Source organism: Lissotriton helveticus, chromosome 11 (assembly GCF_964261635.1).
Source record: "Lissotriton helveticus chromosome 11, aLisHel1.1, whole genome shotgun sequence".
NCBI classification, from domain to species: Eukaryota; Metazoa; Chordata; class Amphibia; order Caudata; family Salamandridae; genus Lissotriton; species Lissotriton helveticus.
Window position 1 is genome coordinate 613,437,922 of NC_136072.1, and position 72,089 is coordinate 613,510,010.

The following is a 72,089-nucleotide window of genomic DNA, read 5'->3' on the forward strand; positions in this document are numbered from 1 at the left end:
TGCATCACACAGGACCAGATCATTCACCAACAGAAAAGTAGTGGAGAATAGAGAGAGTACCTCACGGTAGAACAACCCGAGGGGGTTCCCGGTCAATGATTCCCGGTTTACCCACTTCTCATCATCGGCACCTCTCTCTATTTGTGAAAAAACAAACGTGCACTTGACAGAAAGATAGTGCAAACTTGAGAATAGTGAGAAAATATAACAAACAGACACAAATAGTGATTCAACAAAGAAAAGTGTCCACATACACGTCACGAAAACCCCAACACACCACACCATAAACAAATAAGGTGAGTGGTGGTGCTTTGCTTGCTAGTACCGTTTTATTCTGATGCAGCAAAGCACTACCAAGTAAAATTGGTTATTTGTATACCAACACAGATTATCTCCTCAAGCCGACATGTTTCATCGCTCCTTCTTGTGGCGATTTCATCAGGGCAACTGAGGGGTTCGTTATTCTCAAGCTTTTTCACTTTAAAAATGGACCTGTGTGAAACAAAAACACGCTCAGGGCGTGCTACCAATTCCTTATCCAAGGAATACTACTGATGCAGCGAGTCTAGACACACATTTTCAGACTATTTTACCTGGAGTGCGCTATGTCAGCACATACCAGCGTCACTCCTCAGGACACCGTGCCAATTGTCCACGTGTCCGTGACCGTGACCTGGACAATTCACAGTCACCTATATGGAAATTCCAGACTTTATGAATAGCAGTCTTCCATCATGGGTCGCCCTCCTATGGAAAGTGTCAGTCTTTTCCGCTGGTGTAGTGACACATTTACAGGCATATATATAGATATATATATTAGTGTCCTTCCTGACGCAAGTATTCTGCATTCAGCCTGCCTATTTTTCGTGCTTTTATGCTCTGCAATTGGTTAGTGTTTCACTAGTTCCATCTTGCAATTTACCATCTTATGCACAGTGCAGTGCAGATTGGGTTTCCTTTGTGCACAGATTTACGACCCCTTTAATAACTGTAGCCATTGAAGATGCCAGATTTGTTATTGAAATGCATATGCTCTAAGTTTAAACTAACCCGTTCCAAGATGGCCGCCATACACAGGCGCGAGGGGCGGGGTTCCGCCCTCGCTGTTCATATCCTGCCCGACATGCAGTCCGCAGTTGTGGACCGTCGGAAGCGCCGGAGGGACGCGGCACAAGTGAGAGTGTGGTTGTGTTGGAATGATTGAGTGCGGGGATTGCTGGCCGCGCTACAGATCCCTTGACAAAATGTTCCTAGCTTGGGCACGAATGCGGTATTTACCGCGAGCAAGGCTTTATGTGTGGGGATGAAGTTCGGTCTACATTACTCCCAGTATATTTAAGTACAGAGAAGCCCACGAAAATAGACGCGACGTGAGTTGTATGAAAGTGCGGGGGATGGTGAACGGTTATGACAACAAGGGGCGAGATGCCTGCTGTGTGTGTTTACCTTACCGCAAGACAGCATTGACATAGCCATATAAACGGAATAGGTTGGTGTTCAGATTACAGGGCGTGAATGCCTGGTTGGTGACAGACATGATCTGTATGTACACACCTATGGGGACTCTGTAAATGTTGCTTTTGTCTCTTTTTAACTTATATAGGTGACTGTGAATTGTCCAGGTCACGGTCACGGACACGTGGACAATTGGCACGGTGTCCTGAGGAGTGACGCTGGTATGTGCTGACATAGCGCACTCCAGGTAAAATAGTCTGAAAATGTGTGTCTAGACTCGCTGCATCAGTAGTATTCCTTGGATAAGGAATTGGTAGCACGCCCTGAGCGTGTTTTTGTTTCACACAGGTCCATTTTTAAAGTGAAAAAGCTTGAGAATAACGAACCCCTCAGTTGCCCTGATGAAATCGCCACAAGAAGGAGCGATGAAACATGTCGGCTTGAGGAGATAATCTGTGTTGGTATACAAATAACCAATTTTACTTGGTAGTGCTTTGCTGCATCAGAATAAAACGGTACTAGCAAGCAAAGCACCACCACTCACCTTATTTGTTTATGGTGTGGTGTGTTGGGGTTTTCGTGACGTGTATGTGGACACTTTTCTTTGTTGAATCACTATTTGTGTCTGTTTGTTATATTTTCTCACTATTCTCAAGTTTGCACTATCTTTCTGTCAAGTGCACGTTTGTTTTTTCACAAATAGAGAGAGGCGCCGATGATGAGAAGTGGGTAAACCGGGAATCATTGACCGGGAACCCCCTCGGGTTGTTCTACCGTGAGGTACTCTCTCTATTCTCCACTACTTTTCTGTTGGTGAATGATCTGGTCCTGTGTGATGCATTATTTTTAAGAGAAAAGAGTACATCCAGACCTTATTTTATATGTTATTGGACATATTCAAGGTAGGAGTGAGAATTTATATCCCTACCCGGTCTACGTTAAATAAGGATGTCTACATGGGCGAGGCACTAATTGTTTGAGGACTTTCTGAGTGGGGGGCTGCCTCGCACATCCCCATCCCCCTATACCCCTCTTATTTATGCGGATTTAGTACGGCGGCTCAGCCGTGAGGGTTTTTCACCTTCTATAAAAAAGCAATAGGTTCATTAAATTGACCTTTTAAAAAAATTTTTTACTTTTGCAGCGGCCTCTAGGCACACATTTTCTTGCCCTGACATTCTTTGCCGTGGTGTCTTACATTACCTGTGACACAGGAGGTCTATCAGTGTGACGGTGTCGCCCTGACAGACCTGCATCAGAGGGATGAATTGCCTTGCTTTCTCTGATGAGCAGATTGCCCTCATACTGGCTGGTCCCTCACTACTACCTGATGCTCCTCTTGGCACTGAGGGCACAGCCAGGGAAGAGTGGGAAAAACTGAGCGTGTTGAAGAAACGCCAAATTCGCGTGGCTCTACATGGAGCGCTCATGACTGAGTACCTCAGGGCTGGCGCCTCTCCCCCCAGCTTGATAGTACGACTCGAGCCTAAGATCTTTCTCGAGGACAAACAATTTCGGGTGGATTGGAGTTGCATTGCGAACAAATGCACCCGAGATTGGTTGATTTTAATAATCAACACGGCTAAACGGCTGAGTGAGGCTCTACTCACAGAAATCTTGGAGTTAGAGGATAGCCTTAATAACAACCAGGCCCTTACCGATGCTAAAGAACAGCTAGCACGCATACAGGCAGATTTGGCTGAATATAGAACATACATGCTCAATCAGAAAATCAAGGGACTCAAAAAGAACCTTGAACGATACACCCATACTTGAGCTTTCCCTTACACAGAGGATGAGTACTATGATAGACCAGTAGAGCAGGCAAGGACTCAACCATACCAGAGAAGGGGACAGTTCCATCAGAGAGGAGGCAATAGGGGACAAGGGGGCAACAGACGGACCCCCAACAACTGGCGGTTTGATAATACGAGCAGTGAGGACGAAGAGGGCCCAGCTCGCCAAACAGCGCCAACAAATAACAGGGTCAACTTTGCACCTGATAGCAGATCTGACGAGGACTTGGGCGCACTACTCAGGTCTTTTTTAGGTCAGCCTCAGAGAGGGACCCGGGGGGGCAGAGGCCAACCACAGGGGCGAGGCAGAGGGACTCAACAAACATGGCAAACATTCTCCCCCCGCATCACACGGAGCAGGGCCAACACATTCCGCAACTAGGGGAAATAAATATTCCATCTCCCACAGTTGCCAATGACATAGTAGTAAACTTATCATCTTACGAACTATCACCCATTGAAAGGACTGTGTTAAATAAAGGACTTGGTTATGTTCCTACACCCAGTCATGACCCTTTTGTATGTAGAACAGAGGTGTCTGAAATGATGAGGAAAATAAAACTCCATAAGTTCTTTGAACATAAGGAATGTACGCCTCTTTCCCTCTTCAACACCAACCTACGTAGGCCTTCTAATTTTTGCCCCCCCACATCAGTTCTGGGACCCGAGGTCGCGGTTTTCGAACAAAAAGTCATTCAGGAGATTGAGGCTCTGGAACATACTTCTGGACATAAATCTAGTCATAATATGACGAAGACAGAGTGGCAGGCGGTTGTTACTTTACAAAAGAACTTGGCCATCACCATCAAGCCGGCCGATAAAGGCGGGGCCGTGGTAGTACTCAACACCGTTGACTATGAGACGGAAGTACTCAAATTGTTGGGTGTCCGCACAAATTACCATCCTCTCACACGGGACCCCACACCTGAACTTGCTAACACCATCAAGCAATTGGTTGCAGACGCCGTCGCCAAAAAATGGATCTCACCAAAAGAGGCAGACTTTATCATCAATAGCAACCCCAGGGTGCCGGCATTTTATATCTTGCCAAAGATCCATAAGCCCCAGCGCCCACCCCCTGGACGCCCCATCGTTTCGGGGATCCAATCCATCTTGGAACCCCTCTCCCAGTTCGCCGATTTCTTTCTGAGAGAGGCGGTGGTCACCCAGGAGTCATATGTACAAGACACGACGGACATCCTCAACATCTTGAAAGACATATCTTTTGACCCTGAGAACCAACTCCTGGTCACAATTGACATTGAGTCATTGTATACCAGCATCCCCCAGGACGCCACGCTGGTGGCAGCAGCACGGGCCCTGGGGGCGATGGAGTGGTTTTACGACACCCCCCAGACCTTCGTCATGCAATGTATTGAGCTAGCACTCACGAGAAATTTCTTTGAGTATCGGGGACAACTATACTTGCAGACATCTGGAACATCGATGGGGGCCACATTCGCTCCGAGCCTGGCCTGCATTTATGTGGGTCAGGTGGAAAAGAATGTGGTCCTCCATGAGTCCAATCCCTACAGAGAAAATATCTCTTTGTGGAGACGCTATATTGACGACGTCCTCTGTATCTGGACAGGTACAGGGGACCGGCTCAATATATTCCTACAATGGCTTAACCAGGTAGACCCTAGCTTGCGATTCACCTGGTCTATCAGCAATGCCTCTGCGGTATATATGGATGTAGATATTACTGTCACTGATTCCAAGTTGGTTACCAGTGTTCACCATAAGGCCACGGATAGGAATTCCCTCCTTCATTACCACTCTTTCCATCCGAGGTCGTTACGTGATAACCTCCCGGTGGGACAATTTTTGCGCTATCGCCGGAATTGCTCATCCACAGAAACCTTTCTGGAGCAGTCCTCGGAACTTGTGACCAAGCTACAACAGCGGGATTACCCAGCCAAAGTCATCAGACACGCACGGAAGAGGGCTTTGAACACCCCCAGAGCAGCCCTACTGGAGCGGAACACAAAAGAGAAGCAAGTGTGCTTACCAGTAGTGACTACCTTTGATCCTCTATCTAGTAAAATCAGACAGATCATACGGAAGAATTGGTCCATCCTTGACACTACTGAGAATAAGATGCCCTTGCCACGATTTGCCTTCAGGAGAGCCCCTAACCTACGGGATAAATTGGTTCACACACGTAACAGGGACGTTGTCAACACCAGCACTGTACCTGCTGGACACTACCCCTGTGGAAACTGCTCGGTCTGTGGGCTCACAGAGGCAACCAAGACGGTTAATCTACGTGGTGGTAGGACATGGTTCCTCAATAGATTCAGCAACTGCAATACGACACATGTCATTTATAGATTGATGTGCAGTGGTGGTCTCTATTATATTGGCCTGACGACTCGGAAAATAAAAATACGTGTGCAGGAACATTTGAGCACCATCCGTGCCAAGAAGTTGACCACGCGTTTGGTGCAACACTTTAACACATCTGGACATGACCCTAGGGATCTGAGGTGGACTGTCCTGGAAAAGGTGGTGGGTGACTCGCATAATTTGGAAAACATCCTGGCGAAAAAAGAGGCCAAATGGATATATTTGGAAAGGGCAGATCGGGAGGGACTCAACGAAAATATTGAGTGGAATAAGATCAGCAGGCGCTGACAGGGCTCTGTCATAGCCCCCTGCCTCAATCTCGAGTCCCCCAGTAACATTGCCGTGGGCTTCAGTAATATGGAAATTCCAGACTTTATGAATAGCAGTCTTCCATCATGGGTCGCCCTCCTATGGAAAGTGTCAGTCTTTTCCGCTGGTGTAGTGACACATTTACAGGCATATATATAGATATATATATTAGTGTCCTTCCTGACGCAAGTATTCTGCATTCAGCCTGCCTATTTTTCGTGCTTTTATGCTCTGCAATTGGTTAGTGTTTCACTAGTTCCATCTTGCAATTTACCATCTTATGCACAGTGCAGTGCAGATTGGGTTTCCTTTGTGCACAGATTTACGACCCCTTTAATAACTGTAGCCATTGAAGATGCCAGATTTGTTATTGAAATGCATATGCTCTAAGTTTAAACTAACCCGTTCCAAGATGGCCGCCATACACAGGCGCGAGGGGCGGGGTTCCGCCCTCGCTGTTCATATCCTGCCCGACATGCAGTCCGCAGTTGTGGACCGTCGGAAGCGCCGGAGGGACGCGGCACAAGTGAGAGTGTGGTTGTGTTGGAATGATTGAGTGCGGGGATTGCTGGCCGCGCTACAGATCCCTTGACAAAATGTTCCTAGCTTGGGCACGAATGCGGTATTTACCGCGAGCAAGACTTTATGTGTGGGGATGAAGTTCGGTCTACATTACTCCCAGTATATTTAAGTACAGAGAAGCCCACGAAAATAGACGCGATGTGAGTTGTATGAAAGTGCGGGGGATGGTGAACGGTTATGACAACAAGGGGCGAGATGCCTGCTGTGTGTGTTTACCTTACCGCAAGACAGCATTGACATAGCCATATAAACGGAATAGGTTGGTGTTCAGATTACAGGGCGTGAATGCCTGGTTGGTGACAGACATGATCTGTATGTACACACCTATGGGGACTCTGTAAATGTTGCTTTTGTCTCTTTTTAACTTATATAGGTGACTGTGAATTGTCCAGGTCACGGTCACGGACACGTGGACAATTGGCACGGTGTCCTGAGGAGTGACGCTGGTATGTGCTGACATAGCGCACTCCAGGTAAAATAGTCTGAAAATGTGTGTCTAGACTCGCTGCATCAGTAGTATTCCTTGGATAAGGAATTGGTAGCACGCCCTGAGCGTGTTTTTGTTTCACACAGGTCCATTTTTAAAGTGAAAAAGCTTGAGAATAACGAACCCCTCAGTTGCCCTGATGAAATCGCCACAAGAAGGAGCGATGAAACATGTCGGCTTGAGGAGATAATCTGTGTTGGTATACAAATAACCAATTTTACTTGGTAGTGCTTTGCTGCATCAGAATAAAACGGTACTAGCAAGCAAAGCACCACCACTCACCTTATTTGTTTATGGTGTGGTGTGTTGGGGTTTTCGTGACGTGTATGTGGACACTTTTCTTTGTTGAATCACTATTTGTGTCTGTTTGTTATATTTTCTCACTATTCTCAAGTTTGCACTATCTTTCTGTCAAGTGCACGTTTGTTTTTTCACAAATAGAGAGAGGTGCCGATGATGAGAAGTGGGTAAACCGGGAATCATTGACCGGGAACCCCCTCGGGTTGTTCTACCGTGAGGTACTCTCTCTATTCTCCACTACTTTTCTGTTGGTGAATGATCTGGTCCTGTGTGATGCATTATTTTTAAGAGAAAAGAGTACATCCAGACCTTATTTTATATGTTATTGGACATATTCAAGGTAGGAGTGAGAATTTATATCCCTACCCGGTTCACCCTGGGGGTGCCCAGGAGTGGACACTTCACAGGGAAAGCCAGGAGGGGTTCCAGAGCGGTATGAGTATCAGCACCAGGAAGCCGAATAGGCGACACCGCAAGGTGACCGTCTGGTGACAGTGCGCTCTATAAGTACCATGACATTTACATTTACATTTCAGTTGTACAGGGCAGTATTTTTTTTGTCCATTTCCACATTTAGTTGTGTTTTTTCTCATGCCTTATTCAGGACGTATAGTTGACCCTCAAGACCCATAGACACCTTTTGTTAAAAAATTACTTTATTTGGGGGCTGTGTCTGTGTTTAGGTCTATAAATATGCCCAGGGACCCTCCTTTATCGTATGTTTTTGATGCACTTGGAAACAACCCCAAAAAATATATTTGCGAAGCAATAGGTCTTGCATTTGCGAGAGTTTAAGCTATTGTTATTTAGAATGGCAATAGCTCAAACTCTCCTAAATGCGAGACCTATTACATTGCAAAGAAGCGGTCGTCTTTGTCCCGGCTCCTTGGAAAGTGAAATTGCTCATGGCGCGCTGATTATTGCTGCAAAGCATGTTGAACTTGCAGTAGTACAAAACTCACTAAGAAAAAAGTGCTTACAGACTAAATAAAACAGACCGTGTAACAACAGAAGTAAAAGGGCCAGTCCTCATGGGAGCGTACAAATGAAGACAAGGCGGTACTAAGGAGGTACTAACAAGCCGATTACCGAATCAGAAGCCAGCTTTTTCAAAGGACAAAGACACAGGGGAGAATGGGCGGAGTTTCAAGTCCATACTCTAATACAGCATGCCTCGCAGAGCACTGCATGCACTACTCAAGCTGGACCTAAAACGGCACTTACACTGACATTTCAGAGCAGCCCATCAGGCACTGACTGAAGCCAGGCCGAACCTGTTGACAGTCACAGAATCTGTCGTCAAGTTTCGCAAGAGTATTCACATTTTAATTGTGTTCACCATATTCAACACTTGCTGTTGAGTAATCCTAATGCTGGCACGTTAGAAGGCATGCAGAGAATTTCTCGTTGCTAGTCTGCCTACTTCCTTGTCTATTTAGGTACTCGCATTCCACCTTGGGATTGCTAAAAGAGCATGTCCGCCAAGCAGAACAATCCAAAGTGTGATCAGCAGCTGAGAATGATGCACACAAATGAAATTGTCTGGTTGGGATTCTACAAGTGAATATCTGACTGCCTAGCAAAGCATGATATTCTGGGCTGAGTTTATGATGTTTTTTGACCTAAGATGGCCGCCGGGATTTACAAATCTTGCTTGACCCTGGTTCCATTGTTCTCCCCTTTCCGAGAACTAAAGAAGGGACTGCACTTCTGATAGGTCTACTGCATGTTGCATGCTGATAAAGCTTCAAAAGGTTTGGTGCTCAGGGGAAAGCGAACAGCAACAAGCATTTGCCTCCAGATTTTCACCTTCTTATTTCATATTTGCTTGAATGTCTGTTGCATGATACAAACCACCAATGCACATGGCATCCATGGAGCAATGGTGCCTACACTACTGCATATGACTGGGCGCGGCATTATGGGGGTGATTCCTGGCACATAGTGGGCACTTATGGAATGATGTTGCCAAGGAATGAATGTAAAGCGACCCCGACAAGCATGAGGGAAAGCAGCAGAGGGCGATTTGGCAAACGATGGGAGCAAGAAGTAAAGGGCAAGAGGCATGGAGGATATCTGACTAATCAGTGCCGTCAGGCAGCGCACTGCAGGTTGACCAGCCACCCTTGCCGGAGACTCTCTCCCACAGTGCAGAGCCAATTCCTCCTTTCCTCCTTTCAAGAACTCCCCTACATCGTCTATGAAGCCTTCATGCCCTGCAGCAGCAGGCTGCCCCCCCTCCCCACAGCTAGACCCCAACACGAGCTCGGGAGTGACCCAGAATCCAGCATGCTGCCCTCACCCACCACCACTCGGACTTCTGCCTCTACGGCCATCACCAGCTCGTGGATCCCTCCAGGCCCAAGATCACAGCCCGTGAGTGCAACAGCACCCTGAAGGCCTGCCTGAACAAGCACCACAAGAACCCCAGCAAAGAGAAGATCATGCTCTGTAAATGTGTAATATATTATAGTCCAACCCTAACCTCTTCAACTTTTCTTAAAATGTAAGCTTGAGTGAATTTGAAAGGTATATATATGTAACTCTAACCACAAGTATCTGTAGTAACTTATGTGCTTACTACCATTCTTATGTGAACTTAGAGCTTATCAGTTTGCATCCTTTATGCAATTCATGTAATATGAAGTCTTTATGTAATGTAACAGGTTCTACTGTAATGCTCTCTGACACCTTCGGGTAAAGTTTGCGCTATATAAAAACATATGAATAATATATATATATATATATATATATATATATATATATATATATATATATATATATTTTAATATGTTACATTTCAGGCTGCCTCAGAAAAGAGATAGACAAGTGCAACTGGACACAGATAAAGTATTCCCGAGTACATGGCTGGGCTTTTGAGATAGATGGTCAGGCAAAGTTAAACCACCTCCATTTGTGCATTCTTATTTAATATCTAAACATCTTATCATATACCAGTGTCTGGAATTTGAAACTTTGTGTGACTTATTTATGAAGAGAAAATCATAGACCGACTCGGACAGTTTTCATGGAGTCACTTTGTTTTCGAATACTGAAAAGTCTCAAGCAGTACAGTCACAAAGATATGCAAATCGTACATTTCTAAGTGGACACTTGTTTCCCATTACCCTACTCTAGGCGGCTGCTGGATATTCAGCCAATTTAGAACTAGGGAAAGTGTGCATTTTCAGACATGTTTTCCATTTTCTTTTTTTTATTGTGAGAAGTCCCATTTCTTACTCATTTAGTTAATATGGTATGATATGCCATTCTAGTTATAAGTACTGTTCACTTACAGTTTACTTATACAACTGCATTACCACTATGGCAAATTGAGAGGGGACATAGCAGACACCCTCGCTTTATGTACATTCTCAAGTAAGAAGCCTTTTAGATTGCTATTTCCTGTGCATAGGAGATAGTGTGTTATTTATTTTATTTTCACATTTGTAGAGCGCTCTGTTACCCGGAGGTGTCCTGGCGCTGGCTGCTAGTGCTAAGATGAGTGGGTGCGCTTAGTGGGTGAAAAGCCAGGTTTTGAGCTCTCTCCTGAACAGCATCAGGTCCTGGGATTGTCTAAGCCTGAGCGGGAGTTTATTCCAGGCCTCGGCAGCCCCAAGGGAGAAGCTTCTGCCTCCCCAGCGAGCTCTTTTAGTTCTGGGGACCGTGACCAGGGCCTGTTATGAAAGTCTTTCCTATATTAAGGTGCCTCTAACACTAGGACTTATAATCAAAAGGATGCCAACTCTCAACTGGTGTCGTAAAGGATTTGTCAGTAGCCAGTCTCCTCTTTCATAAACGCAGGGACACTGGAATTATTAGGCAGGAGAGCGCCAAGCTATGTGGCAGGGTTGAGTAAATGATGTGGCAAGAAAATGCCAATTATGCAGCATAATGTGACACATTTCATAAAGTATTACTTTATTATTTCATCATTTTTAAAGTTGGTAATACTGTATGGGCATTGGTTGCACCTCATTAGTACCAGTTTAACACCTAAATATAGCACTTAGCAACAGAAAGGTGACGAGTCCAGCTTTGCAAAGGGCCTTTCACTCTGCGGAAACACATGCTGCTGCATTTTTAATAACTTTTGGTCCGTTTGAGGTAAAAATCTCCACGGCCGTGCAATCGCATAATTCCACTAGCCCTGCATATACCAGAGTAACGAAAGAGAGCCATGCAAGTGAATAGTATGGTCACAAAGTTAGGCACCAGATCCAGTGACAACACAAGATGGTTCCAGTAAGGACACAAATCTAAACAAATACATACTTACAAACAACCACACAACACTCGAGTCAGATAATCAGGGGAAGATACGTATTAAGGAATCAGCTGTCTTGAAAAATTATGATTGATCAAATAAGGTCACCTTAGAGGCGTGAAACAAGTTGACTCACAAGACGTGAACACTCATAAACAACCCTCTTGTTTTTAATTTGTTGGAAGGAGACGTCAACATAAAGAAAGTATTAGTCTACCACAGCAATTGTAATCACACATGCCTTCCCTTGACTAAACAACACAGGATGCTATGTAGGTGCCCCATGTATTATACCTTTGGCAGTCTTCATTATATCCTTTTCGAATAGGAAAGCCCCAAAGCAGCTCCCAGCATCGCCAAGCCCACCTACCATCAATATCAGTTCACCGGGGTGAAGAGCAAACATCCTACCATGAAACATGCCATTCAAGTGATATATGGTTTTTCATCCTTTCAAGAGTAAGTCCATTTGTCAGAGGCACCACAATATAAGAAACCTTACATTACAGACCACCTCCTATACACAGAAAGCATTGACCTGACAGGTTTCTTCGGTGAGAATGCACTTACTCCGTTAACATGCTCTTTTCTCCATACGCTCTTGCTTCGGGCTCTCTACCCAGACGCATTTAGAGGGTGAGGTGCCATTGAGAATATGTGTTAATAAACATGAAGCTCTACTTTGTGAACCTTCCAGACAATTGAAATGGCCACTCTCTAGTAGATATTCCACATAGGTAAACTCTATGGTTGCAGTGTTCCGCACATTCTTATAGTGTGCGCACAACGTGACACACTCCTCACCACCACTGCCAACATCCATCACACCCCCACTCTTGCCAGGCCCATAAAGTCACATAATGCGGTTATATTGTCCAGGGCGTAGATTTTATTCACTTCAAGCAGGATAATTCAAGACAACCACTACATGGATATAAGTAAACTACTTGGATACACAGAATATACATGTTGCACCCTCTAGTGATATTTTCATGTCAAAGGCACTAAGATATTAAAATAATTATTATATTTCAGCAAAGCATTAAGCTGTCCATCCTCATGAAAACACTACTGCGCACATTCTGCCGGCAGGCCACAATGTGCTACAGCAAACAGTTGCATTATCTGAACCAGAGCATGGCATAACGCACAGGCTCTCAGAGGTACCTGAACAATGTCAAAACTTTCCAGCACACACCTATCAAATACATCAAGACATTAGAATTGTCATCACAGGTGGGCATAGCCTTATGTTGTTTGTAGTCTTGACACCTCTGCTGCGCACCTTGTGCCGGCAGGCCACAGCGTGCCGCAACAAACAGTTACCTTACTGAAATCCAGGGCACCGCATAGCGCACCGGCCCTCCGAGGTGCCTGAACACAGGCAGTCTCCCCAAGATTCATCTCAGTCCTTAAGTGATGTGTTCGAGCAGCAGCGTTGAGGACCACCGGCAGGCCGGTCCCCTTTTTTACCGCCAATCCATTGCACACTTCAATCCTACCCCGTCTTGGGGTCCATCCAGTCACTCAACCTCCTTTGTAGAGCATGCCCCTTCGTTGTTAACTGTCAGCGCTCCGCCACCCCGCTTTATCTCAATGCCGGGTGGGTGGGTGGTTTTCCGTCACTCTGCGGCTGTGGTCCAGCGAGACATAGAGGACGTCCCCCCTCGAGGCACAGCCTTAAATACCTGCCAGATAAGATTCGGTTTCGTTTACCCCTGGACACTCCAGAAACCGCAACTTAAGCCAGTCTGGACCCCTCCTCAAACCAGCCCCCAGAGTGATGCTTGGTCACATGGCGCAACTAAGGGAGCCCCTCCTCTAGGCGAGTGGGGCTCCTGCTTAGTACCAGCAGGATTTGTGAATTCCACTTGTAAATTGAATCTTGTCTGATGTTAGGTGACACACTGGGTTGGAAATGTTTTTCAACCTTTCAAGCTATGAGAACTTTATGAAGCTTGCATAATATAAAAATAAAATAACTAGAAAAGAGAACCTTTCTAATAAAAGTAGATGTAAAAGAGAAGTGAAAAAACACATCTAGCAGTATGTTTTTGTCCAAAACGTTTCTGTAACTAAATTCACCATCAAAAATCTATTGTTTTACAGAAATGATAAACCACGCACATGGCACCATGTGCAAAGTGTTGCTAATTCACCCAACTCTGAGTTTAAATGTCGTCTAGCTATTCTTGTGCAGTATGTAATGAATTGATATTTGCAATTTATTCTTAGAGGAAGGATAGAAAAGAAAGGAAAGAAAGTAACTGCAGGAAATTGGGGCCAAGAGCTCCACCACTAAAAATCAATTTGTTCACATGCCATATAAGCTCCCAGCTGTTTTTGGACCTCCAGGGAATGTTGGAACTTTCAATCAGGCATTGACCGGTGAGCCCAGTAATTCCTATGGGTTAACACTAAATGCTGACAAGGATGAGGGTGTAGGCAGTTACTTTTGTATTGTCTTCCGAAGATTGTGTTAAACCTTGAGGAAATATTGGCAGATGCCATGATTTTGGCTTGTGATTGTCGATTAGTATTTGGATAGGAAGAACACACATGTAGATTTGAAATCCGACAGTGGAGTAACACTGTGCCCACCAGCTCCTGATCTTCTCACTATCTGATGAGTCCCGTATGTAGACGGCTCCGGAGACCCTTATCCTGAATCCACTGGTAGGTGTTGAATTTAAAGGTAGCTGGTCATCAGCAAAATATCCAACTTTGTAGGAGAGGGGCCCACCCAAAGTGGTAAGCCTGTCACCATATTGTATAAATTAAATGATTGTCTTGGCCCTGATTCACAAAGCTTTTACCATGTGCACCAGTAAACTCCATCTAGACATTTTCATAAGGTACACACAGGGGAATGAAGTATAATTTACAAAAGTGAACAGGTTCTCAATAAAACATTATCTCCTGTTGTTTATCGCTATATGCGCTGTTTAGGGCCCTCTCCCTCAGTAATATGCCCAAGCTACAGGCAAGCACCTGTAGAGGGAGAGGGCATATATTTAGTCATATAACGAAAGGGTGGTGGAATATAATGTTACTAAATCAGTGTACCATCTGATGGTAGAATGTTCTAAAATGAAAAGAAAGAAACAGAAAGACTACATTGGGAAGTGGAATAAAACAACCATACCATCTCTTATTGGCCAGCAGTGCTGGAACAATCTTTTGAGTGGTGGTGCTGCCATCTAAGTTACATCACTGAATTGATAGGGATTGTGAAAAATCACACAAAGAAGTGTTGCAAATGTGCCAAGCTCATTCGTCTAGAGAGTGCTAAAAGTACAATATATCACTGGTGATTCATTTTGGAGCACACTGTTGCAAAAATATTACAAAAGCATGGTGTGGTAGTACACTGTCATTCACAGGCAGCACATTCTCCATTAAAATGGCCTCTTAATTTGCAAAGGCATACACTTTTACTGAATGATAATGTGTGAAAATCGGGTTTCAGCGAATATTTGGCATTTTGTGCATCACCAAGTAAAGTGTACTGATTTGTTTTAAAATCTTTCTTTCTAGCAAACGTTAGGATTAGGAACAAAAGTCCTTCATTTGTGCCTTCCTAACTGCCAATATATTTTGAAATATTTGCACAGGTCATTTGTAGGCATTTAAATCTTGTTGTGTTAGAAAAACTGACATCCTTCATGTGGGACGAGCACCATGACTGGGGTCAGGAGGAAGACTTCATAGCTCAGAATTCCATGGGCCTAGGGGAGGTGGAGAAAGGCACTGACTGGCCACATACTGTGAAGCCTTGACAACCGCAGTTCAAAGACCGAAACAACAGCAGGCATATGTTTGCCCATCATCACTCGTAGGAGGCTGGGCTAGGTCACCCCTCATTGGATCTCAATCCTTTGCTCCAACAAGGAGCTGAAAAGACTACAATGGTCCGGAAAACATTTGAAGCACTAAAGCCCTCTGCTATTCCAATTGATGGGTTTTACACAGAAGAAGTCAGACAAAGTGGGAAGAGAATTGGGTTTGATATTGTCACTTTGTCTGGAAGGCAGGGAACATTATCCCAGGGGTCAAATTATCGAATGTTGTGTTTGAGAGTACGTTGTGGGCAGTGCTTTATATTTGGGCAAAATAGTGCAGGTACTCACATAAATGTGGTTAGTGGGCGGGGCTTGGTGGGGACTAAGGGCAAGACGTGCCGATACTGATTGACTTCGATACAACTTGCAGCACATACAAAAACACATGAGAAATGTCTTTAAATAAACAAAGCAGGTTTTCTTACTCGTTACAAAAAACAAAAGCTAAACGCAGCGATATTTTAACATTTTCTTGTTTTGTAATATGTGCAACATAAATACTGTTAATTGCTGTTGCTTGGCACAATTTCATATATTCTCTCGAGTGACAGAGAAAGAAACAAGCAGACATGCACACACAAAGCATTCCACACATTTCCTTTAATATAACTTCCAAGAGTGTCTCTATTCTCTACCCCTTTCTCTCGTTTTTCTCTCACATAAAAACAATCACAGGCAAGCACACAGGCAAGCAGACAAACATAAGCAGACACTTAACAAAAGAATCAGGTGGGATTAAACCCATTTTAACCTGGTTACCTCCCACAGCGTCCTTTATTACGCTCTCACTGGGCTGCCTCGATGTCTGTGTTTACAACCCAGCATGATGGTGAACACCCGGACGGTATGCAAATTGTTCAGCTGGGCTCCCTCAGGTCTACAGACGTGCCTTGGCTATCAAAGAAAGGCTGCCAGCACCAGCGTTTCATGAGTACCAGTACTCTTCTCGGCAGTAGAGAAGTGCCGGAACTCAGAGTGATAAATCTAAGAAGTGCCGGTACTCAGTACCAGTGAGTACTGGCCCATTTAAAGCACTGGTTGTGGGCCTTTTTTCGTTTGAAGACCTGGCTTTTCCAGTGCGAAGAAAATGAATTTCTAGGAGTCTTGGTGAAGCTAAGAGTCAAGGGGGCTTGAGTGTCTGCAGGTGGTTATCGCCCCTGAGCAGGACTCTAATGCCCCCAATTCACAGTGCCTGGAGGCGTTGAAACATACCACGAGGAGGGGGCAGGCCTCAACATCCACATGCCCCTAGTGCGTCCCACCTCCCAAAGCGTGTGACGCACCCGACCAAGAGCAGGCCCATCTGCACCCCTCTGCAGCAGAATGTGGCCGGGCCTCTGACATGGGTGGCTAACTTGAAGATACAGGTGAGGAACTGTTTTCATAACCTTCCTAATAGTATGGGCAAACGTAAGGTAGCGGGCAGCTGCGCACTCTCACTCAGACTTACGAACAAAAATACATATATTGATACCATGCTGGAATGTGTGATAGGCTTTGTATCAAACGGAAACACCCTAACAGAATGCCGGTTATCTATAGATCATGGTTGCAGTCATGGTGGCCAGGCAACTGATAATTACATTACCACAATCCAAACTGGGAACTTAACAGAGGTGGCTACTGTTAGAGATAAGCGGGAGTTAATGCCCCCCCCCCCCATGGCTCAACTATCACAAATTAACTCCCAGCTGTTTTAACAAATGCTGGCATATGCCAAGCACAGCCAAAATCTAACAGTTCTAACTCCCCTGCAGAACCAGCAACCAAATGTAAATGGACAAGTGCCCTTGGCCCCATGAGTGAATACTAGTTCAGATCAAACAGCAACTGGAAGATCATGGGGGGTGTCAGCATAGTTCAGATCAAACAGCAACTGGAAGATCATGGGTGGTGTCAGCTTTGATGAAATCTATAATAGGTTCTCAACGATGCTGGTGGCACAATTAAAACCCATAAAAGAGTGCCTTGATGCTATAGAAATCCGTACTGTGTCTGCATTCAAACTATGGGGGTGATTACTATAGTGGGCGGATAGCCACAGCCCATATGGCGGTGGTGATCCACCCACAAAAAGTCACTGCCGCAACCCATTTCGCCCTGCCATATTACCACGGCGGACGGGAAGACCGTCCGCCGCTTTTCTGCAAGGTCGGCAAGTCGAACGGGCGGAAAAGGGTTTAATATGGTGGTGGTGTCTGCTAGACACCGCCATCCATATTAGCATGGGGGCGGAATCATGCCTTTCCGTGGCGGCGTTGCATCCACCAAAAGGCATACAGAATACTCTTGCGGGGGCCCGTTTGCCGGCCCCCAGTGTATTGGGGGGTGGGGGTGCATGTGGGGGTACCATTGTCATGGACATGGTGGCAGGCACCTCGCGGTGCCTGTCACTTTGTGCATGACAATGCACGCAATGCATTCCCAGCATTGTGGCGGGCGTTGCTGTGAGCACCACCGGCCACAATGCTGGGATTGGAGGATGCCATAGTCACAGTGGGGGTGGCATCCTAATCGCCGGTGCACGACTGCCGCACCACCGGCAGCTGGTCCCAGTACCGCTAGGGTGGCGGGTGGACGGAAGTTCAACCGCCATCCTAATGGGCCCCTTAATTTTCAATCTAACACTGGGGCAACACTGGGGCAAATGGCATCATAGATACAGCTGACTCCACTGTTGGTAAAAAAAAAACATGGATGTATAAATGGAAACTTTACCCAGGAACAGGGATTCACTCGGACTGTGGGTACCGTTTTGTCAGCTACACAGAACTTTTGGTAAATTCTAGGACAAAACTTAATGGAGGGGCTGCTGGCAATAGCCCCGGTCCATTAATAGCTGGCAACTAGATCAAAGGGGCATGACAAGTAGGGACAGTAGGGACAACATGTATATGAACAACGACCCGAGCACCACAATTTAAAAATTACCTACATAGGCTTGATCGTGTGTCTTGATAATGGTAGGTGTACCACCCCCGAAATAGAATCAGGTGGAGACAAAGGATGAGCTACGAAATAAGGTTATCCATTGCTGCGGTGTTCACAGGAATTTCAATATCGCAGAAAGCCATGAAATTCTAATGACTCAGAGGGTAGGCCGGATTGGCTCCTCTGATAAAAATATAGTTGGGGACTGTATTGTTGTAAACTTCAGGAGCCCACACGGTGTGAGGAAATTTTTGGACATGAGTGTACTGGGCAAGACAGCTGTAATTAACATCGCCATTTTACTACTTGATTATTTGTACAAGCCACCCAGGCTTGGAGTAACACATCAACTTCTGAGTGTCCAATGGCACCAACTATAGCATGGCTTTACATGTAACAGCAGGTACGCAGCTTTGACAGAATACACCAAGGCGATTGACAAGCCGCTTCTGGCCTGCCAGTGGAGGATGTATCGAGCACATTGGGATCCCTTAATGCAATCTTAAAAGTACTAAACCCGTCTCACACTGCGCCAGTTGTGACCATCATTTCAACCAATCCTAATAACTCATGTGCATTCACTAAGCAGCATTGCTTAAATAATACCTTGTCAAGTGATCTTAGCGCAATGTTATAGTGCCCCGCAACAGTCTCTGTTTTATTTCCTCCAACAGTTAATGCCTACTCCTCAATACAAAATTTACCTTGGAATGTTGCTGGTCTCCATCCCACCATACTTCTCCCTGATTGGCAAGTGTTTATTAAGTCATATGATATACTGTTAATGCAAGAAACCTGGGAAATTAGTCCTATAACTTTTGAAGGCATATGATGTGCTTCAGCCTTCATGCTGTTCCCTCCCTTGCAGGTTGTTCCTCCGGAGGTTTGTCCATTTGGATCAACTTAATAACTTGGCGGCTGTGCAGAGGTCCTGAAAACTCCAGGAAGTGACCAACCAGCCATTCTTTACAAGGGAACTTTAACCCTATACCTTATAAACTTTTATAAAACTTATTTTTCTAATGTGCTGAATCAATGATTCCTGGGTCTGTTTGACTTTATATCAGCCATCGTGGAGCGTAAATCTCAAGCGGGGCAACAAATGTATCTCTGTTTGGGTGGTGATTTTAACCAGATTACCTAGTTGTAGAGCTAAGAGGGAACCAGTAGTACCATGAGGACATATCTGAGTGGCAACGAGTTAGAGGCAGGGCTCACTTCTTCTGATTTGTATAAAGTAGTAAAGGGTGCGGGCCAGGTATACAAGGGTTACCCACCTTCTGGGGTAGGAGTAGCTCTTCAGTTATTGACAACATTTTTATTGCTCAAAATTTAACAAACCGCTGTCACACAGTATTGTCATCAGTACCAACTTCAGTGACCATAACCTGATTGAGATAGCCCTGGATGTCCCCTTCAGGCAACCTCCTCGATCTATACCAAGTCTCAGTAACATACTGCCAATCACAGATAATCTTAGGCGCACTGGAAATTGCCTGAGCCCATGAAATTCCTAGGAAAAGTGGTAGCTGAGAATGAGGAGCTAGTGCTGAGGTGCCTAGCAGTGGAGATTAAAAGGGGAGCAATTGTTGATAGTTTTGTGACTTTTTGTGCCAGGATTAAACAAGCACTTCTAAAACCAATTAAACTAGTTCAGCAGGACGCACAATAGTTTGATCACAAATGTTCCCTGGCTAACCGCCTTTTGCCCAGGGGCCTCCATGCACTTTGTCGTGATTGAGATCTTGTGGATGCCCTGCGTAAGGATTATAAATCAGTGATCAGAAAGCGAAGGTAGGAAATAATTATCCAACAGTGGGCTACAATAACAGACACTGCCAAAAGTAGGGATAGTAAGACGTTCTGGAGAGCAGTATCACACACAAGATCACTAGATGAGGTTGGCACATCCACAAGTTGTCTTATAAAAGGAGAGGAATGGGTGGCACACCTTAGTAAAATTTATGCAGCTAGTAATTCAATTTGCAGACAGCTAGCTAATGATTACCATCCTCCTTCGTATCTAGTTCCTTGCAGGAAGTTACAGTTGAGATCCAGAAGATTATGGGAGGCAAGGTCCCAGAACCGGATGGTGTCCCCATCCACTGATGTAGTGTGAACCTGTGGGCCCCATTATTGACAAATGTTTATAATAGTCTGAGTCACTCCATGATCCCAACCTCCTGGGCATCTTCAACTGTAGTCCCAATTTTTAAGAAAGGGAGCTGTTCCGAACCTAAATGTTAATGTCCTGTTTCATTGATCGACATGCCTGAAAAAAATGTTGGTAGAGATTTGTATAACAGAGTATTGGAATGGATTGATGATAACAATGTACTGAATGATTGTCAGTTTCGTAGTGGCATAGGAATGGTGGAACAGAGTCTTAATTTACACTTAATTATTGGAAAATAAACTGTGGTGAAACAGTTCACCTTATACCTCGCTTTTATGGATTTGTTGAAGGTTTCGATTGCGTTAACAGGTCCAAGCTGTGGCAAAACTTTACTGAAATGGAGTTGGATCTATCACTTGTACACACCAAAATATCCTTGCACCAAGGAACAATAGCACAGATTAGGTTTGGCAATAATGGGCAAGTGATGGATTAATTTAGCATAAGATGTGGGGTGCACCAAAGGTGCATGCTCACCCCTCTTCTATTTATTTTATATATAAACAACATTAGTTCAGAGCTCATTAAGTGCAATTGTGATGTACCAAAGGTAAAGAGCACCCCAGTCCCCGCACTCCTTTATGCAAATGATGCTGTGTTAATTGCTCACACTCCCAAAGCACTACATTTCTTGGTTCATTACTTGGTTGGCTTTATTGCAAAACTTGACTTAACCAATTTTGCTAAATCCTTTACAATGTCATGTGCCCCAAATTGCACACAACATTCACCAATCACTGTGGGTTCAAACATGTTACTGAGCACTAGCAGTTTTCTTACCAGGGTGGTACTTTTAGTTCTACTGGGTCAAGGGCCCTCCAAATTGCACAGAGCAGAGCAAAATTGTCTAGAGCAGCAGGTTCACTTGTTAGTTTACTATCCCCACAGGGTCGGAGGGTGTAACCACTGTTACAAATATATTCCAGGAAAAATCAATGGGAGAGCGAGGGTTTGGGGCGCGTCCTGTTCCCCAAAAGGGTACTATACTTAAACAATGTGGACAGGCCCACTATGTGTATGTAATTACTTTGGTCACTGTTTGTGGCATGAGCTTGGATCCATTAGGTGTTGTTAAAAGACCCCTCACACACCAACCTAGTTGGCCCGTCCACCTTGTTTAAGTACAAATATATTCCACCCAGTGTGCACCTATTTAGGGAATTAGCAACCAATATACTCCAAAGGGAAGAAAAACGTTTTTGTTGGAGAATTCTAATGGTGTCCTTATCGACCCCCCATATTATTTGCCACAAGGAGCTAGGCCTAACCTATTTAAGTGATTGAACACGCAATCGCCCCCGCCTCTGTGGCTATTTATTATGAGCATGGAAGAAGCCACACACACAAGGAGAACAATGTCTGACTGTTTGGCCTGTGACAAAGGCCTTTCCATCCCTTGGCCGGCCAGCCAAAAAATCACTGAAAGGGATTGGCCTAATAAATATTTTTTCGGAGACTGCCGCATGTGAGTGATCTTTCAAGTAGGAAGCAGGTTGAGGCTCTTTTGACCAACAGTTACAAGCGAAAAGGCTAAGTGATGAAGCTTAGAAACCAAGTGTTGGGAGAAATTTGGACCTTAATTTTGGGGCCCTTTACACTAGTTATCTGTGGAACACCAGCAGGACTTGGGAGCGCTCCCTTTTATTCTGCTTTAGAGCTGTCACAATGAAATACTCCTTATGTTTTCCAAGTGGATATCAGCATAAATTGGAATCCAGAATATGTCTTGTAATAATGTGTCCAAAGAATCAAAGCTTCATTATATTTTCTTCTTTGATTATTACAAATTTAACACAAAAAAATATCTCGTGCCGGCTTAAAAATTACAGAAAATGTATCCAAGCCTTTTGTCTTTTGCAAGACTGATAATGAAATTTGCCACTGTGCAAGTCCATTCCTCCGGGCAGCTGTACGGTCCAGGGGCTCTATCAGCTAGATTCATCAAAGTCCCGTTTTGCGAGTCTGTAATAGCGATTCATAAGGAATCGCTATTAAGGACTAGCAAAACGGGATTCATGTAGGAATTGCAAAAAATATTGCGATTCCTACATCTTCCTTATTTGCGATTAGCAAATTGCTAATCGCAAATAAGGATGCAATTTCAAGGGTGCAGGGGTGTCCAAAGGATACCCTGTAGCACCCCTGAAATGCAAATGTACACATGTGTTGCGCACACACATGTCCAAAGGACATGTGTGTGTAAAATGCAACTTAGAAAAATGCACTGAAGTGCATTTTTCTATGTTTTCGCTATTTACCACAAAATTACAAATCGTGGTAAATAGCAGCCAAAAATTGCGAATTCGCAAATTAAAATTGGTTAATGAATTGCATTTAAGGAATCTCAAATAGAGATTCCTTAAATGCAATTCCTCACAAATATGCGATTTCGCAATTAGCGACTTTTGCATTTGGGATGATGAATCCCAAATGCAAAAATTGCACTCGCAAAGGGCCAGATTCTCAGAATTTGGCCCTTTGCGAGCCGATTTTTCTTTCATGAATCTACCTGTTAGCACTTTGACTAACTTTGCGCATTTGTTTTATTTGCGATTTTACGTTTTCATCTGTGTTTTATGAAAATGATGGATCTTTGGCCAATTTTATTCTTTTTTTGTTTTGTTTTTTTGCAGAGTTTTATATAGCGCGAACTTGACCCAAACCGAATCGGGTATCAGAGCGCTTTACATAGGACCAATTACGTTACATGAGGACACACATTCATTTTTGTTAGGCACGGGGAGATTAAGTGATTTGCCCAGAATCACAGGATGTTTGGCGTCGTTACCGAGACGCGAAGCACGATCCTCAGGTCTGAGGTCGAGCGCCCTTTTATGGCTGTTTGTTACCCAAATAAGGTTCATTCTGATTCTGACATCATACAGCCTTTCCTTTCACAAGCAAGATTGTCATTGCACTGAACAAAATGCTTTGACTTTGCAGTCAGAGACAGAAGAGTAAGCAACAATTTCCATGTTAAAAGAATAAGTAGCAATATGTCAAAAGACATAGCCTGACATTTTGACCTGTGTCTAAATTTAAAGTCATATTTATTGCTCAGTCACCTTCAGAAATCCAGTACGGTTATTTTAGGGGTGCTGCAGCATCCCCATGACATTACTGCCAGCGCCTTTGTTCTTGGTCCTCTGCTATATTGTCATCAATTGAGTTTTAAATATTCCATTCCTTTAATGCACATTGCGGAACCCGTCGTATGTGTTCATAAGAGAGTTTGAGAGGAGTGGTCAGGAAAATGCAAGACAAAGTTCATCACTCACTGTACAGGCGCGAATCTTTGGCTGTTCACAATCACTCACTACTGATTTTCCGAAAATTATCTGGGCACTTAAAGTGCATGTGAATGGAGCAGGCATGTGTGGTGTAGAGAATGTGGGGCCGTGCACAGAACTACTGACTTTTTCACAATATGCCTAGGCAGAGTCAGCACGCGAAGGAAAACTATCACTATAGAAGAAAATTATATCTTGAAAATAACTTGGTCGTCTTTTGCCATTTTTCATTTTTCGAATTATAGCCTTTTCTACACAATAGAGGAAGGCAGGGCCAATCAATTGGTCAGCAATGCGCTTGATCTCCCTACAATTACAAATTCTCTTTTCTTTGTCTTGAAAAGGCGAAGATAATAAAATCCATGTTGTGTTCCAGGCCGAGGAACAGCCATTAATTCTGCTTGCATTTGTGTAATCAGCATTGGGTCACATGACCCTATATCTTTGCATTAAAGCAATAAATAATAGGAATTCAAGAGAAATTAGTTCTAAACAAGAGAGAAATATAAGATCTAATGAATATAAATGAGTAACATTTATGTGACATTTGGGTTAATGGAAAAATGAAGAGGAGTGTCTGACGGAAGTATGAGTTTACTCATAATTACTTCGCAGTTGACTCTTCAGACCCTATTACGAGGCATAGAAAAGATACCCCCTGGAAGTCGTGATCAACAAGGGAAGCCAGTAATTAAATGGACCACATTATGTCACAATTCCCTAATGTGTTCAGTCAAGGTAGCCAGCCACCTCTCAAGGGCCCTTGAAGTTATTCTGGTAATAAGCATTAATCATGAGAAAAATAGATTTTTCATTATTAGAGAATTACAATAGGCACATTTTCAATCTTGTGCTGCTGGCAATGCACTTAGAGCCTTATTATTTTTTTTCCAAGGAACTGAATACGCCCCTCATCATATTGGAAGAACAAGAAGCATGCATCATAATCAAACCAGCGGCTGTTTTATGTACTGCAAGAATGAAGTGTGCTAAATTAAAAAAATCACAGCAGTTGAAAACAAGTACTGGAAAAGTTAGCACACCTGGCTTTAGTGTGCTAAAACATGTGTGTACAGAAATGTCCAAAAAGGCACAGATATTTTGTTGTATCTTTCTGTGCAACATGTGTAGTTTTGTGCCTCCTATGTCTGTGCCCTGTTTTCTTTTTACCCAAGTTTACGCTGATGAATGTTATCAGCACAGCAAGCTTACCGAATGTAAAATAACATCACCCAAGCTTGGAATTTTTAGTCTATCTCAGAGTAAAAGCAGCTTTGTTTTCTCTATACTGCCTGGTTTCATCTTCGAGAGAATGCGCAGATGGGGTGAGTAGAGGTAAGTGTGCAAGTGGCGTCAGTAGATCTAGTAAGCACAGTGTCAGCATTAATGTCCCTAGCTTTGTGGTATCAAATGGGGTGAATGTATGGAGGTTGATGTCTCAGGATGGGATTGTCAACTCTCTGTTTGTTACAGAGTGATGTGTAAACCACATTTATGGGATTGTGAGGGCAAACATCTCACAAAGATAGTAGAAATAGCTCCACTTCAAACTTACTAAGCGAACCTCCAATTTCCACGCATCTTCAGGTTGATAATTCTTTACCATTGTATTAGAATAGAGCACAACCCAAACACATCTCCAAAATAATCATCATCTTACAGCATTTATTGTTCAGTCAATGATGAGAGGTTTGATGAAGTTTTAAACATTTATTTTCTCTTTAAGAGAGTAGTCTGCATTTTGGTTTTTGATTCCAATTCATCTAATAAATCTGTTTACAGAAGTATTGACAGAATTTGATTAGAACACGCATACAAAATAACAGAGTGTTCCATAAAGGAACTAGTCCCTATCTTAATCTAAAGGACCCAACCTATCCTAGCGAGAACCCATAGAGAGTTCCTTTGGAGAAGAGCAAGTAAAAGTTGGAACAAAAGACTAATAGCAATGAAAGGTTGAACTCCAATAAAGAGTAGTTCAGGAAATGCAGCATAGTTCCCCAACAACAGCAGTGGCAACCATTCAAACAAGTAAAATAAATTATTCACAGCAGTAGCTATGATCAGCATAAAGATAGAAAGTGTCCGCACAAAGGGTAAGGAAAACAAGGAAATCAATGTTAGCAATTGGGAATTTGGGCTAGCATAAAAAATTGCTAAGGGACATGGCAGGTTAGGGGTGCATAGATTGCCTTAACTCACTAGCTAGGAATATGTACTATGTAAAAAGCACAAAACATGTTGCAAATTAATGCTAAATCAGTTCTAACCAATAGGAAATGATCTTTAAATGTCTTCTTTCTTGATTTCCACAATAAACGTCCATGTTGACATGTAGTTATTTGAATTTGGCTACAACGTCTTATAAAAAGATACATCTAGGAAGGTTCTCATGAGAACATTTGAAAGCCTACTCTGTTAACTATTTAGTGTCCCATTGTGTAACAATGGATTGCTCTATGAAATGAAACATTAACATCTAGCATGTTCGGGTTAGATTATGGAATATAAACTGACAGCAAGCATTTTATTTAATTAATATACTTGTCCATTATAAGCATGAGGCGGGGTAATTATCTGAAATATGATGAAGTCATATGGTTTGAGGAAGGAAAGAAATACATTTTGCAGCAAACAGCACATTTTGCAAATATGTCAAGTTCTATAGTTCAGTTATAAAGTTAAATCAGCATTTACAAAAAGGCATTTATTTTCTTAAAGGGATAAGAAAGAATCAAGAAAATATTGAGGCCTAGCAGTGAAAAAATGATAGAAATGAGAGCTTTCAGTAGAAAAAGCAGCATTTTCACTTCTGCATGTTTTATAAAAGCACATTTTCTCTGACGTTAACGCACATTTAGACCTTGTCATGAGGTAAAATTTCACTTTCACAATCCCCTGTCTGATAATTTTATTAATCATCACATATCTAGGTTCATCATGTGAGTCAGTTTCAGAGTGCACTTTCATCATCAGTTGAGTGTTCTCTTTTTCTTTTCAAGCCTCTAAATTTCAATGACTTTGTATAGTCATCATTCATAATACCCCTCAAACCCAAATCCTGCTCATATCATTCTTTTCCAACCTCTCCTTTCTCTTGTGAAATATGTATCTAAAACTCAAGAACAGTGCATAAAGAAATATTAGACAAAGCACCACTATTACTAATGGCATTAGAACAGCCTTCAATATACCTTTTCTTGTTGTCAAAATACAATTTCTAATCATGGCAACTCCCTTTCCAAAATATTCCAACATTCTTGATGTTTCTGATTCACATAATTCAGGTGCTAAATCTGATATATTAATTGTGAAACCTTTTATTTTCCTACTATCTTCAGGTATGTATGTACAGACTCTGCCCTTTTCTGCAAATAAGATGTCTAAGGCAAGTCGATCCTGTAAAACCATAGACCGTATAGCTATTTGTTCTGTATTAATTACAAGCAATGCTTACAGATGTGCTAGTTGCCATTTTGTTGACAACTGTTGACAACTTACTAATCTTTTGGCCATGTAAAATGACACCTACAGGTGGAATGACAGTTTCAAATATGTCTCCTACTAGTCTAGTTTCTGTGTTTGAACTGCGTTCCTGACTGTGTCTGAATGCTAATGTTAGTGTATCTAAGCTCTCCACATGGTACATCTTTGGAATTAATATGCCTAAACAACAGATTCCCTCCCAGTTAGCTAACAATGAAAATTAAGCAATCTGTCTACACATGTAATGAACTCCTGGAATAGCATTTTCATCTCCCTGTAAAATTTGCTAAGATCCCTTTGTTAATTCAAATGTGTCTTTACAGCTACTAATCCCTACATGTCTAGTCATTTTGGGTGTCTGCCTTCTGTAAACAAATGTTCCCATTTTGTTGACTGTCATGTCTTATTTAAGGGAAACAAACATGTTTTTCCTTCCTCCAAGCACTCTCTAAAGCATCGCTCTTTTTGTCAGTAGTTTGTGTCATGTCAGTCTATCTCTCTTCTCAAGCCATTATATGAGCCTTCTCCCCTGGTGGCACTAACTAAGTTATCTTGTTTTTGTAAGCCTTCACACAATCTATGAGTCTATGACAAAAATAATAGTACCAGGGGAGAAGGCTCATATAAAGGCTGTGTACATCTCTTTTGCTTGTGAGTGTAAATTCATGTTCTTAATCAATTGTACACTCGAAAGTATTAGGTCATGCATGATAAGAACAGAAATATTCAAAATGTCCTCACCTATAAACTAGTGACAATAGGATGCTGCAAGAAATAGCATAGGATAAAGGCATTTGGCAATATGTAACGTCTTCTGGAACTGATGCACGTAAGTGTACGCATACGTAACAATCCTTTACATCCATGGCGTTAGTGTATTCTTGTACTAACCTAGAAAAAACATTTGTAGAATAAGCAATTTTCTTATAGCTTACAAAGGAGTAACTAAAGGGGTCTTCCTTAGTATGGTAAATAGGTGAATTAGTAATGTTCTTTACTTTAGGCTCTGATTCTGGTACTAGGTAAAATCCGATTTGTACTATAGTGATCATTATTACTGTTATTGCGAAAATTTGAACCATGACATAGTTACACTTATTTCTAATGCAGCACATTCTCTGAATCTGTTCAAAGCCCTTAGTTCAATAGCTTGAAGCACGTTTTAGTATGTAACTTCTTTAGTGTGGTTAATCTTTTTTTCTTACAACAGTAAAGCTTCTAATCAGCCAATCCTTAACCCTACTCTGTGTTCTTCTACAATGTTGTTCATATTCTTCTATAACTTTCAACTTGGGCCTAGGTTGATCTTCTGTAAAACAAAGAACTAAAATAAAAAACATCTAATAAGCATAGTTCAAAATTCTTTCTTCAATTCTGTTTGTTTGTTTTTTCCTCAGATCATCTCCATCAGTCTCACTTTCTCTTTTTCAGGGAGGTTCAAATAGTTCAGGATTTACGTTACAAAAATCTTCTAATGTGACATTCACTGCAATTTAAACAAAGCATGACCATAAACTGTTAATGTTCACATGACAAACTGGACAATGTGTCTGTATAGTCGTACTTTGTCTTTGTATATTGTACGGACTTCATCCACTGGTAGTGTATCTATCTCTGAATGTGGAGTGTATATCGCTAAGACTGAACAGGTTGCTCCTTCTATGCTGAGTGGACCAAGTCTTACGACAGATGTTGTGTGTGGGAGGGTGTCTTTAAATCAGTTTCTGTGTTGCTGGCAAGTTAATGGGACTTCAATGTCTTCGTATGGAATGGATTCATCCGGAGGTTCAACTACAATGTTTATGTGAAACAATTTAGCCAGTGGATCTGCAGGCGGGAATTGAACCAAAGAATAGAATACCTCTGATCTGAACAACTCGTGTGCCTCAATCACAAAGGTAACACACCCACCTGTTGCGGGTACGCCGTGTTCTAACAATTTTATACTTACTGCATGTCTGCAGTTCTCTGTAATGTTGAGAGGTTTGCAAATTCATCCTTCCCCTAACTCGAATCACCACTTCTCAGGAGAAGAATAAATGTTTTAGTAATTTGGGTTTTGCACAATGTGGGCACCTTTTATTCTTACAAGCTTGTTTAAACTTTCAGCCAACATACAGGGTATATCTGCTCAGCTGAGGCGGTTCTCCCTTCCCACTTCAGACATCTCTGAAAAGTGTGAGCAGGGCTTTCTGGAAAAGCATGACTAAACTACTCAGATTTTAACTTAATATAAGAACCAAACTAACATTGGTGGTGCCATGTCGTGTAGTTCCTGGGAATCCCCAAGACCTGCATGTTTTGGATGACCTAAACTGAAGGCGTGGTGTCCCTACTTCTTCTGGACACTCCCACAGGATATGTAAGCCATTAGACCAGCTAGCTCTACAGTGCCACTACCACCCCAAATATCTTACAGTGGTGTAGGTAGTTTCTGGCAACCATTGAACATGACAACCCTGATTCCTCAGGTATCATGGAAAACAGTACAGTACTTTTCCCTCAGTCACTCGCGCTCATTTATTCTCAGAAAATACACAGGATGGCGATAAGGACGTTTCAATAAGTATTTGTTGGCCCAGTGTCAGTATTGTTTAAAACATATTTTCTGTGACATTCAGGAGACAGACGCATACAAAAGAGATTGTAAGTATCAATATAGTAAATAGTAGATACATTCCTCCCATAGTGCTAATAAAATGAACATACGTTATTAACAAGGGGTAACCCAATAGGAGTCAAAAGGACCTGGGTATCAATTAGTTATAGAAAAACTGGTCCCAGACATTAATTCAGCTTACCTATTAGTCAACAAGAATCAAATAATCACTTCAATGTAGATTACCATTTGATTGAATCATTCAGGAATATAACACAAAACAACAATCTTACGCCCAAGATAATTTTGTTGAAGCAGGAAAACACACTTAAAACAAGAAGAAATGTATCCAAATAATGAAGATTTATCGTATTTACTATACATATTACAAAAAACACATTTAATTTTTACAATATAAAAAACAATTATTTACAAACAAGGGTTCATTTTATCACAGTTAAATGTGCACAGAAGAAAGTGAAAGTACGTGCTCGTGTGTGAGAAAGTGACCAAAGAGGTCAGTGAGCAGATAGAGATACAATAGCGTTATTTCGACCACGTTTAAGATAAGAATCCTTAAAGTGGTGGATATGAGCCTGCCCTCGCTGTTGTTTTTTAGCAAAAAATTTCCTTTTTTCTTGCTAGTGATTAATCATAAATGTCCTCCAAATTTAAATCAATGCGTCAAAAGACGATGGGGAAGGGGGCGAGGGGGAGGTAACACTGTAGGTACAGGCTCCAGAAGATAATGTCGACGTTTCGACCCAGAAATAAACAGGGTGGCTGTTTTTCCTCAAGCGTGGGTCTTCATCAGGACAAAGGGAGATAGGGGCGGGGGGGACCAAAACTCAATGTGCATGAAAAAATGACCCCAATCGTGGGCACCCAACAATGGTGTGCCCCTGGTGCGTAATCAATCAGCACCCCAACTTGTCAGACAATTCAGTTCCGACGTGATCCATCCGCACCACGATTTTCAGTCAATCCTAGTATTCCCCTCGTGAATTTATAAATGTCACTTAGTTCACAGTGTGGTAGGTGAAACAGACATCCGTTCTGAACACCCCCTCGAGCGCCGTCCACTAGACTCCAAACGCACTCTCCACTTGAAAAAGCCGTAAATGGTTCCTGTCCGCATTTACGGCTTTTTCAAGTGGAGAGTGCGTTTGGAGTCTAGTGGACGGCGCGCGAGGGGGTGTTCAGAGCTGATTGATTACGCACCAGGGGCACACCATTGTTGGGTGCCCACGATTGGGGTCATTTTTTCGTGCACATTGAGTTTTGGTCCCCCCGCCCCTATCTCCCTTTGTCCTGATGAAGACCCACGCTTGAGGAAAAACAGCCACCCTGTTTATTTCTGGGTCGAAACGTCGACATTATCTTCTGGAGCCTGTACCTATAGTGTTACCTCCCCCTCCCCCCTTCCCCATCGTCTTTTGATGCATTGATTTAAATTTGGAGGACATTTATGATGTATCATTAGCAAGAAAGAAGGACATTTTTTCTAAAAAACAACAGCGAGGGCAGGCTCATGTCCACCACTTTAAGGATTCTTATCTTAAACGTGGTTGAAATAACGCTATTGTATCTCTATCTTCTCACTGACCTCTTTGGTCACTTTCTCACACACGAGCACGTACTTTCACTTTCTTCTGTGCACATTTAACTGTGATAAAATGAACCCTTGTTTGTAAATAATTGTTTTTTATATTGTAAAAATTAAATGTGTTTTTTGTAATATGTATAGTAAATACGATAAATCTTCATTATTTGGATACATTTCTTCTTGTTTTAAGAGTGTTTTCCTGCTTCAACAAAATTATCTTGGGCGTAAGATTGTTGTTTTGTGTTATATTCCTAAATGATTCAATCAAATGGTAATCTACAGTGAAGTGATTATTTGATTCTTGTTGACTAATGCGTAAGCTGAATTAATGTCTGGGACCAGTTTTTCTATAACTAATAAAATGAACATAAGCAGTTCAGATAAAAACCGTACCACTTGCATATTATTACTAAAATGCGTGCCCTAAGTGATTTGCGTAAAAGCACCTAGGCTAGATATATAGGTGTAGCATGTATATGTGCATATAGCCAAGAAATACCTAGGGAAGCCTCAACCCTGTAGAGAACGAAGGACCCTGTCTCTGCTTCGAGGATGACACACTGCAAGGGACCCTGTGTCAGCTTGGAAGAAATTCTCCTCTAATTTGCAGGGGGGAATAAGGGTCTTATATAACAGAGTGGTCACTCCAGGGTTTCGTCTAGAATCGGTATGTTATGAAAACAATCAAATGTTTTGAAAACAATCATAAATGTTTGACCAAACAAATGTGATCATGCACAGCCGGCTGTTGGCCAAGGATGAAAAAAGTGGTGACCCTTATGCAGAATAATTATGCCTTGCCTGAGGATATGTTTATGTACGTCATGTACAAGGATTATGACAGAATACTAAGAGCCTGGTGTCGACGAGACAGGAGCAAACTACCAGGTAAAAGGCCACCTGTTTAGAACCGTTATTGTCGTGTGGATAGGGGTATATAAAAAGGACTAGCCTAAGGACATGACAAATTGACTGACACAAGTCTGTAAGTGTAGTCTGGCTCTATGTTTGATTGGTAGATGTGGTTGCACAAGCCAGTGCCTGCCATCGATGGAAGGTGCAGTTTATATATACTTTGAACCACATAGAATAAATGGTTAAGAAAGTGCACAGAAATGAAGGGAGCTATCTTAGGGAGGTGCAAATTCAAGAAGACAGGCAGTTACAAAGCCCCAGAATGACTTAATGACTCCAGAATGAATTAATGACCCAGAATGACTTAATGACCCCATAACAGTCTCTGTGAAAAAGGAAAACCCATATGGACTTCACAGTACGATGGGTCCTACTGCAAACTTTGCTTAGGGCAGCGATGACCTGGAACACGAAAGATGGGCTTTGAAGGGTTGGGGTATTAATTGAATCATTGAAAAATTCTGATGACAGAAAGTATTATGGTATTTGTTTAGATAGTGCCTGGTGGTATCAATGGGTTCAAAGCTTTAGGAAAATAAAACAAAGCAACATTTCTGCTATTTTAACAACTTGGTTCTCCCAGCGTTAGGAAAGTGCTTTCTGTACAGATGACAATACAGTCCAATATCCCAGCCTTCCTTTTTTAAATTCTAATAGAATCATACAATATCTATCTTTTGTTAAAGATATTCTTTGTCTTTTGTTGAAATTAAAATGTGGTGAAGTACCCCTGCTATGTACTTGTTGTGGGATCTGATAAGGAGGCCTGTCGTATCGTGATAGGGACCCACCCAGAGGCGCTTGAGTGACTATATCTTTATTTATTTATTAGCTCTGAGCTGTGCCCACATGCACATCCATGCCCTCTGCCCTCATGTCCAGTAATGCCCTGCCCCACTCCCTGACCGGAAGTGGTGTTTGGTCTCTGTCCCCTCCCCTGGGTCGAGTGCAGGGTTTTAGTGCCCCTGTCTCAGGTCACTACAAGCCTTTTCATAATCTATCCCCAGGCACTTTCAGTAGTGTGCTGTGACCTGATTAAAAGTTGTACAGTACTAGCAGAGTGCAAAGTCTGCATCAGTAAGTACCAGTATAGTAACAACCCGCCAGCACCATGCAAAAACTAGTTAAACCACATAACATGCAACACTACTATACTGACCCAGATTTACTAGGCAGTATTCTGCATGGTATTGCCTTTCTGTGACGTTTAATACACACACTACCCTATTGTATACTGCTCTCTATATATCCTCTAGCTCAACTCTGACTTATCTCAAACCTCTTTCTACTACTCTTTCCAATGCACTAGCCTATTTCTCACCCAATACCTCTATCAAAATATCCATTACCTCCTCTCTGTCATTTATCCCAAACCCCATACCACCACTATGATCACCAAAATAATCCTTTCAAGACTCTTCCCTACTCAACCCCTCCTTGTATCTTCTCATAGCTCTTTTTACTATTCCGATCCCCCAAAACAAGCCTTTTTAAACCCTCCCTCTGACTCTTCCCCCTCCACCTCCCTTTTACTCATCCCCCTCCACCTACTGCTATGTGCTCCAAAACAAACAAGAGGAATTCTAAATCTTTCCCTTCTATCCCTTCACTGTCCCTTTCAATCCAAATAACAGACTAACATATCCTCCACTGAAATTACTTTCATATTTTCACTATAATATTTCACCACTAGGGGGAGGAGCCATGCGCGACACCAAGATGGCCGTGTGAGCTCTCGGTTCCCGGGCCCCCAACCTCCTCCGGCATCATCCTGCTTACAATTCTGTGTCCTGTACCTCGACTTTGCTTGCTAATGGGAAGCAACATCGGATACAGCAATCCCCGATAATATCCGACATCGGGTCACAGAGATCTGCCATTGACTGGGGAGAGGCCTGCCGCCTGTGAAGCCGGGACCTGGAGTGGTTCTAGTCCCCGGCCGGGAGTGTAACAACAACGGGGCCGGGAGCCGGAGGTCACCGGTCCGTCCCCGCCCGAGGTGAGGACTCCGTCTGGCCCTGCCGTGGCCTTCATGGGGACGAGATTCTGCCAGCTGCGCTCCTGTATAGTGCAGGCGGCTCAGACACGTAGCGGAGGGGCGGGGGGGCAGAGACGCTGCCACCCGGGAAAGAAGCCGCGGAGGGCGCCGCACCGCTGCGATAGTGCCGCGGGAGCCCAGATCGTATGGCGAAGGGCCCCCACGATTTTGAGAGCCCGAACTTCCGTGGGTGCCTTGGTGTGGCACCCCCTGCTGTGGAGTGAGCACGGGGACCCCGCTGGGCACTTTCTTGAACAGTGATTGCCCGGAATTTGGCCCGACCTGGCGTCTGGCATTGAAGTGACGCCCAGTGAAGGGTGGAATGAAGATACCGGCGGGCTGAGAGACAGGCAGGATCGTCGTGGCTAGGACTATCGGCTATAACATTGAAACAAATTAAGTCAAATGGAAAATGATTGCTGTGGACGCATGGAGGCACGGCTGTGGCGCTGTTAACTGGGGGTGCAAGTGGATACTGACCCAGAACACAACCCATGAGCTAGGTACTGGTGGAGTGGCGGTCCCCGTTCCCCTGCCTCATAAAGGGTGCTTGCCTTGGGCGAAGGGATATTTAGCCAATTGGCAGGACGCCAGCGAGATAGCCCCGCGCATTCGCATGCCTGGGGGGGGGGTTGCCAGCTGAAGAGCCCCCGTATGTGGGGGCTATCAATATATGCCAGGATAAGACAGACGGGGATCGACCCCAATTTGAGACGCTTCACCGGAGTCAGTGGCTTCCCACTGGTGGGGTTGCGAATAAAGATGGCGACGAAGCTCGACTCCATGACCCGGAATTCAAAGGGGGCGAGAAACGTGCAGACAAACACGCTGGATCGGTACACGTTGCCTATGGGATCCTCGGTGAAGGCCAGGAAGCCCCAGTCATCGGGGGGGGCGCACTCGGAACAATTATTGAGCCAACACTTGTGGATCTCATGGCTGCAATAAACGGGGTCCAATCCTCTCTCGGGGGGAAGATGGAGTCCATGGACAATAAGTTGGATGCGGTCACGATCGAGGTCAATCTGATTCGTGCCGACCTCACTAAAGCTAGTGAGAAGGTGAAGTCGCTCGATATCAAAACGGCTAGCCTAGTGGACGACGTAGCTGAATTGCAGCAGGAAGTACGCGCCCTCAAGGCCTCCCGAGTCGCCGCGGACCGGAAGCTAGACAATTATGAAGGGAGAGCCCGTCGCAATAATGTGCGCATTCTCGGTAGTCATACCTCAACCGATGATCGTCCGAGTACTTAACTTCCGGGATCGAGATGCTATCCTACAGGCGGCACGGAAGGGGCCCCCGCTGCGGTATGAAAACTTGACTCTCTCCTTCTTCCCGGACTTCACTCAGACGGTGCAGAAATTAAGACAAAGCTTCCTCTCAGTGAAAAAGAAACTCCGGGATAAGGGACTGAGATATGGAATGATCTATCCGGCCCGGCTGCGAGTGGAGGTCGAGGGAAAGGCCTGTTTTTTTGACAATCCGGAAGTGGCGTCAGAGTGGATCGCTAGTAGGCCCTCGGCTGGGGCTGACAGACAAGAACTCGGAGACGGGGAGGAGAGACTGGAGCAGTAAAATGTGAACAGTAGGGATGTGTTGACTGCAAGGGGTGATTAGAATTCTTGGGGGGACTTAATAACAGTTTCTTCCTTACCATAATCATGGTTGCTCATAGGTTCAGGGCTTACGACTTCCTTGAGGGGGTCGGGGGGGCGGGGCGTTGGTTTCCTCCTCGTTACTACCTTTAGTTAATCATTTGGGGGAAGTCAGGGCGACAGGCACACTGCTTGTTGGGGATGGGCTGTTGCCAGAAGCAGGGGTGCAGGGAGGTGGGGTGGGCGTTGGGATGGGTGAATTGGGTTGTTTGTGGGGTGGTATTGTTTGTAGTAACATTTGCTTTGCTTAGTTTCCTGATCGCACTGGACCGCAACGTCATTGCAAGGCAATTTCCATATTGTTCAATACTTATATTTTATTTCGCTATAGTTTTTTTCCTTTATGCATCCGGTGGGGGGTTGGCAGCTAGAAAATGCATGATTAGCTCAAATGTCGTACTCTAGCAAGGGATCTGGGATAAAGGTGCTGAGCTGGAATGTGAATGGCCTGGGCGACAAGATTAAGAGGGGGATGGTAAACCAGCTTGTTAGAAGACATTCCCCGGACGTAGTGCTGTTACAAGAGACGCATCTCATTGGCAATTGTTGTATGGCTCTGCATAAGGGAGGGTATAAATTGGTGGTGCATGCTGGGTTTACCACGGGATCTAGGGGCGTCGGTATGTTGATTAAAAATGCATTCCCATTGGCTGTCCAGGCGACGTGGTCCGATCAAAGAGGCCGCTATGATGGGGTCTCGGGGCAATGGGAGGACGGTGACTTTTTGTCAATATATGTACCACCTGGTCTCCAGACCGACACGTTCAGCGATCTGGGGGCAGTCTTCCTCACCCTTCCCCTGGGCCTACTGGTATTGGGGGGTGACTACAATGCAGTAATTGACGGCGAGATCGATCGGCATCAGGCGAGGGTACTCAGGTCGTCACCGAGGTGGCTCTCGGACTTTATGGAGATGGTGGGGCTCATAGATAGCTAGCGTGTAAGAAATCCAACACAGACACAGTTTACCCATGTATCCGCAGCAGTATGTCCAGACTGGACTATGTCTTAATACCAGCATCTATGGCAGTCGCGGTTAGGGAAGCGCGCTTTCTTGGTAGAGGCATCTCACATCACTCCTCAATGTGGTTATATGTAGAACTTGGGCAGCCAGCGATGGGCAGAGTAGCCCCTAATAATGCGTGGCACCTGAAGGACCCCGCCACTAAAAAAGAGATAGCTATGATGACGGACCGGTATTTCAGTGAAAACGTGGGCTCTGTTAATTCAGCAAAGTCATTGTGGGAAGTATATAAGGCAGTGGCAAGGGGGGAGGTCCTGTCTTTAGTGGCCGGTAAGAAGAGGAAGCACCAAGCTGCGGTGAGCGAGGCAGAGGCAGATGTGATACGGTTGGAGGAACGGGCGGCTACTTCCGCCGGTCCAGAAGACCTGTATCTTTTGAGGATATGACAGGGTGAATATAAAAGCTTAGATAGAGATAGGACAATTGATCAGAACAATGCCATCCAAAGCCGGATATACGAGCACGGTGATAGGGTGGGTAAATTGATCGCATGGCTTGAACAGGCGGAATGGGCTTCGAGGCTGGTACCTGACTTGCAGGTGACGGATGCCGGCAGGGTTACGGATCCACAAGCAGTGGCTGATGAGTTCTCTGATTACTATAGAGGGGTCTATACCTCGGTTGGCGGCTATACAGAGGAGGAGAGCGGTGAGATGGTTAGAGATATCGGTATGCCTGGGTTATCGGAGGCTGATAGAGGATACTTAGGTTCCCCCTTCAAGGACGAAGAAGTCTTGCAAGCAATCAGAGGGGTAAAATCCGGTAAAGCGACTGGCCCTAATGGAATACCGATAGAACTGTACAAATTAAATACAAATAAGCTCGCCCTGTACATCCGAGCCATGTTTGTAGAAAGTAGGGAGACGGGAAGACTCCCATATGACCAGCGAGTGGCCAATCTCACGGTGATCCATAAGGCAAGCAAACCTAAGACACTTTGCTCCTCTTATAGGCCCATCTCACTGCTAATCGCTGATCTTAAAATCCTTGCCAAATTGCTTGCCACCAGATTGGTCAAAGTGATTACAACTTTGATACATCCCGATCAGTCCGGTTTCATGCCGCGGCGTAACACGGCCCTTAATCTACGGAGGCTGCACGGAATCCTGTGTAGTTCTTTGAAAATACACGAACCGGTTGTCCTGGTGTCCTTGGATGCCACCATGGAGTTTGACAGGGTCGAGTGGCCCTACTTATTTGCGGTGCTGGAAAAGTTGGGGTTTGGTCCGGAATTCATTGGTTGGGTACGTTTATTATATGCCGACCCTTTGGCTTGGGTGGTGGTGAACAACTGTAAGTCGGCGGATTTTCCACTGGGGAGAGGTACGAGACAGGGGTGTCGTTTGTCCCCTCTTCTTTTTGCTCTAGCACTGGAGCCCTTGGCGGCTTGGGTCCGGTGGGATCGCTCGATACGCGGCCTGCGATGAACGACGGAGTGGGAGGATACAATCTCACTGTATGCCGACGATATCCTCCACTACCTTACCAACCCAGGGCGTCTCTGTGCTGTTTTATGGATATACTGGCTATATTTGGCAGATACTCTGGATTTTCCATAAATTGGTCGAAATCAGTACTTTTTGTCATCGCGGGCGAGCCACCTGCGATCCCGCAGTCATGCCCGATACCGAAGGAGCCGACTGGGTTTACATACCTTGGTATCTACATAACACAGGCCCCAAAGCTGCGATATGCCAACAATTTAGTTCCTCCATTGACCCGGTTCAGAAGTGACGTAGAGCGGTGGAAGGGTCTTCCACTGTCGCTCCTGGGTAGGGCGGTGCTGTTTAAAATGATGGCACTTCCCCGATTTCTGTATGTGCTCCAGAATTTGGTAGACTCGGTGCCTTTATCCTATTTTAAAGAGATAGAGTCCCTTGAGAGGAGGCTTCTTTGGGACGGAAGACCCCGAATTGCATTTACTAAACTCACTCTCCCATGTTATGATGGCAGGATTGGCCTGCCTGATCTAAGGAAGTATTATTGGGCCTCACAATTGGCAGCGGGGAACCATTTTATATACGGTCTCCCTGGAGACCCAGGATATGCCATGGATCGTGGGCAGGCACCGGGCGGAGATATCACAAGGGCGCTCTATGCCAGACCCATGCGGTTCCCACTGATGGGCTCAACGGCACACACAGTTCACGCGTGGCAAGCAGCCAATAAGTATCTGGCCTGGGAGGGTAGACTGACCTTGGCCACCCCGTTGTGGAGCTCAGAGATACTTGGGAGTCTGTGGAGGTCCAAGGGATTTGATAAATGTGATCTCATTGGAATTTCTCAGATTAAGGATGTTTGGGGGGGACAGGATACACACCTTTGACTTCCTTAAGCAGCAGTATAGTCTCCACGATAATGAACGTTAGCGATACCTCCAGATTAGACATGCCCTACACGCACACATACCTGGCGACGCCACGCTGCCGGAGGCCTCTCCTCTTGAGGATAGAGTGTTGGACGGCCACCTCCCAGAGAAAACTATCACATTATTATATAAAAAGCTCATTAACCATATGGAAAATCCCCTGAGACTTATCAGAACGCATTGGAATGCAGACGGAATAGAGCTAGACGACCAAGACGGGACAAAAGCGCTTTTTCGCCCCGAGGGTGGTAGCAATACAGATGAGACTCAGACTGGTGCTATTAAAGATCTTACATAGGTCGTATACTACCAGGCCGCAACTGGTGCGGATGGGGCTGGCGACGAGTGGAGAGTGCCGGAGGAGATGTGGTGAGCCAGGTACCTTCATGCATATCCTGTGGCATTGCGAGGGAGTACAGGAATACTGGGCGAAGGTACATGAGGAGATGAGAGAGGCATTGGGGAAGGATATCCGACCAGATGCCCGGAGATGCATACTGAATGTATGGGAACCCACTGATTTAAATGTTTATTGTAAGCAATGGGCGACACTGTCATGTATGATAGCTAAATGAAATATCGCCCAGTTGTGGGGGGCCAGTCAGTTGCCCCAGGTTTCTAAAAGTGCTGAGGATTTGGACTGGTGCATGTTCAGAGAGAAGGCTGTGTATGTGGCCAGGGGATGCCCCGAAAAGTGGGTAAAAGTCTGGGGGGCGTGGAACAGTCATCGGGGTGAGATCTGCACGCCACCGGCGGGACGAACAGTAGAGGACATGCAGGAATCCCCGTGAACCAATGTATCATATATTGTTCTTATTCATCATGTATGAGCGATGTTTGACTTTTCTCATGTGGAAACACCACACACCTGATGTAGTTCTTTTTCTGTTTTGTTAATTAGTTGATAAAAAGTTGTTTAAAAAAAAAAAAAAAATTCACCACTAATCCTTTATGGGTTCCAGATCGGCGTGCTACTCGCCGAAACAGCGATTCGACACCTCGTCAGGGGTAGTAAGTGCTATATAAATGCAATTACAATACAATACATTTCAGGTGCTTAATATCTGCGAGAGGGCACTTGTGTTCTTTTTGATCTTCTTAGGTTTTGCTGATTTGGATCTAGGCCACATTTGTTGCTAAACTCAGCCTCTTCTGGTATTATTTATGGAATTCGAGCTATTTAAGAACTACTTCTCAGATTGGCAGGTTGGAGCCACGTGCTGGTTGTTCCTTAGAGTGAGGAAGCAGCCTTGATGCAAGTGTGACCACAGGCATCCCTCCACCCCTGGTCGGACTCATGGTGCCAGTGAACTTCAAGACAGAAGGAGTCGCACAAGAGATTAGCCTTCCGAGGACGTGAAGAAAAGCCTTGGGATAGGGCTTGAAACTAGTTGACCAAAGAAATCCAGGGACATTACCCCAGAGTGTTTCTTTTTTCTTCTTGTTTTTAACCATATCGGTTAGAGGAGCTAATAAAAACTTTCTTTTCCAACTAGCCAGGTATTTTTTATTTCGTTACTTGAAAAAAAAAACACTCCGATTTCCTTCTCATTAGGTTATAAAACCATAAGTGCTCCCACATATTCGTGTATTGAAGCATGCCCCATTCCGCAGCGGAATGGGAAGAACCCTATGATGAAGCATGCCACCCAGGGGTAACCCTGGTGGGTGAGGGTTATTTAAAGAAATTACTTTTTCCTCCTATAGAAACATCAGTAGAGCAAGATGAAAAGAGTAAAATTCACGTAGGTCAGAGTGACTCTTTTTGGTTTTGCTGTCTCTACATAGAACACGTTGTGGCGGAAGACATGCCTAATCAGCCTTGGTGCACAACAAGCCACCCTCCGAATCAACTGTTTATCAGTTACATCCACAGAGACAATGAAAGTATATAGGTACTTCATAATCATTCCTATATGTAACAATGAATGCATGTGATTTCAGCATGTATGGTTGAGTGTGTCCACGCATATGAGCCCATATATATTTGTGTATGCACCCATGCACTTGGATGTAATCTAGCTGTAGGTTATTTGAAAGGCAGGCTGCATCACTTCCATCCCTCTTCTCTGTGGGATTGATGTATGATGGGATGCAGAGTTTTTCACCGTGGTTCTCCAGTCAGAGGCAGGAATGATATGATAGCACTGATAATGATTAACTTCTCCATACATTAGTTTGACATCACATTTTACCAGCATTCTATTCGGTTAATTTCAGCTATGTCTCAGGAAACATTGTGCAGCGATGAACTGATCTCGGGTTTTTGGCCATGGTGTTATTTTCCTACAACGGTAAAGCACAGCACCAACTGAGAGGTGGCAAGAGTACCTTTGGTTTCATTGCTGCGCATGTAACATGGCACTGATGCATACCCAGACCAGATGCCAGTTTGCTTAAATACAGGAGATTTCATTTTGTGTTTTAATATCACACTTTTATTGAGATCGTGGATGAGTTTTCCATGGGTCTATTGTTCTTCTGCAAGTTTATGAGACTCTTTTTCTTGATAAATATTGCCAGTTGTGAGAGGTGGATACCACTAAAAACTCCACCGGGATACATCAGCCAATATACTATATTAATTGAGGGGAAGTGCGACTGTAAATCGAGGCAAACATGAAATTCGGCGAAAAAGTAGCATTTAGGAGAAGTGGTGGAATTTAAGGTTTGGCACAAAATACTTCCAAAGCAAGAGCAACTGTGATCTCGGGGGAAAATTCAAAGAGTTATGTCAAATATACAGCAATCAATATAGCTACAGCAAGTATTGAACACATTAATAAAAGATGTGACCATTTCAGACAGAAATTCCATTGTTTTAAAACAATAATTGAAATTGATCAGCATTTGAGTCAATAACCAAATGAGAATAGATCAGTCATCCTAAAAATACATTGAATCAAATGTTTTTAGGTCAAATAGACAATATGGGAATAAAGTGATAACCTCATCAGTACCACACAATCATAAGAAATGCAAATACTTTGAAATTTCATAATTTAATAATTGTTCAAAACAGCTCATTTACATTATGCTGTGAGTTTGTCGGGCTCAAAAGGTGCCAAAGTGATTAGAGCTTTCCAAGGTTGGTTAACCAACATAGTAATTCAATCTCTACACTTAAATAGAGCTGACTTGACAATTTGCAGCAATGGAGGCATGTTTTCATTCTCCTAGCATATTCCACAGTTCAAATGTTTAAGAGTGCATTTGGCTAAAAGACAAAAAAAACAGGATTGTACAAAATTCCATGTCATACTAGTGTACGGACTTAACTAATGGAAGAAGAAGGATACGTTTCTTTTTGTCAGAACATTGCTTGGTCTTTTGATAAAGTCCTTTTTCTATATAACTCTAAAGCAATATTAAAAGCAGCAGACCTTTTCCATTTAGGGACCTAGAATCTGGAATGACATCTCGGTATCCTTCAGGACCGCCACAATCCTTAGGGAAAAGTTCAAGACGCACCTCTTTATAGAACACTGCATCACTATGTTGTGTCCATACACTCTTTCACCCAGAATCCAGCTATCTCTCCTGTTCCTTACTGATGGTATGCTTATCTTCGACCTTGTACAACATTCTGCTACCTTTTAGCTAGGTGCACTGCATACAATTACCACATTCATGCATACATTCATGCATACATACATACATACATACATACCATTCCCTACTAATGATTAAAGTGAAGACATTTGTGGAGGACATTTTGACATGGCAGAAGGATACCACCTCATTTGCACACGACTCAACAAGCATCTCACTGACTTATGATTTACTATTCGACTTGCACTAAGGGGTGAAATCTTACAGGTGTTATGGAATGGGCTTGATCAGTCTTGTTTTGTAAAGCAGTAACCTACCATCAGTTCTGTATCTTGACCTCACTTTTTGCAGTGTGCCTAGCTTTCTGGGGTTTTAGCCATGACCTGGCTTCAGGTTGCCAGAATGGCGATCATTGCACATTTTGGAACCTTATGGAGTATGAGAGGGGATTTTGTATGACCCTTGGCTCAAAATGTGCCTTCTTCTGGTGAGGAACAATCAATGTCATCTGTGTTGTGCACATTTTCCGTCGGTTTTATTCACATTACTAACTTCGATTGCTGTGTATTTATTATCATGCTCCTTTCCTGTAAAAGTACATTAGAAGCCAGCATCCTTGCCTTAAAATTGTTGCCTAGGTTCTGCTCATGTCAATATCTGAATACTACAGCATTTTGGCCTAGCCACACACAGCACTGCCCTGCCCCATCGCTAGGGTTGTGCAATGCAGACGTTTGTATGTAAGTAAAAAACACAATGATTGGCAACAAACAGTAGTGACTACTATGGCACAGTTCACAAGAAACCCCCCTCCAAGGTAAGAAACACAACAATACTTCTTAAAGGGACAATGTAGACTCTTTCACTTGACCACCATATTTCCAACGGGCATACAGAATGCTGGTATTATACTTCATTATTTTCTTTCACTGCTCACTGCAACTTTGAGATAGGCATCTCAGTGTAACACCTTAGTAGTTTGTACTGTCTGTGTTGCTCTCGCAGGCAACCTCAGCATCCAAAATAGCACAGAAGACAGAAGGGGTGAAGGGTAGACATAGCCAAACTTTAGTCCATAATCAGCTAGCACATAGCTCACAACAGTACTAACCATTATCAAACAACAAGCACAAGCTACAAACAGATCACACTAAATAGAACAGTTTTAATACACCCAATACTGCTCAGTTATGAAAAAGCCTAGCTGTCATGTTACTCAAAAGATCACAAACCACAAATAAAATACAACACATAAACTATCAACAGATAACATTAGATGGAGCACCAAATGTTCATTAACACAGGGCAGATGTGCCAAATACTTGGATCTCATTGTGCTCAGAACAGCTTTACCACCCATTATAGGACACACACTATCTGATCGCATTCAAAACAATTCCTAAAATAAAATCATCAATGCCCAGACAACCCATACAGTCATCTATCAAGTACCTAATAGAATACTTCACCAGGAAACAACAAGTAGGTTTACTCGGAAATGTGCATGCTGCGCATGATCCTAGAACATACAAGCTGGACCATTCTCTCATCTACGATGGTAATCAGGTAAAACCATGTAGAGCTTCGCTATACGCCCTCATAGATGAGGCTGTACCAATGACAAACTATTGCATCTTATTGTAATTGCATTTATGTAGCACTTACTACCCCTGATAAGGTGTTGAAGCGCTTTTTTGGCGAGTAGCACTCTACTCTGGAACCCAAAAAGGATTAGTGGTGAGTTAGTATAGTGAAATATCAAAGTAATTTGAGTGGTGGATATGTTAGTCAGTTATTTAGATTGAGAAGGATAGTGGAGGGATAGAAGAGGGAAACGATTTGCATTTATGTAGCGCTTGCTAACCCTGATGAGGTGTTGAAGTGCTTTTTTGGCGAATAGCATCCTACACCAGAACTTATAAAGGATAGGTGGTAAATTATTAAATGAAAAATGAAAGTAATTTGAGTGCTGGATATGTTAGTCAATTATTTGGATTGAGAAGGATAGTGGAGGGATAGAAGAGGGAAAATGTTTGCATTTATGCTATAACTATACAGCTGCCAAAAACATAAAATAATTCACATTTTCAAAATCTTCCCACCTCAAAATCTTTCTTTTTACAATGACTTATTTCCTCTCTGATTGCATCCTGAACTAGTTTTGATTGCTCATGATTTCTCCTGCCCACATAGACTTACTTCTTCACAAACTGAAATTCATGTTTTACCTCTTCACTGTTACTTCTAATTTCTTGTCTATGACTCACACAATAAACCTTTCTCCTGTTTCTCCTTTGTGAACCATATTCCCATCTATGTTTATTCGCTGAATTACATTATGTTATTCATTGGATTACTCACCTGCTTATCGTAGATGTTGTTAATCATTTCAAACTTGTAATCACAATTCTTAACTTGTTTCACATGCTACAAGAATTTCATTGTTCAACCACTGATGCCATTTTGGATCCTTCCTTACCTAGTTGGGAACTTATCTTCTTTCCAACTTCTTAATAGTTTACGTTCACCTCTAATTTTATCCTTAAACCTACTATTTTCTCCTTGAGTAATTTCATCTTTTATTCAGGACAGTCAGATAAAGCAATTATTTTCATTTTTTTGTCGCATGAGTACCTTGTGTCTTGTTTCCTGGCCCATTACTGCCCTCGCCTTATGCTACCCCTATTGCATGTATTATATCACCCTCTAGTTTTCGGAGACATTTTTGGTGATGATTTACACTACTGCTACTCACTCTCATTTTTATCATGCTTTTTGCAGTTAAGCTTTTAAAGGAAGCTCGCTATGTTCAGCTTAACCCTTCTAGAGCAGAAATATGCAGAATTTAAAACTCAGCATCAACTGCTGTGTGAAAGTGGATCATTAGTTGGTGTGATTGGTAGTCCGCTATGAGCAGGTTTGCTATGAATGCCCAAGAGTAGTTGCCTCTCGTGAATAGAAATCATGTTGCATTCCATGCAGTGCTTAATTTGAGCCAGTGGTTTCCGGTGCTCAGCACGGGCACTTAATTGTCAACACTGGTGCTTGTGACAGTCTGCCACATGATGGCGCTGTCTAGCTAATTTATAGATGACCACAACAAGAGTTAATTATTAATTCAATATACATTAAAAATGACTATTATCTGTCGCCCAAGCCATTCTTATAACAATGGGGCCTAAAATAGTCCGAATCGTCTCGCTTGTAGGAGTGTGATGGTTATTAGCTGTTAGCTGGTTAATATCATTGGCAGCGGCAATGTGGTGCAAGCTGCAGTGGCCTCCTGATGAAAGCCCTGGCACTAATTTGTTTACAATTTAAGGTCTGACCCCATGACTTTTCACATTTCTTGTGCGCACACCAAATTAAAGGCATGAGAGCATGTCAGAGGATAAAGCACATGTATGGGCAACAAGAAAGAGCTTGGTTAACAAAGCGAACTAAAGAACAGCTTCAGAGGAACAAAAGATAATAGCAATTAAAAGTAATAGGAAAGGAAACAGTTTCAACTTTTTCCGAAAGTGAAAGTAAATCATTGTTCTTTGAATGGCTGGTGTCAGGCACTTAAAGAAAGTAGTCGCTGCTGGACAAGGAAATCAGTTAAAATGTCTGAAGACGCGTGTTTGAGTTCAGATATCCAATATCTAAGACAGTTCGAATGAATAGCTTTATATTCTGACGTTCAAGCACTGTGACTTTCATTTGGAGCCAAAGAAGGGGCCATGAACATTCACTAACAAATTCTCATGTTATACAGAGGAATGCACCAGCTCTTATTGTGTATTCATGAACCAGATTAAAAAGTGTGTATTTGATCGAATGTGGTCAATGGGTCAAAAAAAGAGATTGTGTTATTGCATCCTGTGCTGCATGTTAGAATAACTAGTAGTGTACACACTATTGATAAGCTTCCTATCATTCTACTTAGTGGCACTCTCTAGAACCGAAGACCCCTCAGCGCTGTACATTGGAGCCCTCTTCAACAATATCTGAAAAAACAAAAGGATTCTAACCATGTCTTCCGCTTACACTAGGGAATATCGAGTCCTAACTCTCGAGGGGTCAGAATATCATTAACAACAATATCGAGGGACAACACATCGAAAGGTAAATGCACAGAAGTAGGTTAAATATTTACTATTCTTAATTCCTCATCTACATACCTTGTATGTGTATATATATATGTGTATATATATATATATATATATATATATATATATATTCACTGAAAAAAACCATAGGTTTCAGGGTCGTTATAGTTAGTTGGACATTTCACTCGAACAAAACCACAGAAATTCCCTTGTTATAGTTAGTTCAGCTAACTATAACTTGCGCGCCCGCAATGAACTGCTGATGACGTCACATATTACATCACTCACGACATGGTCAGTGACATCACTCATGACATCACTGATGACATCTCAAATGACATCACTAATGACATCATCCAATGAATGTGTGTTTTTCTGAAAATTAAATATGTTTTATATATGTATATCTCAAGGTCGATGGAAGAATAAATGGGTATATAAGTGTCTAAATGGATGATTTTTCTTGTAAAATTGACGGTATAACTGACTGATGGAGTATATCTTAGTGAATACATAGGTTAGTGAGGTATGGTTAAATATGTAAATATCTGTATCAGTCTCTCACTTTGTGTAGAAGTGGCTGCATGGGTTGGTGAGTAGCTGCATGAGTGTCTATATGGGTTATTAGTTGGTTTTTTGAGTGTCTGAGTGTCTGTATCGTTCTATGAGGGGTATTACTTAGTGCATAGATGCATGAATGAGTGACTCACTGTGTGTATGTGTTGACGACAGCATGTGTGCCGGACTGTATGGGTGGATGAGTGTGTGTATGGGTGTGTTAGTGAGTAAATGACTTTCTCAATAGTGTCTTTATGAGTAACTACATATTTTTTTAAGCAGTATATGTGAGTATTGGCGTATGTGAGAGTGAGAGATTCGAAGAGTTCCTCTATAAATAAGTATGTGTTTCTATAAGTGATTGTTTAAGAGAGTACGTATGTGTACGTTTCTATAGCAGTAAGTGTTGTGGTGCGTGTATAACTGTATATGCAAGTAAATGGATGTTTGATACTTTGTATGCATGTGTGACTATGTGGGTGAGTAACTATATGGATGAGTGTCGGTGTGTAACAGGATGTATAGGTGTAAGAGTACATATGATGAGTGAGTACATGTATGAGTGACTGTATAGGACTGTTGGTGAATAAGTGGATGTGTTTGTAGATCTTGGAATTATTGAATAGGTGTGTTGTAAGTGGTATTGGTATGTCCATTGTTTTGAAAATGTTAGTTTCTATTTTTGAGTGTGGGTATCAAAGGTTATATTAGAGTGAGAGGAGGTCTGCCACTCTATCACAAGGATGAAGAAATCAGTGATGTCAACAGTAATGTCATTTGAGATGTCATCAGTGATGTCATGAGTGATGTCACAGACCATGTCATGAGTGACGTAATATGTGACTTCATCAGCAGTGCATTGCGGGCGCGCAAGTTATAGTTAGCTGAACTAAGTATAACTGGGCAATTTCTACGCTTTTGTACGAGTGAAATGTCCAACTTACTATTACGCCCCTGAAACCTATGGTTTTTTCAGTGAATTTCTAAGGTTTTTCAAATGCTAATTTCTAACAATAACGTGCCTGAAACCTATGGTTTTTTCAGTGAATTTCTAAGGTTTTTTAAATGCCAATTTCTAACTATAATGTGACTGAAACCTATGCTTTTAAGTGAATTCAAAGGTTTTTTAAACGCTAGTTTCTAAGTATGCCTACAGAGGTAGGACATGTGAAGAAAGAAGAAAAATGCACAGAAAGAAAAAAAAAAGAAATGCAGAAAGAAGCAACAGAAGTCCTCAAAGACGAAGAAAAGTGCAGAAAGAAGGAAGACGTGCAGAAAGAACAAACAGAGGAGCAGAAACAGGCCTTGTTGCAAAATCATCCTGTACCCTCAACTTTTTCAAATGGGTACTGGTGGTAACTGACTCTGACTAACCAGTCCTAGAGCCAGTGCTATGCTAAAAGACACTTAGAATACAGTGAAAACACCTACATACACTAAGGAACACTATACGTTGGGGTATCTCTGTGATTAGCATGACCTCCTCTGTAAGTCCCTAGTACATAATAGGGCAGGGGATTAAAACTACATTTTAAAAAATGTGCCACGGGGTACGTTTGCACAGTGGTAAAGGGAGGGGGGCCTGAGGTGACATGTGTGCAAACACGCCCTGTGGCCGTTTTAATTTGGGGGATAAAGTCTCCTTGAATCCTGGGTGTCCCTTGGGTCCAACTAGCCCACCAGGTATCTCCAGTTAGCGCCACAGAGCTGCTTTTCAGAGAGGTTTAAAAAGGGGCACAGTCTGGACCACCTCTCTGCAACGCAGCGCAGTGGCACTTACTGAAAGCGTTTGCAGATGGGGAACTAATTCCCCTTGAATACTATGGGTCCATGGGGGCCAACTAGCCCACCAGGAACCTCCAGTATGTGCCAGGGAGCTGCGTTGCAGAGAGGTGTTCAAAGTTGTACAACACTCTACAAAGCTGCTCTGTGGCGCTTACTGGAGGTACCTGGTGGGCTAGTTGGACCCCAGGGGACCTCAGGATTGAAGAGGAATTAATCCCCCAGCTTAAAACGCACCACAGAGCGTGATTGCACACATGTCACCTCAAGCCCGCCCACTCCCTTCACCACTGTGCAGACATGCCCCGTGGCGCATTTTAACTTGGGGGATTAACTCCGCTTGAATCCTCAGGGACCCTGGGGTGCAACTAGCCCACCGGGTACCTTCATTAAGCGCCACAGAGCTGCGGTTTAAAAAGGGGCGTGGCCTCTGCGTTGGAGAAAACACATTTTAGGACCCCCTTTTTTCTCGGCCCCCGCTTGCCGAATGACCCCGAAACTTTCAGGATAGGAGCGGACCAGAGCGGGCCATACGTTTTAAAAGTTTTGCGAAGATTTGTCAATCGGCGCCAAAGTTATTGGGAATAGAATGTTGCAATTTTCCTAGGGTAACTAGTTCCTAACTGTAACTACCTACTGGCGACCGCCAGTAGGTTATATATATATATATATATACACAATGCCGAAATGCATTCGCCCTGGTGGAATGGACAACTAAAGGCCTCCTAAACCTGGTCCCGTGTTGGTCTCCGCCTTTTCAATTGTTGGGAAGGACTTTGGTGCATATATATATATATATATATATATATATATATATATATATATATATATATATATATATATCAACAGCACAGGTCACTCCTAGATCACCAATGTCTCTGCAATTTCACGAGGAAAAGACCAACGAATCCCAAAGATGCTGGCAAAAGGTACTTTATTTCATGAAGGTTACAGCAGCGTTAGCAGATGACGCGTTTCGGGCGGTTGCCCTTGCTCACATCAAAAATATTTCCCATCATGCCCTCTTTTTAACCACATTTCTATACACCATGTGACACAAAAATAATAAACATAAAGAAAATACACGTAGGTCTATGTCACTTTGCAATTCACCATATGTTTGACATAAATATGGAGTGGCATATTCTGTTCGAAGTTGGAATATATATATTTATATTATTTTATGGGTGTCACCCATTCATTTAATACCTGCATAAATGCTCATTATATTGATTCACGAAGACCACAATAAAGTGCGTTGTGCTTGTGCTGTTTAAGCATGTGCAAAAGGTGCCAATAAATATGTTACAATATCAATTTGTTTTATCCTATTTACAATATAAATAGATATAAAACAAATTCCAACAAAATATGTATATACAAATCTCTATAAATACTAAGTCATGGTTTAAAAGTAAAACTGTGCATACTTAAAAAACCTTTTTTCTATTAGATATATATGTATTTTATCATTTTGATATATCTTTTAAAGTGCAATAGTGATGTTGTAATATATGTATATGTATGTATGTATATAATGTATATATATATATATATATATATATATATATATATATATATATATATATATATATATATATATATATATATAAAATCAATATACGTATATGTGGAGTTAGATATTGAAAATGTATAGAAACGTATCTTTCATTATTTTGCCTCTCGATATTGCTGCAATGATATTCTGTCCTGTCTAGATTTCGGACTCGATATTCTAAGCCTACTCCGCACATTCCTCAGCACAAGCATCAGCTCATACCAGGGAGCACCAACATTCTACATGAAAATTTATAGACTACCTGTTCTTCAGCAACAGTAAAAATTGTAGTAGTGTATAAGCAATTCATCTTGTGTATCAGACCTAAAGTATAAGAACATGCATTACTAACAGTTCTTTTTGTGACAGTAACACTCATCAATTTTGCATTACTTGCTTTATTTTTGGGCGAAACCTATATCTCCAATAACTTCCCCTGGAAGCCTAAGAGCCAAAAATATTCCCCTGGAAGGCTAAGAGCCAAAAATATTCTTTAGCTTGATAAAATCCTTGCAACATCCCACATTTTAGAAAATTATTTTAAATTCAATTTTTCAGCATTAACACGCACCAGTACTGCTGCGTTAATCACCTCCTCCATTTTCAATCTCAGTAAATGAATAAATCTAGTTAAAATGGATCTTTGCAGCCACCGGGGAAATTAAGATAAGGTGAAAGGGGGTGTGTCACATCTAGTTCATCAGATACTAGAAGATGAGATTTGGCTGAAGTGCATGATGATTGTACATGTGCATCTGCATGTTCACTGATAGGCATCAGTACTGCTTCTCACTCCGCCATTGCAGTAAATTGCTCTGTCTGACGTGGTAGTAGCCATCCCTGGAGGAGGTGGAGAAAGGGTGAAAGGAAGTGGTTATGTCAGATCTCTTCCATCATCAGATGCTGGCAGGTGATACTAGCTTAACTGTGTACAGGGTCAGGGTTCAAAACGACCACCACTAGGAAGCGTTTTTATTTCATGTGTATATGTAATAAATATAGAGCCAACATGATAGTGTAAAACTTCATTAGAATGTAAAAAAAAAGAAAAATATTTTACCATTATGTCACAATAGAACAAGTGGGTCCACCAGAATCATGCATTATCATCTAAAGAACATTTTACTGGATCAGGCATGCAATTGTGTATTTATTTAGTAATGTTCCACAGAACAATATAATACGCAAGCTAAACTAAATCTAAAAAAAATCTATAAAAATGCCATACTATCCATAAAAGTTCAAATGTATCATTGTACAGATTAGTAAAAGGCTGCTTAATCTAACCAAAGTAGGACATGTACATCCAACATAAATAATATTTCGCACCGGGAATGGGGAATACTATTATTGACTGCGACATTAAATATTATGCAAGTAATAAGTATCATCCAAGAAAAGTGAATCTACTTTTAAAGAAAAACAGGGATGATATTTGGCTGCAAAGTTTGTATCCCCAAGAACGTCGGGAAATTTGACAACGTTAAAGATATCAAACTTATTTGACACTTTCTGATCCTTAAAAAACAGGAAAAGTCCCGCCGATTGGTAAAAAATGTATAAACATAGACTAGCAGATCAGTGTTATCAAGAAAATTAAGAAGGAGACAGGCCGGAGTGTGTATTTGTCGTGCACCCATGGTTTTAAATTAAGATGGTTTTATGAATAGTTTCTGTTTGGGGTTAAAATATGTGATAAAGTGTAATTCCTTAAATTTATTCGGAGGCCAAATATCATCTGGTATGTAAACCACATGCTTAAACTCTGTGCGCATGCAAGCCATCTTACAATACTTTTACTTTATGATTTAAAAAAATCCAAAATGGCGCACCAACACACCAGATGACATTCTTAACTTTAATTTACAGTTCCAAGATATACGACCATCATTATAAATGTAAATATTTAAAAATTGTGGGCCTCATTTATGAAAAGCGCTGCATCGCTGGTTGATAACAGCGATACACCACATTTTATTGCGTCCTCCTTGCGACACATTGGATGCAACACATTTACAGTACAGCGCTCGTTGTCGCAAGGATTGACCAGATACGCCAGGAATCCTGATGTATCTGGTGGCGCAGTAATGACGCATTGATGTAGTGTGTCGCAAAACAGACACAACTCCAGCAATGTGTCATTACACATAGGGGAGTCCCATGTAAAAATGTGTGCGTCAGTCCTTACGCTTACTGTGAAGGAGGCGCAAGGATTTGATGCTGTGAACTCGTAGAAGATGCAAAGTGAAATGTCATAGATGTCACTGTGCCTTTTCTACGAGCCTTTTTTCTGAGGGAACACCCACCCTACATACATTATATTTAACACAGGTATAATGTAATGCAGGGGTTTACAAAGTGACGCATCTGCCTAGATGTGTCACTCTGTAAATATGCAGCAGTGTGGCGCATTGTTTACACCGCCCCCGCAAAACAAACAAGTGATGCAACGGCGGTGTAAGGACTCATAAATAAGGCCCATAGTTTCCCTGGGATGCTGTGCAAATTAAATGAAATCAAGCAGCTCAGTAGTACTGTGTAGCATCATGGCCTTTACAAAAGTATGTAGAAAAACATTTCAAAAATATAAAACGGGAAGGGGACAGATGCGGAAGCAATTGTGAGTGGTAAAGCAAGTCAGCAAATGTCGTACCCTCACAAAAGCACTGTTAGAAATAATTAACATAACAGCAAAGCAGAGGAGAGAAAGGGAAGGGGTGCTGGAGTGGAGGACTGGAGGACTCAGGAAGGGGTCGATAGCAGCTAGAAAACAGAAGAACATGAGAGAGTGAGGTCAGACAAGCACTCCCATAGAATGCTAAATACACATTAATAAAGTGGTTCCTTCATTTCAGCAGTGGAAGGATAAAACGTATTTGATCAGAAGGATGGCAGACTAGAAATGTCCAAGGAGTGCGGCAAACACCAGCATAAGGAGGAAAACCATTGAATCAAAAGCATGGAAAGGAGACAGACAAGTAAACACCCATTAATCAGCAGTAGGCTGACCTAAAACCTGTTCAATCAATTATATATTTCCAAATAGGGGTCCCACATCAAACAGCTGCCAGCAGGTAATACCTATAAATGGTTCTTTATATAGAGCTTGGTTCCTTCTTGAAGCCTAGTGCATGCTATATTAATATCTTAAATGAATTTAAAAAATAGAAATGTCTTGTTTCCTGTAAAATCTTGCAGATCTTTGTTTTAACACCTCATCTTTGGTAATGGAAGACATATTCTTGGTACTTGCTTTCAGGACCACAAATTTCACAAATGAAGCAAGGCAAACTTTTCTTTTAAATGAGAGTGTCCTGTCTGGAATCACATAATGGAAGTCAAAGGCAGCACACATGGACACTTATATACTTTGCCTCCTGACTCAACAGTCCAAAACAAGAAACAAACATACACATGCTAGGTATGATAGTTGATGTGCAATTACACCACTAATGACAATTTAAAGAACAGACAATACAAACTGCATTGTTTTTGACAACTTAATAATAGGTTGTTAGACCTGTCATCCTTAGGCTGGTCTTTCCCCAGCCCTTATGCATTTTACCTCTTGTTTTTGCTGATTCTTTTTGTTGACCTCAAGACTCTGAGCACTTTACCACTGCTAACCAGTGCTAAAGTGCATGTGCTTATCCCCTAAACATGGTGACACTGGTGGACACCCGCTTGGCCTATTTGCTTTACTAGTAAGTCCCTTGCAAATATACCCAGGGCCTGTAAGTCAAATTCTACTACTGGTCTTGCAGCACTGATTGCACTACCCACAGAAGTAGCCTTTCAAACCTAACTCAGGCCTGCCAATTCAGTGTCTGTGTGTGCAGTTTACTGGCACTTCGACTTGGCCTTTAAAACTTCTTGAAAAGCCTCAAACTTCCCTTTTATTACATATAAGTGACTCTTAAGGTAGGCCCGAAGTAATCCTAAGAGGAGGGTGTCCGAGTAAAAATAGGACATGTATGTTTAATCTTTACATGTCCTGGTAGTGACAAACATCCAAATTCGTTTTTTACTGCTTCAAAGCCTACTCCTCTCATAGGCTAGCATTGGGAATACCTTAATACACTTTTAAGCTGTAATTCATTCTCAGAGAGGAGTAGCTTGTTCATTTTTCATATGCTTGGAATGGTAATGATAAATCCTCCTCACAGATGAAGTAGGATTTAACATTATTGTTATAGAAATGCCACTTGTAGATAGCGGACATTTTTCTGCACTTACTGCACTGTGTGCCTGACAGCCTGCCTCCAAGACATGTCTGGGATGGGACACAACTACACTTTGGGCATTTCCTCTAGATAGCCACCACACAGAAAGGATAGGTGAGTATGAGTACCCATCTACATACATCTGCAAGCGGGTGGCCTTTCCTGGGCAGATTGGAATGAGGGGCTAACACTTCACTTGAATAATCCAGATCCTCTCTACACACAAAGGACTGATTACCCCCCATAGATAGGACTGGGTTGAAAGGGATACTTGTGCGTTGACGTCACCTACATATTAAAGGCACTTTTGGGTTTAAGTACTGAGTCACTGACCCCTTAAAATCAGGCACTTCTGGACTTGTCACTGAACCTCTGTCAGAAGAAATGCTGTGCTGCTTAAAAGACTCAACTGGACTGCTGATCTGGAAGACCTGCTTTTCTATTTGTTGCCCTACTGCCTGCTGCTCTCTGCTGTTTCTGCTTCAAAATCGATGCAGTGGTGACTTTGCACTTATCCAAACAGACTGGAACAGCCCTTCAACATCGACTCAGGAGCAAATCAACGACATCACCTCGACCGACTATGTGGCTCAAAATCAACGGACAGCGAGGCTCGACCTCAATACAGCGCTTGCATTGTAAAGGGGTTTGATACTGAAGCTTCAGATTGGTGCAGATGCTTTGCCTCCATTCCCGGATTTGATGACACGGCACCCCCATCGACTCCATGCATCAAGTCTTCGACGTGGACGCTTGCTCCATCCAAGGTACTTTGTCAGCAGTACCTGCCTAAGTCTTTTAGCTAGACTGCCTTCCAGCGCGGTCATCCTGAACCTTAAATTTACTCCAATCTAGGGCCACATCTAGTAACCGTTGTAGCCTATGACGGCCGGCATGGGACGGGGGTTTAAAAAAATATCTTACCTGATTGCCGCATCTCTCCTCAATCACCTCTCCTGGCCAGAACAGGAAGCACCTGGCTCCTGATAGCCAAGCACAGTGCCGGCAATACAGCATTGTGATTGGTCTAAGAGCCATGGTTCGGCACTCAGACAGGCAGTGGGAGCCTGGGCATGTTCTCTACCCAGGCTATAATGCAGCCTGGGTGGAGAACATGCAAAGTGCGCATGACTGTTTGGCTGGCCCGAGATGGTTGGCCAAACATTCATGTGGACTTGGAGTGGGCAAACCACTCTTCCTCTTGCTCCTGTGTGAGCAGCCCAGCCCTGCCCCGTCCCGTCCGCAAAGCTGTTACAGCAAAAAAACATAAAATGATAATAACATTGAGATATTATAATGTTATGTTTCCTTTATTTCACTGCTGTAAAGCAGTGGGCAATGTTCCTCCACCTTTGAGGAGGAGCCACCACTGGTTTTAGTGGCAGCTGCTTCTAAGCACTTCAATATCTCAACTTCTATACATTGGATTTTGTCATTTGGTCTTTATTTGTTCAATTTTCGTTAATTTTCTAAACCAGTGTGGAGTCTTTTTTGGTGTATTCATTGTGCTACTCTTTGTGTGTGTGTTGCACAAATACTTTACACAATGCCTCTTTAGATGAGCCTGACTGCCCTGAGCCAAGCTACCAGAGGGTGAGCACAGGTTATCTTCTAGTGTATAGCTTGCTTACCATGACTAGAGGGGTCGTTCCTACCTGACCTGGGAGCATACCCCGGCAAACCAGAAACCCCATGTGGGAAGATGGCTCTGCATATACTATACCAAAGTAAGGTATAGTGTACACAGAGTCCAGTGGATCCCACACCTAATATATAACATAAAAAAACATGGCTTAAACAATTTACATAATTATAAATAAATTACATATTTTAATTAAAATTAATTTATTTAATATTTATTTAATTAACTCCCAACCCTACATCCCTACAGATCAAACAACCTGCACATAAAATATAACTTACAAAAAATATAACGATTACACAATTTACATAGTTAAATCATTAATAATTAATTATTAATAATTATGAATCAATTATTACTGAACTTCCCACCGTATACCCCTACAATCCCAACAACCCACACCTCAAATATGACTTAAAAATTAATTACCAAATTTACATAATTACTTATCAATTATATAATTATTAATTCATTAATAATTTATAAATAATACATTTTAGTTAATTAGCTTGCCACCCTATACCCCTACAAACCCAACTACCTGCACCTAAAATATAACCACAAAAACAATTACACAATTTACATAATTAATCATCAGATAAATAATTATTAAATAATGAATTGTTAATGAATTATACTTAATTAACTTCCCAGCCTGTACCCCTGCAAACCACACAGCAAACTACGGTACTATATATCACTATTAACCATTAAATTAAAATTATAAAAACTTAAAATTGCAAACTATATTTAAAAACATTAACGACTATTAGACAAACTATATATAACATATACAATTAAAGTATTATTTTTAAACACATAAAGATAATTAACAAATGACAACTATATTATTGAAAACCATATTAAAAATAACAATATTCTTGAAAATGGTATTACTTACCTTAAATAATCGATATTTTTGTCAACAATATCCCTGCATCATGATATTTAAGTGACATAATACTTAAAACTCAATATTTGTGCAGCTTGATATTTATGACTCAATATTATGTCTAAATACCCAGCATACCACCATGTCTGTGATTGCTTTTTTAATACAGTAATGTTTTTTTTTGTCTTTTAAAACGCCCAGTTTTCCTGAAAGAAAAACTGGATGTGTTTAAAAAATTGAAAATTTAATTTTTAAGTTTATATTTTTTAAGAGTAGGCAGTGGTCCGTGAGACAACTGCCTGCCCTTAAAAAAAATTTTTTGTTTACATTCTCAAGGGGGATGAGGTCCATTTGGGACCCCTTCCCATTTGTGAATGGTTACAAATACCTTTTAGTAGTTAGTAAAAAATGTATGCAATGTGAACGTAATTTGGTCGCAAAACATTAATACATACCACTGTGATTCGGTAGTTGGAAGGGATGCCCTCTTCACACCCCTTCCAAATACTGAATCAGTATTTATTTGCAATTTCAAATTGCGATTTGGTAACCTGTTACCACATTGCAATTTAGTATTCATACATACCAAAATTGAGTTTGTATGCATTCACAAATGGGCTAAGTTTGTGAATCAGCCCATTTGTGAACACAAAACAGTTTTTTACATATGGCCATAAATAGTCAGCCAAATATAAACTTGAAACAGAATTACTGAGCAATAGGACAAATCCGAAAATGCTGTAGGGATTGATGAGTCGTTTTGCAAATGTGAGCATGCATTTTTCTAATAATGCTAATTTGGGCACCTGTTCGAGATTTCTGAGTGTTGGTGCAAATATGGGCACATACTGAAAGTTACAAATGGTACAAATTTGAATAAACAATAATGATTGCTTAGTGATGGTTCAAATGTGAATATGCTCTGGAATTAGCACACAGCAGCGGAGGTTTACATGAGTGAGCCGGTAGGCCTCACTTCAGTGACACAGGTAAAAATGCCTAATCACTTCTACTGATGACTACACAATGTACTGCTACCACTGTGCTCATGTTGCTTACATCCTAGTAAAGACAGTAGCCTTTCACCACTATGAGGGAAGAGCTTTGGGGGACCTCCCGGTCTAACAAGACCAGGAGGCTTGAGACACGCTTATGTTATGGTGCACATGCAAGGTCCTTATGATGAAGCAAAGCTTCGCATATTTTGCGGCTTGCCGAAGTCAAGAACCTCGTTTATGTGCAATAAGGTAACAAAAACGTATGTTTTACTAACGTTTATTTTTGTTTAGGCAAAGTTTGCGAAGCTTGCCTACGTGTATTTCTAATACATTTAACCCGTGTACTTTAAAATGGCCGCCGCTTGTATTTTAGTTACTGCGCATGCGTCAGCCACACTCACGTGTCCTGACGCGTCTGCAGAAATGGAGGGAAATGTATGCGCATGCGTAATCCATAGCTGTGCTCATCATGTGGTACTGCTCGTGCCACTGCTCTTGTGTCTGTATCAATGTAGCTAACATTTAACCTGCATAAGTATATTTTATAATGATAAGTAGAAAGTACAAACCCTGTGATGTGTTTTCATGATGACATTATTATGTATTAATTTGTTTTCGCTTACTTTTCATGTACCGCGGGGAATGGGGGTCTGAGTGAAAGGAGAGCCATATTGGAGGTCCCTTCTGCGCCTGCGCAACTTTGGCAGCACAGTAGACCTTGACTGATGGAACATAGCCAGTTGGCAGCGATGGGCGAGATGCTCCTGAGAAAGTCACCTCTGCCCTGCGAGAACAGCGAATGTGGCTCCTTATATGTTACATTGTAATATTACGCTACTGTTTGCCGTGTAGCTTCTCATGGGAACCCCAATCTTACTAGGCGGTGCCCAAACATGCAAATACAGGCTTGAAATGTTGAATTGTGATTGGTGTGTTACCCAAATCCTACCTTAGGACCAATCGAAATTGAGGGATTCTGACACTTTGCAACATTGGGGGGTGGTACACTGTCCCCAAACTGTATATCTACCCTGGGTTCACCTAGGGAACCGTCCGACTTGTCTGGTTTAGCTGACCTGTCACTGACCCATCGTACTCAATAGGTGACTGAAGATACAGAGCGCTGCAGAGCACTCTGTCCGAATTTGACCATAGACTAAGGTTCTACTGAACCTTAAAGTGCTGGCGAAGCACTTTGCTGGAAGTTCGCTGACCCAATCGGGGTCTTGATCGATAACTGCAGAGCGGGTGGAGCGCAGGCGTTGCTTCCGAACTGTGGGTTCCGGTCCTGTCCTGAGCGGTCCTGTCCTGAGGGTTTGCTGTCCTGTCCTGAGGTCCTGTCCTGATTCCTAATCCGAGGGTATTCTGTCCTATCCGGGGTGTCCATTCTGCACCTGCTGTCCTTTGAGGGGTATCCTTCCTTGAGGGTTTCCTGTCCTTAACTGACCCGTGGCCAGGGTTTGGTTTCCACACCTTTCTAGGTAAATATTGCTCTGAACCTCTTAAATCTTGCACCTTCTGAATTTCTAACTTTTGCTTCAATAAAGTTTACCATTGCACATGTTATTTTTCCATGTCTTTCCGCAACTATTGAAAGTCATTTGCATTTTTCCATAAGTTTGTTCCTATGTCTTCTCACTTGTTAGAAATTATATTTTGCATTGCAGTTTGTCATTTTCTGATATGGTCTAGAACCTCATTGCCTAGATTGTTTAAAGGCCCGTTCACCTTAAGTGAAGCGTGTTACTCTTTATAGGCCCTCCTGTAGTTATACCTACATAATCCGCCCATGCTTAAATATTATTGAATAGCATAGTATCTTCTCGTTACATTTATATCAGTATTTCAATGATTACTCTGTCATTATTTCTTTACAGTTATATCATTTACGTTATCTTGGTTATTGATTGCCTTATATTGATGTACCTTATACATGAAGCAAATGAACTTTAGATAAACATTTTAAAACTTCCCGTTGTCCGTGGTCATTTCAAACAGTATTTGAATGTTATTGGTTGGGTTTGTATTTTGCTGCCTTTCCTTTTACAGCTAGCTCCCTGATTCATTGTGGTCATTAGGTACCCGCATCGGTGGATGGTAAGTCGGGTGCACTGAGAAATAATAGTAGGGGACACACACACAAATTGGTAGAGCTCGTGAAGTCACCTGGTCAATGTATATGGTGATTTGAAAGTATATGGGCCCTGAAGCCGGAAACGGCGAAAATTATTGGTCGGGTGGCCTCGCGCGCTCTATCAGTTTTACTGGTAGCCAGAGGATGGTTAGGGACTAGTTGAGAGTAAGGCAGGGATTAGTTGGACTAGTTGAGTCGGAAGCTGCTAGTATATTGATGCTGCTAGAAGAGCGGCTGTTCTAAGAGACCTGATCATTCTCTTATGAATACGCTGTTTTGGAATTCATGAATTGCTGTATTGTTATTATTCTTGTTCTTATATTGTTATATGTATTAATCCATGCATTTGTCAACCGTTTAATTCTGTGTTGTCCGAACTCCCCGGGGAATTGAAAGGGCAAGTGGTGAATAGAATCCATTGTCCTGAGGTCACAGGCTCGAGGAAAGTTAGGTGCAGGTTAAGATAACCGGGAAGCACTAACTAGGGTTTTTCTGAATACATGTGTGAATAAATGTCAGTAACGGGGTTCATTGGCAAAATTCCCATAGTGGCGTAACCTGGTAAGGGTCACATCGGAAGAGTAGCAGGTTCCTCGGAGCTAGCGTGAAAGCAGAGGGGTCCGCTGGGAAACCTTAAACTCGGAATATATCCCGGAAAGAAGTGGATGAGTTTAGGGGAATAACAGGTTCACCGATGCTAAAGTGAAGGGTAGGCGGAAGAGATCTACCCGCAGCGAGTGAAAAGTAAATGGAAGTAGTTTACTTGCAGTAAAATAATTCTTTCTCTGTCTAGACACTTGAGCACTGTGGCGAATGTGTATTTGTTGTAAAATAACCAAGCACTGAGCACTTTAAAAGAAAGAAAGTTTCCGTTACCTTGTGAAGGGAGGGAGTCAGTCGCGAAGCGCCTCTGACGTCACTCTGTGCCGCGCTGGGATTGGTAGAAGCAGCGGGCGGGTAGCGGAGCTGAGATTGTAAAGGAGGGGTGAGCGCCAGAGCGTGGGAACTGTCTCACGAAGGGGCCGCGCACCCATTGGTGGAGATTATTTAGAGTCGCGCACCCATTGGTTGCACAGATTTCTGAAGCGCGTTCTGATTGGAGGTAGTTTGTAAACAAAGTTTAGCGTAGAAGTCGTATGTGGCACTCGCAGACTACAGGAACTCGACCTGATCCAAGGCACCTAGGGTTTGAAAGGGATCAGTGGAAAACTAATAGATACGATATTATGTACGGAACAAAGAGAAAATTGTCCCTTGTAAGTAAGGTGAAAAATTATTTTAAAACGGACAAACCAATTAAATCTAGAGAAGGTGTTCTTGTCCCACCACCCAATACTCCCGCCTCATTCATGATGTTTGACCGAGGATACAATACCTGTGTGTGGTTGGAGAATTGGGTGAAGTGCACAAAAGATGACGGAGTATTGGCTTTTCCGTTAGATGGGACTTTCAATGGTAGGATCCTATTTAATTTAAGAACTCGGATGAATGAACTGCATCCCAGACCGAGACTAACGCAGTATGAGGCATTAGAGGAATGGGAGATTGAGGCTTTTGAAAGAGAAAGACCCCGAATGGACAAGGGTTTGACCAAGTGGTACCCCAGGCTGAAACAGGAGTCCAGGGATAAAAGGATGAAACAGTGGAGGCAGAGCATGATTGTTGAGGGTCTGTTTCCCATGATGCCGGCATGTCATAACCCTGCAGCGGGTGAGAAAAGTACCGAAAAGTGTAAGCATTGGGGGGCCCCTGGGGAGTCAGATGATGAACTGATAGATGACATCTGTACCAGAAGTCCGCCACCTTATAACGAGGGAACCCGACCTTCCAGTGTAGGAGATGCTCCCCGACGCCACTTCCTCAAGGAAGAAGACAGATCCCTAGGACTGGGAGGGGGTGGTCAAGTATTGCCCTATTTTGAGAAACCCGAACCGGCGGAAACAAGGGATATATATCCCAAAGTGCCCGCAAGCCAGGAAGAAAAATATTCACGCACGAAAGTTTTCTTTCCCAGACCCCTGTATGAAAACGAAGAGAAACCATCGAATTCAGGACTGCCTTTTGTTCAACCTCCATATGAGGAAGAACGCAGGTCCTTTAACACTGGAACTTTATTCCCGAAACCAAATTATGGTGGAGGACCAAGTGAAACGCATCCTACTGCCCCGAGTTTTACTCCTCCATTGACCCCACAGATATTACATGACACGACTTTAAGAAGGATACTAGTGGAAAAGGAGCAAGAGGCCCTAGCTAGACAAAGGACAGAAATAATTCAGAAAATCTCCCAGTTAAATACCAGTCCTGAGGCATTGACTATTCCAGTAACTATTGGACCAGTGGTCCCGTTATACGGAAATGGTCAGGGAAATCCGATTACTCCAGTTATGACCCCAGTCATGGCACCCCCGAGACAGGAACCGATAATCATAGATGATCAGTCCAGTGAGTGCGAGTCTGAAGTTGCGTTCTTGGACTTGCCAAACAAACCGACCGGAAAGGGAATGCAGCAGAGGCATAACCCTTTTAATGCAAAAGAATTTAAATTAGAGTCAGCAACAGGCACTAGGAATGTCTCTCTGGTAACTCCGGATGAAATTGAGAGTTGGAGTCGTGAATTAGAGAAACAGACTCCGCAAACGAAACCTTTAGATCTCTACAAGCTGAGGGTAGAAATAGAAGAATTAATGGCAGGAAATGTGGGGTTGGATCGATTGAATACCTACTCTGAAGAAGAATTGTCGTTCATATGTAAAAGCTTTACAAGGAACACCAGAGTGCTCCACGAAAAACTGACCGAAACCGCAGCTAGTATGGGGGTAGATATCTCGAAATCCAAGCCCTTACAGAAACCGTACAGAGCAGACTTCTCAGACAAAGATATAGAGCACCTGAATGTGGCGGGAAAAAAGTTGCAGATTAAAGAATTATTGGGGGTACTGCAGAAATGGGGAGATGTGGAAAGATGGAGAAGCAGGTGGGCGAAAAAGAGGGAAGAGGCTCGCTCCCGACAAGTGACTCCTGAATTTGCTTTAAGGGAGGTAGAGAAACCTGAGCAGTTATGCCCCATGCGCGAAGTACCTGGAGGGAAATATGTGCATGTCCCCTGGTCTAGACAGGATATTGTGTCCTTTACGAACGATTTTCCAAAATTAAGAGAGAAACCAGTAGACTGGTACAGGCAGGTGGAAAGGTTCGTGAAGGTACAGAAATGTCTGTGGAAAGACCTGGATGGGTTTTTCGACATTGTGGTTCCGGTAGATTTATGGACCCAGTGTAAAATAGCCATAGACTGGCCTACTGAAGAGTACCCAAGAAATAAGGAAACAGGGGAGCCATCAAAGGATGTCATGCGAAAATATGAGCAGGTAATTCAGCATTTGAAAGAAAAGGTGCCCGCAAAAGAAACTGATTGGACAAAAATAGATAGAACAACACAGGAAAGGGACGAGACAGTGCACTCCTTCTATGAGAGGTTATTGCAGGTATTTAAAACATACAGTGGTATTGATAACATCGATTTGAAGGACATGACGCACTTTATTTACAGGTTTGTAAATGGTTTAAGACCTGAAATTTGTCAGTGGATAAAAGATAATAAAATCTGTTGGCATACAAAGAAAATGGATGAGGTCCTGCGGTACGCTAAGTACTGCGAGGACGAGATGGCAGAAAAGAAAAAGGCCCTTAAGGAAAAAGTGATGTGGGCTCAAGTAAAGCTCGCAGAACAGCAGGAAAAACAATTGAGTAACATGGTTAAAAATGCTGAGAACAAAAGTCCTGGGGAGGGGGTGGAGGAAAGCCCCGGCCCAAATTTAGCAGGGAAGAGGCTATGAAGAAATTTCCCTGCCATCAGTGCGGCGAAATTGGACACTGGCGAAACGAGTGTCCCCAACTGACAGATGATAACCCCAAAACACCTGATTTAACTCCACAGACGCAGAAAGAAAGACCAAGAAAAACGCAACCGCAGGTAAAAACAGTTCAGGTGCCTCGTGCGCCAAAGCAAGTATACAGGGGAAAACAGGGAGAGGGTGAGGAGATAGAAGTTTGGGAAAGCGGTGAGAACAGAAATACAGCAACTTCGCAGTATCTGCTAAATGATACCTTCCTTTGTAATGATCAGTACTGACGGGGCCTGAGAGGGGAGGACGAGGAGTGCGTACTTGGCGCTTCCTTGCCGGTAGACCAGTCTGGACCATACATTGAAGGAAAGGTCGACGGAAATGATGTCACCTTTCTATTGGACACTGGCGCTACCCGTTCTACTGTAAGAACAGTGGACGTTCCAAACCTACCCCTCTCGGGAGAAAATATCCAAGTAGTGGGTGTATCTAATCAATTGATTAGTACTCCTGTTACCGAACCAATGGAGATTTCAATTGGAAATTTTAAACAAATGCATAGGTTTGTCGTCTGTGACACCAGTCCAGTGAATCTACTGGGTCGTGATTTGCTGTGCAAAATGAACTGTACCATCTTTTGCACACCAAAAGGTGTTGAAATACAGACCCCGGATGAAGATGGCATTTATAAACTATTGTTACTTAGACCTGACTCAGAAATTAAAAGATTGACCCTGCAGGATTTGCCCCAAGAACTCCAGGAAGCGGTAAAGCCATAGGTGTGGGATTTCACTGGAAAAGATGTGGGATTAATGAAAGAGGTGGACCCCATACAGATAGCCATCAAGGACAATGCAGTATATCCTAACACTAAGCCCTACCGAATGAATGCTGAAGTGAAAGCAGGTGTCACTCTGGAAATACAAAAATTATTAGAAGGAAACATCATACAGGAAGTGATGAGCAGCCCATGCAACTCACCGATTATGGGCATCAAGAAGCCTAGTGGCAAGTATAGGGTAGTGCAAGACCTGAGAAAGGTAAACAAAATTGTAGTTCCTTGCTGCCCTATTGTCCCGAACCCAGCAGTGATATTGTACCAGATTCCTTGGGATGCTGAGTGGTTCACTGTGATTGATTTGTGTCATGCATTCTTTTCGATACCCCTGCACCCCGACAGCAAATTTCTTTTCTCGTTTGCCTTCGAAGGTCACGTGTATTGCTGGAACCGGGTCCCTCAGGGGTATACAGAGAGCCCTTCTATCTTTAATCAGATCTTGAAAAAAATGTCTAGAGACTTTGATCTTACCTGGGAACTCTGTCTTAGTGCAATACATAGACGACCTTCTACTGGCGTCTAAAAGTCATAGGGACTGTGTAGTTGACACCATTGCCCTCCTAAATCATCTGTGTGAGAAAGGGCATAAAGTGGCCCCTGACAAACTACAGTTCTGTGCAAAATCAGTGAAATATCTAGGACACCAGATAGAAAAGGGTGTCAGAAAAGTCACATCAGAAAGAGTGAGAATAATTCAAAAGATGCAGTTGCCCCGTACTCAAAAAGACGTCAGAATGTTCCTGGGTGTACTAGGATACTGCAGGCAGTGGATTCTGGGATTTGCAGTCTTAGCCAGGCCTTTGATAAAAATGACCACGAGAGGAATGCCAGACATTGTAGAATGGGACGATGAAAGCCTAATGGCTTTCACAAGACTGAAAAACTGTCTGTGTACAGCCCCTGCGTTGGGAATGCCAGATTATTCCAAAGAGTTTGCCCTATTCTGTGACACTCGCGATAATTGCGCATTGTCAGTCCTGACTCAAGAACATGGCACGACCAGAAGGCCTGTGGCCTATTTCTCTGCCACCCTGGACCCAGTAGCTGCTGGGTTACCAGGCTGTCTGAAAGCAGTAGCTGCTACCTGTGCAAGTTTGGAACAGAGTGAGTCCATAGTCATGGGACATCCTGTGACTGTGTATGTTTCACATGGAGTGGTAATTCTATTGACCAGAACTAAAACGCAGTATCTCACCCCTAGTCGGCTGACTAAATACGAGAGGATTCTTGTGGGTGCAGCAAATGTAAGCATTGTTAGGTGCGGTATTCTGAACCCTGCCACTTTACTCCCCGACCCCATGGACATGGAAGGTGGGGATGATGATGAACATGATTGCATTGATCTGACAGAGTTCAGCACCAAACCACGCCCAGACATAAAAGAAACGCCATTGCCTGAGCATGATAAAGAGCTGTTTGTAGATGGTTCCTGTCTAAGACATGAACTAGGAGGCCTGAGTGCTGCTTATGCAGTAGTCTCTTTAACAAAAATTGAAGAAGCAGGTTACCTATATAACATCAAGTCTGCACAAGTAGCCGAATTGATTGCTATGATAAAAGCTTGCAAAATTGGGAAGAACATACGCATAACAGTGTATACTGACAGTCAGTACTGTTATGGAGTTGTGCATGACTTTGGCCAATTGTGGCTACAGAGGGAATTCCTGACTTCCTCAGGTACTCCCATTCGGAATGCAAAAGTTGTTCATGACCTTTTAGAGGCCATCCAATTGCCAAAGGAACTGGCAGTGGTAAAATGTGCTGCTCATAAGAAGAGCATGGACAAAGTATCAATGGGAAACGATTATGCTGATCGAGTGGCCCAATGGTGCGCCAGAGATCGGTATATCGTAAATCCAAAACGAGGGGGGCCAGGAACCAGCTGCCAACTTCAAGTGTTTGAGGAAGTGCCTACTTGGGATGAAGTGAGAGAGTGGCAGGAGTCGGCTCCTTGGCAAGAAAGAGAGAAATGGAAGGAGGATGGGTGTAGACCGAGACGTGTGGATGGTGTCATTTTGGGCCCAACTGGTATGCCTGTGTTACCCCGACACTTGCTTGGCACAATGGCAAGATTAATACATGAAGGATCACACATTGGTAGGGATGCCATGATTCTGGTATTTCAACAGACTTGGTACAGTAAGAAGTTCAGGAAAGTAGCAGAGTCCCTCTGCCAGAGGTGCCTGTCATGTCAACAGATGAACCCAGGCAAGAGGACAATGGTTGAGCTGAGCAAAATTGGGAGATCAGGGGGTCCCTTTGTAAGGATACAGATTGATTTCATCACCATGCCCCGTTGTGAAGGGAAGCGATATGTCCTTGTCATTGTTTGCGTATTTTCAAAATGGGTAGAAGCTTACCCTACTCCCCAAAGTGACGCACTGACAGTAGCGAAGTGTTTACTAAAAGAACTGATACCTAGATTCGGGGTGCCATTCATTATTGAATCAGATAAGGGTGGACATTTTCAGAATGAAATACTGGCTGAACTCTGTAAGGCCTTTGGAATAAGGCAGAAACTTCACTGTGCATATCATCCAGAGGCTTCTGGAATAGTGGAACAAGTAAATGGAACTATCAAAAACAGACTAGCAAAGCTGACTGATGCAACTGGCATGACCTGGGTGAAGGCCCTGCCCCTGGTCCTGATGGGACTGAGAAGTGTTCCTGACCGCAAGACAGGCCTAAGTCCCCATGAAATCATTATGGGAAGAGTGATGAGACAAGCATGGGTGCCAGGAAGCAAACTGTTGAGTATTACTGATGATTTGGTGCTTGAATACTGCAGAAGATTGGGTGACCAAGTGCGTTCTATCTCTCGCCAGATTGGAGACGACGGCATCCTCAATCCAACGACTCCTCTCCACAGCTTGGTTCCAGGAGACTGGGTCAAAATAAAGAAACACACTCGATCAAGCTGTCTGGCACCAAGGTGGGGAAAGAAACGCCAAGTAATCCTGGTAACAACCACTGCAGTGAAGGTCGCAGGTATTCCCCAGTGGATCCACGCTGGCCACACCCAGAAGGTATTACCAGACAAAGAACTTGAAGAAGAAGGGCATCCAGCAGAGGACTCTGCAGGAGCCAGACCAGAAGCAGCTGACAACGAACAGCCCAGCACCAGTCAGGCTGCAGGAACAGCAGACGTTGGCCCAGGAGTAGTTGACTACGAACTGCCAAGAATCCAGCCTGCTGAAGAGGTCCAGGAAGCTGAGCCAGGAGTAGCTGATGACGAGCTGCCAAGCATATGGCCAGAAGAATGGATACCGATGATTGATCTGACCGAAGATCCTATCAGAACAAGAGAGCGACTTTGTGAAGGTAGAGAGTGGACTAGTCAGGAAAAGCAAGGCACAGGCGAAGAACCTCAGCCGCCTGAGATTCACATCAAAACTGAGGAAGGAGAAGGTCAGACAGGGACTGAACAGGTGTTCGATACACCTCCACTAACTCCTGATGTGGATAAGGGACAGCTTAGACATAGAGTGATAGTTCGAGCAGAAGAAAATCAAGAGATTGAAGTGCTTGAACAGGATCAGATAGGGTTAGAAGAACGGGTTCAGGAAACAGAAACAGAATCAAAAACAGAGACAATCGAAAGCCAAAAACAACATATTCCTGAACAAGGCCAGATTAGTAACCAGGCAGAAGAATTTGATGCTAGCCCTGGAACTAGCGAGATAAGGGAAGAAGAAGAAGAAAGTGAAGCAGAATTGCCACAAGCTAAAGAGAATAAGAGGATAAGAGAAGAAAGCGAAGTCCAAGTACCAACTAAGAGACTAAAGAAAAGAAACAACCTTGAGCCTAGGTTCGTAAAGAGACTAAGGCTAAGGATAAAGACGGTGGAAGAAAAACGTGCAGAAGCAAGGAGAAGTGCACGGATAGCAGAGCAAGAAGAAAACTCTTCCAAAAGAAGGAGTGAGCGAATAAAAAGACAAAAACAAGAAGTACAAGTCTCCTGAATGGACACTCGTTTTGGAAGAACTTGAAGATCTTGATATAACTGACGTAAGCGACGGAGAGCCCGTCCCTGAGTACTCTGCTGAAGAAGAAGACGAACCACCGTGAATTTGCACAAAGTAAGCTAGCTGTGTAAAGACACAAAGAGGGGTCGAGAAACTTCTTCTGAGCCGAAATGTCTGATTCAACTGTGAATGGTAGACCTAGTTGCAGTCGTTTCAAGACGTGCTGCAAGGTGTGTATATGTAGTATAGTAGTACTGATAGTAATTTGGATAGGACTAACAATCTTTATACCCTTCACTGTAAGTAAAGATACTAACATTGTCCCTACTGAAATTGTAAATACAGACAGTGAGGAGTTGACAACACAGAGTGTAGCAAGACATGAGAGAGCACTGAGACAAACAAAACGAGACTTAGAAGCATCAGATGAGGGAGGACTACATTATCATGGAATTAAGAACAGGACACACTTAAATGTTTTTGCAAACTTGTTAATACACTATGTAGAGACTATGGAAATTGAAGATTGCTATGTCTGCATGAAGCTACCTACGTCTGTGGCTGAAGGCGTGACATACCATCACTTGCCATTGACATATGGAATCTCCTGTAGCATTTTAGCTAGTTTATTTTACAAAAGAGGACCGTTACAGTACTATTACTCTAATAATGACGTAATCTTTTCTGAACTTCCTATACGTGGGAACTTGAATCCTGTACATACCAAAAGCGACACCATAAGATATATGGGAGACTACTTCTTGACTATAGATAACATTGACATAGCTGATGCACACAGAGATAACTTGACTTGTTCTTTGCGTGAACAGGAAAAGATGTTCCTGAACATGGCAGAGAAAAGAAGAATTAAAATACAAAAGAAGGCTAATGACGAAAGTCAGAAAAAGCCAAAGTGGGCAGAGAACATGGAAGGCACCTCAAATGGTGGGGCGGGACCTGCTCTGTTGCTGGATTTTGAAAAGAAAGGCAAGCTATGTCTTCACCGCGAGAAGACTAGCTATTATAATAATGTTTTCATTGGTTCCAGTGAATGCGAACATAATTACAAGGTAATTGGAGGTTGGGGTTTCAAAAATGGGTCAGAGCCTGTGTTTCCTGGAATTTATTATATTTGTGGGGACAAGGCTTATTTCAAATTGCCGGATCACTGGTATGGAAGCTGCTATTTTGGCATTGTCTTCCCGAAAATATACCATGTGAATGGAAAAGCTGGAAGCAATGAAGATACTAATGGCTTAGTGCGTAGTAAAAGAGAAAGTATAGGTGAAATTATGGGTAGTATTTTCAGTGCACTGATACCTGGAGTGGGAGTGGTTCTGAACACTCACAGAATTTGCAAATTGTCTACTATAGTGGATGTGCTGTCTACTGAAACAGCTCATGGATTTCTGCTGGTCAATACCGAAATGGTTGCGATCAGATCAATGGTTTTGCAGAATCGACTTGCTCTTGACACCTTATTAGCGAAAGAGTGCGGAGTCTGCCGGATGTTGAAGGCGCAACATTGTTGCACTTATATTCCGGATAAAAGTGTACAGATCAAAAGATATGTGAAAAACATTACTAATTTGACAAAGGAACTCAAACCACTCGAGGTTGATAGTGCCTGGAAGAGACTGGTAGATGGTCTCTCAAATGTAGGTCATTGGCTTGCTAGCGTAGGTAAAAGCTTATTGTTCAAGATACTGATGCCAATTGGTATTATAGGTCTTATTATATTTCTCATTTTTATCTGTTGTAAATGCCGTAAGCGCACCAAGAAGCACGAGGTAAATGCAAGAGGGTTGAAACGGAGTGTGGATGAGATTGAGTTGGAGGAAGTGAATGATCAGATATACAAAAAGGTGAAGACTTCTCACCCTACTAAAACTGAGAGAGAAAAGTTAGAACGATTGCTGGAAGAGATAGAGCTATATAAAGTGTGAAAGAAAGTTGGCATCTGGTTCCATTTTTGTGATGATAGTAAATATCATCAAAGAGGGGATTGATGAAGCAAAGCTTCGCATATTTTGCGGCTTGCCGAAGTCAAGAACCTCGTTTATGTGTAATAAGGTAACAAAAACGTATGTTTTACTAACGTTTATTTTTGTTTAGGCAAAGTTTGCGAAGCTTGCCTACGTGTATTTCTAATACATTTAACCCGTGTACTTTAAAATGGCCGCCGCTTGTATTTTAGTTACTGCGCATGCGTCAGCCACACTCACGTGTCCTGACGCGTCTGCAGAAGTGGAGGGAAATTTATGCGCATGCGTAATCCATAGCTGTGCTCATCATGTGGTACTGCTCGTGCCACTGCTCTTGTGTCTGTATCAATGTAGCTAACATTTAACCTGCATAAGTATATTTTATAATGATAAGTAGAAAGTACAAACCCTGTGATGTGTTTTCATGATGACATTATTATGTATTAATTTGTTTTCGCTTACTTTTCATGTACCGCGGGGAATGGGGGTCTGAGTGAAAGGAGAGCCATATTGGAGGTCCCTTCTGCGCCTGCGCAACTTTGGCAGCACAG